This window comes from Arachis stenosperma, chromosome 1 (genome assembly GCF_014773155.1).
Source record: "Arachis stenosperma cultivar V10309 chromosome 1, arast.V10309.gnm1.PFL2, whole genome shotgun sequence".
Lineage (NCBI taxonomy): Eukaryota > Viridiplantae > Streptophyta > Magnoliopsida > Fabales > Fabaceae > Arachis > Arachis stenosperma.
This window is the reverse complement of record NC_080377.1, coordinates 122,880,403-122,952,491: the sequence shown is the minus strand read 5'-3', so window position 1 is coordinate 122,952,491 and position 72,089 is coordinate 122,880,403. Positions and strand designations below refer to the sequence as shown.

At 36.0% G+C, this 72,089-nt stretch overlaps 2 non-coding genes and 2 pseudogenes across 2 annotated transcripts; 1 reads left to right on the top strand and 3 right to left on the bottom strand.

Moving 5' to 3' along the window:
* Positions 1 to 10,728: 10,728 nt before the first annotated feature.
* On the bottom strand, positions 10,729 to 10,837 carry LOC130954277 (small nucleolar RNA R71). The gene has a single exon (XR_009076240.1). It is a non-coding gene; the product is annotated as a small nucleolar RNA R71 (small nucleolar RNA).
* An 18,177-nt stretch (positions 10,838 to 29,014) lies between these two features.
* On the bottom strand, positions 29,015 to 30,923 carry LOC130933426 (inositol transporter 4-like; annotated as a pseudogene).
* Positions 30,924 to 52,590: 21,667 nt separating this feature from the next.
* Positions 52,591 to 53,423, top strand: LOC130933418 (inositol transporter 4-like; annotated as a pseudogene).
* Positions 53,424 to 57,923: 4,500 nt separating this feature from the next.
* Positions 57,924 to 58,031, bottom strand: LOC130954027 (small nucleolar RNA R71). Its single transcript, XR_009076156.1, has one exon. It is a non-coding gene; the product is annotated as a small nucleolar RNA R71 (small nucleolar RNA).
* Between the last annotated feature and the right edge of the window lie 14,058 nt (positions 58,032 to 72,089).

The following is a 72,089-nucleotide window of genomic DNA, read 5'->3' as shown; positions in this document are numbered from 1 at the left end:
TTTGAGGTAGGGGCGCTTTCCGAAAACTATAGTTTATTATTGGAATTTATTACATATGGATACTGATGTGAGATAATGTATTTGGTGATTGTATAATCCTTATGTGTTGTTGATTGTCCTGGATGAATGTAACCATAATTTGGTTTTGATGAATGGGTTGTTGTGTGGATTTGTAAAATGAAATGCTTTTGGAGTTGATTCTTTTGAAGCTTTGATATCTGAGTTTAATCCGTTGAGGATTGATTTGAATTGAGTTAATTATTTTGATGATATGAAAAGTCGAATGCACTTTTGAATTCAGCCTGGTTTATTTTAATTGATTTGGTTTTGGACAAATGATTTGTTATTGAACCGTTTCTTTAAAGCTTTGGAAATGAGTTATATCAATTGATATTGAGTTGATTTTAAAATGGTATCCTTGAGATACGCCACTGAGGTGATTGTTGGATTTAGCTTGCTTTAAATTGATTTCTGGTTTTGAGCTGTTGAAAAGGAATGAGAAATGGTTTAGTTGGGACCCGAACCGGGTGGCAAAAGTCCAAGTTTTAGGGGAGGTGCTGCCGAAATTTCTACAAAATCCTACACTTGTTTGTAAGGTTATTTAAAAAGGGTTGGATTTGAGAAATTGTATTATTTGATTTATTAAAAGGATATTTATGTTTTTAAGCTTAATTTATTTGATGAACCTTATACGTTGAGTTCGGCTTATTTAGAACTGAACTATTTTTACCGTTTGAATCACTGAAGGAAAGAATGCTGCTTTAATATTGATTTCAATATAAAAAGGAGTTTTTAGTGATTTTTAAAGGAACCTAGACTTTTGATTGAGTAATCAAGTTTGAGGCATTTTGGAAGAGTTGGAAAAAATGGGTTCCAAAAAGAAACCTGAAAGTGGTTTGATTCAAATGAACCGGTTCCGTTTCAAATGAGTTAATTTTTGGACCGGGTTGGAACTTGTGATTTTGTATGATCGGTTTCATAATAAATTCAGTTTTATTTACTTGAACCGAGAATTTATGATTTTAAGAGTTTCAATGAATTTTAAGGAATTTATATAAGTTGACCTTCCCTAAAGACTTGGGACTCTGGCAAGAAACTTTTGTTATAAAATCCCATTGTTGGATGGGTGATTTTGAATGTTCCCAAAATGAATCTTTAACTTTCCATGATTTTGGAAATTTGGAAAGAGAATGCCAAGAGTGGCTTTGTTTTAAAAAGGGAACTCACTTTTAGAAAATTTGGCTTATGAGCCTGAGATGATTTGAGAAATGAGATCCTTTAAAGCCAAGGCTGAAAAGAGTTGAAGTTTGATTTCAAAGTGAAATGCCTTGAGAAAAGTGATTTATGGCTTAAATGCCAGTTTTATGAATTTGATGATGTTGAATATGGAAGGGCTGTTTTGTTATGGGCCGGAAAGGCTGTGTATGATTATGAATATTGGCTGGTTCTGGATGGAACCGTGAGCCGGAATAGTTGTGTATGATATTGTTTTATGGCTGATTGCCGAATGAGTTGTGGGCCGTATGGCTAACTATGAATTATGAAATTAAGCCGGATGGCTGAGATGGATGTTGATCCATGGTTGGAACTGAATGAATATATGCTTGAGATACCTGGGTAGTAGCAAGGGTTGTGGTTTGTCCCACTTGCTCCGGGTCAGAGACTGTGATACCTGGGTAGTAGCAAGGGTTGTGGTTCATCCCACTTGCTCCAGGTTAGAGACTGTGACGCCTGGGTAGTAGCGGTAGTAGTGGTGATTCCACTCGCTCCAGGTTGAGCTGTTAAACACCCGCCTGGGTAGTAGCCGCAGTAGTGGTTATTCCACTGGCTCTGGGTTGAGCGGGTAGTAGCAAGGGGGTTGTAGCTCAAACTTACTTGCTCCGCGATGGGTGTTTCTGTCCATGGTTGGCTACCAGGACGTGTCGGGTTGGCTATATAACCGACAGATGATATCATCAGCCACTAGGAACAGGCATGCATCATATGCATCTATGTGACATTGTTTGGGTATGCATATTGTACTTGGTTTGCCTATGTGATTAACTGCTAATTGTTCTACTTGCAATAACTGTTTGTTTGTGTTTGCATCTTCCTACTTGTGTTTGCATCTGGAACTTTGTTGGATTGTGGTGGATTGGTTGTGGTTGGATTGTTTGGGCCTAGGGCCGTGGTTGAATGAGATGGACCGATGGTTGATTTCGGTTTCGTGGTTCTGGTTTGGTATAAGATATGAAAGGTTATTTTGGTTCAGTATAGATAAACCTTTTTGAAATGCTTTGATGTTTTGAGAATTGAACAGTTCCTCTTTCAGAAAAGATTTCTGACTTTACTTTCATTGTAAACTGTTGTTTTTGAAAAGAGGCATAAGATGGTTATTAATCACTGGTACGGTTTATCTTCATGTATCCTATTACAGTAATTCCCAAAAACCCTCTACTGAGAACCCTTTCGAGGATGATGTTCTCACCCCCTACATTTTTCCCCTTTCAGGATTTGGGCGCAGAAGTTATGAAGAGTTTAATTATTTGTTATTGAGATGCTCTGTATTGCTTTAGATTATATATTTTTGTACCCTCGCCTTTATCTTGATATATTCTGTGAGAGGGATAGGAATTGTACTGGATAATGTTTGTAATATTATTTATATATATGTATGTATATATATATGGATGTACTCTTTATGAGTTTCTGTAAGTTGTATGGTATGTGTGGATGTACGTTGTATGGCGAAAGTGTTTTTTTGGGAATGGTATTGCGGTTTAAAGTTTTTAAACAGGCTCATATTTTAGTATTAAATAGTATAAGTGTCGTCGTAATGTCCGAGCTATCAGAGTTGCGCAGCCGGAAGCGTGAGCTTTGGTAGTTAGGGTGTTACAGGCACCAGACTGGCGTTAAACGCCAGAAAAGGGCAAGAACCTGGTGTTAAATGCCAGAAATGGGCACCAGCCCGGCGTTTAACGCCAGAATTGGCAAAAAGGTGCATTTTTGCACGCCACTTGGTGCAGGGTTGAATTTTTCTTGACACCACAGGATCCCCACCTACCCCACCACCCTCTCTCTTCTTCTTCACCCATTCACCAATCACCTCAACACCTCTTCCCCAAAAAAACGCTTCACCTATCAAATCCCATCTTTCTCTTCACCACTCACATCCATCCTTCATAAAACCCCACCTACCTCACCATTCAAATTCAAACCACTTTCCCTCCCAAACCCACCCTCCCATAACCGAACCCTACCCCTCTCTCCACCCCTATATAAACCCATCTTCACTCCTTCATTTTCACACAACCTAAACACTACTTCTCCCCCTTTGGCCGAACCACAAAGCCATCTCCATCTCCTCTATTTCTTCTTCTTCTACTCTCTTCTTTCTTCTTTTGCTCGAGGACGAGCAAACCTTTTAAGTTTGGTGTGGTAAAAGCATTGCTTTTTGTTTTTCCATAACCATTTATGGCATCCAAGGCCGGAGAAACCTCTAGAAAGAGGAAAGGGAAGGCAAAAGCTTCCACCTCCGAGTCATGGGAGATGGAGAGATTCATCTCAAGGGTGCATCAAGACCACTTCTATGAAGTTGTGGCCTTGAAGAAGGTGATCCCCGAGGTCCCTTTCAAACTCAAAAAGAGTGAATATCCGGAGATCCGACATGAGATCCGAAGAAGAGGTTGGGAAGTTCTTACCAACCCCATTCAACAAGTCGGAATCTTAATGGTTCAAGAGTTCTATGCCAATGCATGGATCACCAAGAACCATGATCAAAGTGTGAACCCGGACCCAAAGAATTGGCTTACAATGGTTCGGGGGAAATACTTAGATTTTAGTCCGGAAAATGTAAGGTTGGCATTCAACTTGCCCATGATGCAAGGAGATGAACACCCTTACACTAGAAGGGTCAACTTTGATCAAAGGTTGGACCAAGTCCTCACTGACATTTGTGAAGAGGGCACCCAATGGAAGAGAGATTCAAGAGGGAAGCCGGTTCAATTGAGAAGGCATGACCTCAAGCCCATGGCTAGGGGATGGTTGGAGTTTATCCAACGCTCAATCATTCCCACTAGCAACCGGTCCAAAGTTACAATAGACCGGGCCATCATGATCCATAGCATCATGATTGGAGAAGAAGTAGAAGTTCATGAGGTTATAGCCCAAGAACTTTATAAGGTGGCGGACAAGTCCTCTACCTTAGCAAGGTTAGCCTTTCCTCATCTCATTTGTCACCTCTGTTATTCAGTTGGAGTTGACATAGAAGGAGACATTCTCATTGATGAGGACAAGCCCATCACTAAGAAAAGGATGGAGCAAACAAGAGATCCCACTCATCATGAAATCCCTGAGATGCCTCAAGGGATGCACTTTCCTCCACAAAACTATTGGGAGCAAATCAACACCTCCCTAGGAGAATTGAGTTCCAACATGGGACAACTAAGGGTGGAGCACCAAGAACATTCCATCCTCCTCCATGAAATTAGAGAAGATCAAAGAATCATGAGAGAGGAGCAACAAAGGCAAGGAAGAGACATTGAGGAGCTCAAGCACTCCATAAGACCTTCAAGAGGAAGAACAAGCCGCCATCACTGAGGTGGACCCATTCTTTAATCTCTTTGTTCTTTATTTTCTTGTTTTTCGAATTTTCATGCTTATGTTTATCCATGTTTGTGTCTTATGATCATTAGTATCTTAGTGTCTATGCCTTAAAGTTATGAATGTCCTATGAATCCATCACCTTTATTAAAAGAAAAATGTTCTTAATTGAAAAAGAGAAGAATTGCATGAATTTTGAATTTTATAACAGATTAATTATTTTGATGTGGTGGCAATACTTTTGTTTTCTGAATGTATGCTTGAACAGTGCATATGTCTTTTGAATTTGTTGTTCATGAATGTTAAAATTGTTGGCTCTTGAAAGAATGATGAAAAAGGAGACATGTTACTGAGGATCTGAAAAATCATAAAAATGATTCTTGAAGCAAGAAAAAGCAGTGAATACAAAAAAAAAAAAAAAGAAAAAGCGAAAAAAAGGGGGACAAAAAAAAAGAAAGAGAAAAAGAAAGAAAAAGAAAGAAATAAAGTTGTGATCCAATGCAAAAATAGTGTGCTTAAGAACCCTGGACACCTCTAATTGGGGACTTTAGCAAAGCTGAGTCACAATCTGAAAAGGTTCACCCAATTATGTGTCTGTGGCATGTACGTATCCGGTGGTAATACTGGAAGACAGAGTGCTTTGGGCCACGGCCAAGACTCATAAAGTAGCTGTGTTCAAGAATCATCATACTTAACTAGGAGAATCAATAACACTATCTGGATTCTGAGTTCCTATAGAAGCCAATCATTCTGAATTTCAAAGGATAGAGTGAGATGCCAAAACTGTTCAGAGGCAAAAAGCTAAAAGCCCCGCTCATCTAATTAATACTGATCTTCATAGATGTTTTTGGAATTCATTGCATATTCTCTTCTTTTTATCTTATTTGATTTTCAGTTGCTTGGAGACAAGCAACAATTTAAGTTTGGTGTTGTGATGAGCGGATAATTTGTACGCTTTTTGGCATTGTTTTTAGTATGTTTCTAGTAGGATTTAGTTAGTTTTTAGTATATTTTTATTAGTTTTTAATTAAAATTCACTTTTCTGGACTTTACTATGAGTTTGTGTGTTTTTCTGTGATTTCAGGTATTTTCTGGCTGAAATTGAGGGACCTGAGCAAAAATCTGATTCAGAGACTAAAAAGGACTGCAGATGCTGTTGGATTCTGACCTCCCTGCACTCGAAGTGGATTTTCTGGAGCTACAGAAGCCCAATTGGCGCGCTCTCAACGGCGTTGGAAAGTAGACATCCTGGGCTTTCCAGCAATATATGATAGTCCATACTTTGCCCAAGATTTGATGACCCAAATTGGCGTTCAAAGTCACCCTCAGAATTCCCAGCGTTAAACGCCGGAACTGGCACCAAAGTGGGAGTTAAACGCCCAAACTGGCACAAAAGCTGGCGTTTAACTCCAAGAAGAGTCTCTACACGAAAATGCTTCAATGCTCAGCCCAAACACACACCAAGTGGGCCCGGAAGTGGATTTTTATGTCATTTACTCATCTTTGTAATTCTTAAGCTACTAGTTCCCTATAAATAGGACCTTTTACTATTGTATTTTTCATCTTCGGACATCTCTGGATCTTAGATCATCTTTGGACATCTAGTTCTTAGATCATTGGAGGCTGGCCTCACGGCCATGCCTAAACCTTGTTCTTATGTATTTTCAACGGTGGAGTTTCTACACACCATAGATTAAGGTGTGGAGCTCTGCTGTACCTCGAGTATTAATGCAATTACTATTGTTCTTCTATTCAATTCAGCTTGTTCTTGTTCCAAGATATCACTTGTTCTTCAACTTGATGAATGTGATGATCCGTGACACTCATCATCATTCTCACCTATGAACGTGTGACCGTCAATCACCTCCGTTCTACCTTAGATTGGGTAGATATCTCTTGGGTTCTTTAACCGGAATCTTCGTGGTATAAGCTAGAATTGATGACTGCATTCAAGAGAATCCGGAAGGTCTAAACCTTGTCTGTGGTATTCTGAGTAGGATTCAATGATTGAATGACTGTGACGAGCTTCAAACTCGCGATTGTGGGGCGTTAGTGATAGACGCAAAAGAATCACTGGATTCTATTCCGACATGATCGAGAACCGACAGCTGGATAGCCGCGCCGTGACAGGGTGCGTTGAACATTTCCACTGAGAGGATGGGAGGTAGCCACTGACAACGGTGAAACCCTTGCATACAGCTTGCCATGGAAAGGAGTAAGAAGGATTGGATGAAGACAGTAGGAAAGCAGAGAGACGGAAGGGACAAAGCATCTCCATTCGCTTATCTGAAGTTCTCACCAATGAATTGCATAAGTATCTCTATCTTTATCTTTATGTTTTATTCATATATCACCCATACCCATTTGAGTCTGCCTGACTAAGATTTACAAGGTGACCATAGCTTGCTTCATACCAACAATCTCCGTGGGATCGACCCTTACTCGCGTAAGGTTTATTACTTGGATGACCCAGTGCACTTGCTGGTTAGTTGTGCGAAGTTGTGTTTATGCCATGGTATTGAACACCAAGTTTTTGGATTCATTACCGCGGATTATTTGAGTTGTGAAAAGTAGTGATCACAATTTTGCATACCAATAAGCACAAAGACCTTGTTTAAACCGTGTGATATATATAAAGTTATAAACACATTGATCAAAATGATGACCCACACTTCACTTCTTTTAGATCCGACTTTGCCATTTTTCCAAATATGTAGAAGCATAGGCACCATTTCTATCCGATTGATAAAAATAAGAAAGCTGCATATATGCTGCATTATACCAGAAATTTGGTTTTATCATCAAAGAGATCGAAATCTACTATTTCTATACTTAGTGAGCATGTGTGTGAAATGAGACTTTGGCTATTGTATAGCATTATCCAGATCATATTTGGTGTGTTTTGGATTCTCATGCATTGCAATCACAAATAACAACACATAGTCTCGCTACTTTGCCTAAATGCTTCTACTTCTAAGAGCAACATTCATATGTTTCTTGTAACACCCTACCACACAGAGCTTTACACCTAGGATGTAAAACAGAGGTTGCGATGTGCTACGGTCTCTAAAATAAAAATTTATATATATAATATAGTTGAAGAAGATTTAATCTAGGAGCCTTCAAAGAAAAGTTTAAATTTGAAAACGGTAAATCGAAAAGCGCAACACTCACGATGCGTAAACGATAAACGGAAAAGTTAAGAGAAACTAACATAGATATAACCAAAGAGAGTTCCAAGGTACAAATATCAAAGCCCAAGACTCGGCTCGCAAAGATAAACCGGCCTGAGCACATAAGTATATATACATATATATAGGAGAACCCAAAATTCAAAGTTACAGAACCTATTTCTCCAAAATAGCCTCTAAGAGGAAGTTAATACATAGGCAGTGGAGATAAAAGTATCTACATATATATATATATATATATATATATATATATATATATATATATAAGATAAATCCCCAGAGACAAGGATCTCCGCTATCAGAAGCTTCCAGCATGCCTCAGCGAGGAGCCGCCTGACCTGTGATGCGTGTGCATCTTTCCTATCTTTTCCTAGCGAATTTGCAATTAATTTGTTGAGTTTAATCAAGAATTAATTATTTTTTAGCCACTATGGATGCTACTTTGAGTCATGTGCAATTCTGTTTATTTTAGGTAGCGTTCGGATGGATTTGATGGAGTTTCTTCAGAAAAAGAGAAGAAGGCGAATGATGCTGTCAACTCTGACCTCTCTGCACTTAAACCTGAATAATTTGAGCTACAAAGGTCCAATTGACATGGTTTCAGTGGCGTTGAAAAGCTAACTTTTAGAGCTTTCCAACGATGTATAATAGTTTATACTTCTTCTCCAAACACGCTGCCAAGGCTGCGCCTAACTTGAGATTTCTCAAGTTAGGCGCAAGACATTAACAACAACATGCAACAATTGCCTTGACTCTCAAGTTAGGCGCAATGAATCTTCAAGTAAGGCGCACCATGTGAGTTCAACACACCCTTCCTCACTGCATCGCTCAAGTAAGGTGCAGCTCTTTGCCAAGTTAGGCATGGATCTTAGTGAAGCCAAGTGGTCCCCACGTTACAAAGCACGGATTGTTTGATTGATTCTTTATTAAACTTTAATTTTTATTTTAAAATAGGAAAATATATTATTTTAGTTTTAAAAAATAGATTTTAAATTAATTAGGATTAGATATAAAAGGAAAAAGAAACTTCTCTTCTCTGGACCTCATTCAAAATTTACATTTTACCAGAATCCTAGTTTTCACTCTGAACCGTGAGCAACTAAACCTCCACTGTTAAGGTTAGGAGCTCTGTCTATTGTATGAATTGATTTTATTATTTTTCTATTTTAATTCATGTACTGATTTATATTTCAAGAATTATTTTTGTTCTTTATCTTATGAATTTGGGTGGAATGGAAGTATGACACTCTTTCTAATTGAGTTCTTGTATAACTTGAAAAAGCTCTTTACTTGAACAACAACTCGAAAACATATTCTCCTAAAATTCTAATTATCTGAACTTAACAGGATACGTGACATATAATCGTCTTATATTTGGGTAATTAGGATTTCTGTGGCATATAAACTAGAATTGAACTTCACCCTCTAATTGGAATTAAGTGACCAAGGAATTGGCGGTTGATGAATTTTAGAGGAGACTAAAAAGGTCTAAGGAATTAGGGTTTAGTCACCTATAGTTTGCCGTGAATTAAATCTTGCATGATTAAAATAGTTAGTAAGAAAAGTCAATCCGAAAAATAGATAACTCTGAAGCCTTAACTGTTTCTCCATATATTATTCACAACTAATTTATTGCTTGCTTGTTTAATTCTCTGATTCACTGTTTAATGCGTTTGAACCTTCAAACGCTGTTTTCTGCTTGTCTAACTAGGTAAATTAATCAACCGTTGTTACTTAGTCCATCAATCCTCATGGGATCGACCCTCACTCACCTGAGGTATTACTTGGTACGACCCGGTGCACTTGCCGGTTAGTTTGCGAGTTATAAATTTCGCACCAAGTTTTCGGCGCCGTTGCCGGGGATTGATTGTGATGGACAACTATTCGTTGTTTGATTGCTTAGATTAGATAATTTTTCTTTTAATTAGTTTTATTTTAGTATCATTAATTTTTATTTTCAATTTTTTTCTTTTATTTTTTTTCGTTTTTCGTTCACCTAGCCCCTGTCTTGTTTAATTTGTTTTATATATTCCTTTAACTTCCATTGTGAGTGTTTCAACCTTCTTTTGTTTCTTTTTTATTTATTTATTTTAGTTCATTTTCATTTTTTCCTTCGCTATCTTCTTTTATTATTTTTATTGTTCTTATTTAATTAGTCTCATTTAAATGTTAAGCTTTAAATTTTTGAAATTTTGGTCAACTATATCTTTTTAATTCTGAAATTAAGTTTGGTGTTACCTAATTAGTCTTATTTTAATTTTTCTTATTTAATTTGCCTAATAATTTCGAAAATTTTTAGTCTTAATTTTACTAGTAATTTTCGAATTTTAGTGTTTGTTTGTTTTATTTAATACTTTTATCTCTTTACACAGGTTACCTCACTGGGAATTCTCTGCACTCTGACGTAGAGAGTTCCATCTTTTCTTGTTTTCTGTCTGTTTATGCGCAGGAACAGAGACAAGAAACCTCTCTGACTTTCAGGCAACGTTTGCAACAAGCAAGACTTTACAAGGCTGCAGAATCCACTATGGATTAGAATAATGCTGCTAATGCCAATATGGAAAATCCGAATGAGAATGAACAACCTAGGAGAGTGCTTGGCTCTTACACTGCTCCTACTGCAGATCTTTATGGAAAAAGCATTGTGGTGCCTCATATAGCTGCAAACAACTTTGAGTTGAAGTCACAATTGGTCACCCTGGTGCAACAAAACTGCCAATATCATGGTCTTCCTCAAGAAGATCCAAATCAATTTATTTCTAATTTTTTGCAGATTTGTGATACTGTGAAGACAAATAGAGTGAACCCTAAGGTGTACAAACTCATGTTCTTCCCATTTGCTCTGAGGGATAGAGCAAAGCTATGGCTAGATTCACAACCTAAGGAGAGTTTGGATACCTGGGACAAGGTTGTTACTGGGTTTCTTACTAAATTTTTCCCACCAAAGAAGCTGACTAAGCTTAGGGTGGAGGTTCAGACCTTCAGGCAGAAGGATGGTGAAACTCTTTATGAAGCTTGGGAGAGATACAAGCTACTGACTAGGCAATGCCCTCCGGACATGTTTTCTAAATGGACGCAACTAGATATCTTTTATGAAGGCTTGGGTGAAATGTCCAAGATGTGCTTAGATAATTCTGCGTGTGGTTCATTGCACATGAGAAGACACCGGAGGAGACTATTGAGCTTATTGAGTTGGTTGCTAGCAACCAATATTTATACTCATCTAACAGGAATCCTGTAAACTCTGAGGCTCCTCAGAAGAAAGGTGTTATGGAAGTAGAAGCTCTTAATACTATTCTTGCTCAGAATAAAATTGAGTTAGCAGATGAATTTAATTACTCAATAGTTGAGTGGAATGCAATTTTCAGCTGTTAACACCCAGAATACACCTCAAGAGGTCCCCTACAACATGACAGGTAATTTTATACAAAATGAAAATTATGATTATGCTCAATCTTCTTCTGAACAAGTAAATTACATGGGGAGTGGTCCTAGAAACCCCAATAATGATCCATACTCTAGGACATACAATAAGGGGTGGAGAAATCACCCAAATTTTGGGTGGAGGGACCAACCTCATAGATCTCAAAATTTCAACAATGATTCTCAGGGCGGTTTCCAACAGAACAATCATAATAACCGCCAAGTTCAGTCTCATCGACAACAACCACCTCAATAGGCAAATTCTCAACCCCAACAAGATTCTAATTGGGAGATGATGAAAAGTTTTATGCAGAAAACTAGAGCTTCCATTAGAAACTTGGAGGTGCAAATGGGCCAACTGAGCAAGCAAATGCCTGAGAGGTCCTCAAATACATTTCCTGGTGATACAATGGTGAATCCAAGAGAGGAATGCAAGGCTATCACTTTGATAAGTGGACAAGTAGCAAGTATGGAAGCATAAGTTAATGAGGAGCCAGTTGAAAAAGAAGCTCCAGAGGAGAAGAAGGAAGAAGTAGAGCACGCCCCTCCAAAGCGTGCGGACAACCCATTTCCGGACTCTCTTGACACTTATCCTATATTACCAAAGGTTCCTAAGTACAAGCCTAAAATACCATATCCTCAGAGACTTCAAAAGGAGACCAAGGACAAGCAGTTTTCAAAGTTCTTAGAAGTCTTCAGAAAGCTGCAAACCAATATTCCTTTTGCTAAGGTTTTGGAGCAAATGCCTCTCTATGTCAAGTTTATGAAGGAGCTGTTGTCAAAGAAGAAGCCTTTAAGGGGAGATGAGATAGTGCTCCTGACTAAGAAATGTAGTGCCATAATTCAGAATAATTTGCCAAGGAAGATGCCAGATCCAGGGAGCTTTCAAATTCCATGCACCATTGGGAGCACAACCTTTGAGAAAGCATTATGTAATATGGGAGCAAACATCAATTTAATGCCCTTGTCTGTGATGAAGAAGCTACAAATCCAAGAGGACAACCCACAAGGATAGCATTACAGATGGCAGACAAATCTATAAAGCCTACATACGGATTAGTGGAGAATGTCTTGGTCAAAATGGGTAAGTTCTTCCTCCCAGTAGATTTTGTGATTCTTGACACGGAGGAGGATGAGAATGCCTCTATAATCTTAGGAAGATCATTCCTAGCCATTGGAGAGCTCTAATTGATGTGGAAGAAGGTGAATTAGTGCTTAGAGTGCATAATGCGCAACTGGTCTTTCATGTCTTCAAAGATATACATTCAGCAGGTGAAGAAGAGAGGTGCATGCAGACTGAGCTTATTGATCTAAACCTTCAAGAACTCCCTAATGATGCACAACAGAATCTGCAGCTCAAATCTTCTTTGGTGACAATCAATAAAATTCCTCCTGACATCAAACCTAAGTTTGGTGTCGGGAATGCACCATCCACCATAGAGGAGGTTCCCAAAAAGAAGAAAGTACCCAGAGGATGGAGAAACAAAAGGATCCCTACTGAAGATTTTTCCCCAGGAATGAAAGTGGTGTTGACTAGCAATCCAGTGTAGATTTATACAGTAAACAGAATCCTCTTTGTAGCATATTGAGCTACTTTATGGAGACACATGAAAGAAGTTCAAAGTAAGGGATGAAGAGCTGAGCCCTTATGATCCTCCTCATTAGAGGAACTGACCGTCAAGCTAGTGACGGTAAAGAAGCGCTTGTTGGGAGGCAACCTGATAATTTTGTATCCTTAGTTATTTTTCGTAGTAGTGGTTTTCTTATTTATTTGATTTTTATTGAGTTTTTACTGTTTTTCTTTCGTTTTACGTGTGTTTTGATCATACAACTATTTTAGAACAGGAATCGAACACTTCAAAAAACTTTTGCCTATCTCCAAGTTCAGCGTGGAAGAGTTGAAAAAAAAAAACATGCAAGCTGGTCCCCCAACACCTTTCTTCATCCCCTTATTCCCGTGATCACTGCCACCTACCCCCTCATTCATTCCCCATTCAAACCAATACCTCTCCCCCACCCTCCCCTATTAATTAACCATTAAACCCAACACCCCCTTCTATATATATATATATCTCTATTATATATATATATATATATATATATATATATATAACCCCCTTTCTATACATATATATATTAAATAATTCAATAACTATATATATAATAAAAATAAATAAATAAAAAAACAAAAAGATAATCTATTTATTTTAATTATTTTAACCTCTCTTGTTCTTTTATCCTTTTATTCTTCTTTTATTATACTATTTATTTTTATTTTTCCGTGTGTCTTTTTATATCCCTCTCTGTTTTCAGTTCTTCTTTATTTGAGGACAAGCAAATATTTAAGTTTGGTGTTGTCACTTCGCTGATAGCTTTTCTGTTTATTTTTATGGTACCAAAGGGAGGCAAATCATCTTCACGGAGGAGCACAGCCTGAAGAATAAAATGGCCACTAGGATAACTGAGGTGGTTGAATTCCTTTCATTCTATATTCCTTCCCGCTCTTACTATGTTATGTTCCGGTTTTCTGCTATTTTGTCTCGTTTATTGCATGATCCTTTATTAGATAAATTCATAGGTTCTAGTTTAGTTCTACTATTTTGAAATTTTCTGTTATTTGCTTTAATGTTGAAAGGTGTCTCATGTATTGTCCACTGAGCTTGAAATCAAATAAAAAAGAAAGAAGAAAAGATGTAGTGCATGAGAAATTGAGTGTAATTTTAAGAGTAGTCTCATTTATCTAAATGTCTGTATAGAATGAGAACTGAAGGTTCTCAGCATGGTAAAGGTGCCATGTACATAAGATATAAGGCCCTGGGAATACCAGAGGCAATCCTAGAACGCCGACACTCAGATTGTAAAACTTAAAGGACTAAAATAGAAACCATAAATGAGTGGTCTTCTAAGGTTCTAACTAAACCAAACCTTAAACTTGACTAAACTCCATAACTTCCTGCCTTTCCACCGATTCTCCAACACCAGTGATACCACACACACAAACAAGCAAGCAAGGGCAAACACAGCTAGTATACAAGTACTGCAATTAGCGAATATAACAATTAACATAGTAAGTTCACTTAGGCATTCCCAATTAATGCACAAACAAGCAAGCAAACAATATGCACATGATGTATGCCTGTCTTATGGCTGATGAGTCTCATATGTTGGTTATCAAGCCAACTCGACAAGTCTGGCTGCTAAACCTTGGACTGTCACCCGTCGCGCATCCCTAAGAGTCTATGCATATCTTTCACACACACACACACACACACACACACACACACACACACACACACACACATATATATATATATCAAATTTCTCAATGGGGGTACTGGTGCCCGAAATCACAATCACACTTTTGTAATTCTGCACAACTAACCAGCAAGTGCACTGGGTCGTCCAAGTAATACCTTACGTGAGTAAGGGTCGATCCCACGGAGATTGTCAGCTTGAAGCAAGCTATGGTTATCCTGTAACTCTTAGTCAGGATATCAATAATTCTCAGATTTAATTGTAAAAAGTAAAAGAACATGAAATAAATACTTGTTTTGCAGTAATGGAGAACAGGTTGAGGTCTTGGAGATGCTACATCTTCTGAATCTCTACTTTCCTACTGTATTCTTCTTCATGCACGCAAGGTTCCTTCCATGGCAAGCTGTATGTTGGGTTTCACTGTTGTCAATGGCTACCTCCCATCCTCTCAGTGAAAATGTTCAACGCACTCTGTCACAGCACGGCTATTCATCTGTCGGTTCTCGATCATGTCGGAATAGAATCTAGTGATTCTTTTGCGTCTGTCACTAACGCCCCACAATCGCGAGTTTGAAGCTCGTCACAGTCATTCAATCCCTGAATCCTACTCAGAATACCACAGACAAGTTTTAGACCTTCTAGATTCTCAAGAATGACCGCTAATCTGTTCTAGCTTATACCACGAAGATTCTGATCAAGGAATCCAAGAGATATCTACTCAATCTAAGGTAGAATGGAGGTGGTTGTCAGGCACACGTTCATAGGTGAGAATGATAATGAGTGTCACGGATCATCACATTCATCAAGTTGAGGAACAAGTGATATCTTAGAATAGAAACAAGCGTGATTGAATGAGAAATAGTAGTAATTATATTAATCCATCAGGACACAGCAGAGCTCCGCACCCCCAACCATGGGGTTTAGAGACTCATGCCGTAGAAGATACAATATGAAACGTGTATTGTGTCATGAGGTAAAGATACAATAGCAAAAAGTCCTATTTATAGTGAACTAGTAACCTAAGGTTTACAAGAATGAGTAAATGACGTAAAAATCTACTTCCGGGGTCCACTTGGTGTGTGCTTGGGCTGAGCATTGAATCTTTCATGTGTAGAGACTTTTCCTGGAGTTAAACGCCAGCTTTTGTGTCAGTTTGGGCGTTTAACTCCAACTTTTGTGCCAGTTCCGGCGTTAAACGCCGGGAATTCTGAAGCTGATTTGGAACACCAGTTTGGGCCATCAATTCTAGGGCAAAGTATGGACTATTATATATTGCTGGAAATCCCTGGATGTCTACTTTCCAACGCAATTAAGAGCGCACCAATTGGGCTTCTGTAACTCCAGAAAATCTACTTCGAGTGCAGGGAGGTCAGAATCCAACAGCATCTGCAGCCCTTTCAGCCTCTGAATCAGATTTTTGCTCAAGTCCCTCAATTTCAGCCAGAAAATACCTGAAATCACAGAAAAACACACAAACTCATAGTAAAGTCCAGAAAAGTGAATTTTAATTAAAAACTAAGAAAAATATAATAAAAACTAACTAAAATGTACTAAAAACATACTAAAAACAGTGCCAAAAAGCGTATAAATTATCCGCTCATCAGGTACCATTCCTGGGAATTTATTCGTGCCCAGTCACTCTTACGACGTAGGGTCAACAGAGTATCGAGTCTCAACTTGGAACACGTGGTGGCAAGCCACGATACTTTACCCAGAAAAACTCGTATCTTAGATAATCATTTCACATTCATTCTTAAACATTTCATAATCATTCATAATGACCATAACATCACTCATACATTATATAATTGTACTTTTATACAAAACTCATCTTAACCGGAACAAGTAAGGCGAAACCACAACCCTTGTGTCTACCCGGGAAGCCTCTATACTAACCAACCTGGAGCAAGTGGGGCGAAACAACAACCCTTGCGTTTACACAGGAGGTACGTTCTCATATGCCCAGGAGGATCAAAGGAGGGTATCCTAACCTCCCACCATCTTGCTGGGGGCGATTTTACAACACCAGGAGGAACAAGGAAGAGGATCCTCACCTTCCACCATCTCTTGGGGTCGCACTTTCGAGAAAGAGTACTCAGATGCAACATTCATTGCTAGGCCTATTACTAAGATCTATGGTTAAAATGATGAAAATAGAGGTTTAGAAGTTTGAATTTAGACTTAAAAACACAAAATCCAAATTTGCTAAAATAGGGGGTGCGAATTCCCATGCTCGTGTACATGAGAATCCTAACCCGAAAGAGTTGGTCGCATCGCGTGCAAGTGGTCGCATATGCAACCCCTTAAAAATCATTATTCACATACGCAAACACACTGCTCGCGTACGCAAGCTGCCAAACCTGAAGAGTTTGGTGCGTCACGTGCAGTGGTCGCGTACGGAAGCTGAGCAGAACAGCAAAAATGCTAAATGCTGCAGAGTTTTCAATTTTGCCCTCCAAACTTCCGACGCGCATAAATTTTTCGTTTTAAAATATTTTTCATCTGTTCTTCAAACAGCGTAAACTTCACGGATCCAATTTTTATAAAAAATAGTTTGAAACAATTTAGGGGTCCGGAAGCCGAGTTATGACTCGACGAAGTTCGGCCAAAAATTAAATTTACACAAATACCTTCAAACCTCAATTTTCATTAAAACCAAACTCAAAACCAAATTTCTATACCAACGTTCATCTCAGTAATATATCAAAGCACACCAACACAGCACTAAATTCTTCACATCACACCACCTTCAATCATACTTTGTTATTACACAATTTAAACCTAAATTCCTCATTTTACATCAACAACATTGACATATATCCACTTACTCAATATATATAATCATATTATCCTATCATTCATCACCAACTCACCAATTAACATACTATTATCAACATAAACAACAATCATCATCAAGGGTGCTAAGCATTGAATATTTTCATGCATTTCAACCTATCCTATGGTCATCTAGCCTAAGCTTTCACAGAACATTACATATTAAATACGAGAAACCTAAACCATACCTTGGCCGATTTCCACGTATAATCCGAAACACCACCAACGAGGCACCAAACACAGCTCCAAGGATCCAAAATCCCCAAAGTAATGGCACCCAAACTCCACCAAGCCACCAATATATACAATCAAGCTCTAATTTACATACACACCAACCTAATCCACATATATAACACAAAGATACCCAAAATTCAATACCTAACATACTCAATTAAGGAATTAGCTAAGGTTCTAGAATTCTCACCTTACACAAGTACTAAAGAAGCAAGATTGAACGTTCTCCTCAAGTTAATTCGAGCCTAAACACTGGAATTGAACAATTTTTAATATAATTTCTCGTAATTTTTGAAATTGGAAAGGAAGAAATTGGAACACAGAAGTGGTTTTCTTACCTAATTATTGACTGGACTTTGTAGAGCTTGACGTTCGGTCGCGTGGCCACAAACGATGTGGCGATCAGAGCTCGGAGCGAGAAGTTATGGAGGATTGAATTGGAACCAAGGGTTTTGGCTATGTTTGGGTGTTCTTCCTCCTCTCGCTGAGTTCAGTGTGTTTCATGAGGAATGGAAGAGAATGAGCTATGCTCATTAAGTTAGTGAAGTGTAGGTTGGGCCCGGTTTGACAGGTTCGACCGTTCAGTCTAATCTTGGGCCAAATTCTTTGAAATTAGTGTCAAAATTCTTATTTTAATTAGTTCTATCCTATTTTATTATAAAATTAATATTTCTAATTTCTTTTATTAAAAATTAATTTATTGATTAATTATTTGCTAATTTTACGAGATTTACATTTTTAGCTAAGGTGGTTTACACAAGAAGCTACTGAAGTCACTCCTTATTATTATTATTATCATTATAGTGAGAACGTGGTGGTGGGTGGTGAGGTAAAGATATAATTGACAAATAACAAAATTAAAACATGCATGCCAATGAATGGCTACCCACCAATCTATGCATCTTTTGAATTTGTTGACCATGTTCATCATCATCCAACTTGCTTCAAATTAGGCTTGCATGCATACGTAATTTCCATTTCATAATAACCACAGAAAATCCATATAGTATTAATTAGTGATTCCTTTATGTTAATCAGCACTTCTTTAGTAATTGATTCAAAATGTATGCAGCACCTTGAATCACTGTTACGGTCCAATATAATAACGTTTTTATTCAAACAATCTCATTAGATAATCAACTGGGATCTAGCAAAAAATTGGCTGATTAGAAGTCGTTTACTTATAGTTTTTCTTTAGTAAAAATGTTATTTCATTGTAAAATTTGTGGGTGCTTGTCCATTGATACTAATAGTTATTACTTTTAATTTGGGGTTTATTGAAGTAATTAATTTACTTAGTACACAGAAAGATCAAGTGATTAATCTTTTTTGTTATATTGATGTTTAATTTGGTTAATAACTTTTTTTTTTCAAATGGTAACCTCTAAAGCACATTTTAACTAAATTTTTAAAAAATAGATAATTTAACTATTATGTAAAGATAAAATTAAAGATTCAAAATATTTTCTCAATATGTTTCACAACAAAAAAGTACCGAGTATTGTCGAAAAACGAATAATAGAGGTGTGCATACGCACACGTTTTAAAACTTCTCCTGGGCGTGCGCGCGCACACTCTTGTGGGTACGCACACGTCCTGTTTCTCAAATTTAAATTTTGTTTTCAACTATTTCACCTTCCCCACAAGATTGTAAGCTTCTATAACACCATTTAAAGACTTTTGGGCTTAATTTTGGATATTAAAACATGGGAAAGAACCTAAGGGATTTAGATGATATTATTTGGAAAAAAATAGAAAAACAAAGGCCTAGCTTTCTGGTGCACTGAGGGTGGTTTGATGGCGTGTGAAGGTAGACTGGTATGTGAAATAAGAACTGATGAACTGTTGAGTTTGGAACTGAAAAGTGAAATGACAGTGGTTGAGATGAGTCGAGGACTCTAAATGAGATGATGGATCCATGTTATACTGAAATATTTTCTGAAAACCACTGAAGTACTGATTTATACTGAGATTATGAGACGCTATGTGCCCGGCAGGGACGGCGGTTAGATCCCGCCTATCGAGGTAGCGGTGGCGGCGTAAGGGCGGTGGTTCGTCCTGCTTGCGTTAAGATGTGAGGTCTGAGGTAAGAGTATTCCGCTCGCATCCCTTCGGATCAATAGAGTGTGCAGGCACAAAATCCTGGACAGTGATCCGAGCACTATATCTCGGGGGCTCCCAATAATGATTTCGAAGGGCGACATCTCCATGGAGATGTGTCGGGTTGGCAATTAAACTGACAATGTGATATCACAGCCAATAGGGCAGGCATTCATCATGTGCATCTTCTACCTGTTTGTTTGCTTTGCCGACTTGTCGATGTATGCCTAATTGAATAACATGCCTATTTGCTTACTTGAACTACTTGCTTTATATGTTCCTACTTGTGCTTTACTTGCATTGTAATTAATTGTAATTTCCACTGGGATTGAGGAGGTTTGGAAGGCGGTGACGATGGGATTGCATAGAGGATAGATTGGTGAAGGCTGTGGGACAGCGGTGTTTGGTTAGAATAGAAATCCCCTAAGATAGAGTACACTGTTTATCTATGTTAAGACTTATACTTATATATGCTTTATTGTTTTAGTATGCCTTAAGATGAGATCTTGTGATGGATATGAAGTCTAGGATTGCCTTTGGCATCCCAGGGTCTTATATCTTACATCACTGGGCACTGTTACCATACTGAGAACCTCCGGTTCTCATACCATATTCTGTTGTTATTTTTCAGATGCAGGTCGCAACCCACCTCGGTGAGTTGCTCTGATGGTGACAAAAGCAGAGGACCTTGGATACCTTTTAGAGTCCTTTTGATTTATTCTATTTACATATATATATATATATATATATATATATATATATATATATATATATATATCACTTTTGCATTTTGCTTTTGCCTAGAGGCTTGTATTGAGAGAGAAAAACTTGTATAAGCTGTTTTAACTGTCAGATTTCTGTTAGTCTGTATACATGACTAGCCGGCTTAAACTCCGCGAGCCGTGGCTAGATTATTATGATATTATACTCCTTATCTTTTGTTATATCACATCTGTTTCTTGAGCTTCAAGTTAGTAGATTCGTTAGTACGTTTTGCACTTTTCAAATCCTATTTTTGAGCTATATCCTTCATCGGGCTTCTAGATTATATCAATTCTTTCTATATATTATATGTATGAGCTTAGAACTGTCGTAACCTTTGATTAACCTTTGCTTTACGATACAAGGTAAAGCTTAGGCTAATTAGGGTGTTACATGCACAAATTAGGTATAATTATAAGAGAAAAGGTAAATTATTTCTATTAACATGCAAGTCAATTACTTGTTGATTTCTCTTTTCCTATGCACAACTATTTCAGGTAATATAAAGAAAGTTGTGGCTACTTTACTCTACTGTGAATTAATGACTAATATTGAAACTTAGGGTCAAAGCACAAGGTTAATGGTTTTGATTTATCAAACCCATTGAGGATCTGTTACTAATGAAGTTGCTTTGCCTAACTCTGATTCTAAATTCCTGATTTTTTGGTCTGATGGAAGAAAAAGAAACGAACCTTAGCTAGCTCAAGATTCAAGAAGATGACTTTGTAAAGAAGCCCTAGGTGGGAAAATAGAACTCAATACAAAAAGAAAAATCATCTTCAGTTTTGCTCAAGGAGAGAGAACCCAAAATCAGAGAAGAGAGAAACACTACAAATCAAAGTTTGAAGTCTTGGAATAATTGCACTTATATAAAAGGGATCATTTTGTCAAGATGAGTAGCTACATTTGAGAGTTCAAAATCTGGGTTAAGCTTATAGGGTTTGAGTTATTCAACATCATCTCCTTCATGGTTTATTATTAAAAATTCTGGATGTTTGTTGTATCTTTCTTTGTTTGTATTCAGTGGTAAAAGGCATAAAAGTGAGACATTGAGAAAAAGCTATTTAGAGAAAAGACAAAGAGAGGTATTTGGAGAGAAAAGCCAAGATTTATGTCATGTTTCTTTTGATTATATTATTTATTTGTATCATGTACCTGAGAGGTATCCCTTGCTAAGTTGGGTGAGTACTTAGTGGTTGAAAATCTAGGGAGTAAACCTAGTCAAATCTAGCTTGGGTAAAAACTGGGTTTGTCCCAGATAGGATTGGGTTGAATCCTAGGGAAACTTGTGTATGTAATACTTGAAAAGATAGTGAAAATTCCACCATTGTTGTGGTGGAGACTAGATGTAGGTTGCATTGCACAAGGCAGCTGAACCAAGATACATAACTGTCTCATCTTCTTCTTCCCTGTTCTAATTCTATGATTCACGAGTTATGAGACAAAATAAAATTGTCTCCTGCATAATTAATCTCGCAGTCTAAAAAGAAGCAAAGTTTCATTTTTTGGTTTGAAGATTTATTAATCAAGATTAAAAGAAAGCCATAGATTCAACCCCCTTCTCTAGGTCATCAAGAGCCTTCAATCGGTATCAGAGCTTGGTACTCAAGGATCAAGTTTCACAGCTTGGAAGAAAGGTCTAATGGATAATAACTTGGATGCAAACTCTGTAGCCTACACACTTACTTAGGGTCAATCAAACAACAGGCTTCCTTCCTTAAATGGGAAGAACTACACCTACTAGAAGGAAAGAATACGGATCTTTGTTAAATCCACTGACTACAGTATATGGAAAATTATTGTGAATGATCCTCAAGTACCTACCAAGACAAGTGCTAAAGGACTGATGACTCCTAAAGAAGAAGCTGAATGGAATGATGAAGACAAGAAGAATGTGGAGTTAAATGCCAAAGCCATCAATAAGATGCACTGTGCTATCAGTTTTGAGGAATATTGATTCCGCGACTAACAAAAATATAAGATGATAAAACAGTTGTTCGCTAAAATTGATCGCTAATTTTAACATTAGCAATCAATTTTTGCAAACAACATAAAAATAAATTGAAAAATTGTTAAGTCTCTAAATTAGTGGCTAATGATAAAATTAGCAACCGATTCAGCGACTAACGAAAATGAGGTCATAAAGTAGTTAGTCACTAAAATTAATCACTAAATTTACCATTCATGACTAATTTAGTGACCAACATAAAAATTAAACTCAATGAATAAATACTCTCACTACCAAAATTAGGGTTTCAGTTTCAGAAAAACACAAGATACACACACACTCTCTCTCCCTCTCTCGTTCAACCACTCTTACTCTCTTTCTCGCTGCTACTCACCAATCACTCGCTGCTCTCTAGCTGATTGCTCATCGTCGCTGCTTGGCGCACGTCGCCTCCGTTTGGTCCTCTCTAATCGCCGCCCGCTCCTCTCCGCTCGCTGCTCACTCGTTGCTGCTCTTCTCTCCTTGTCGCTGCTCTCTCCTCTCCAATCGTTGTTGATGTGCGAGCATCTTTTCTATATTTTCTTATTATTTTAGACATGAATTTATTGAGTTTTATTTAGATGATAGTGTTTGAAGCCTATTTGGATGCTACTTTGAGGCGCATTGTGGATTTATTTATTTCAGAAAAAATTCAAGCGAGTTTGGCAGAGTTCGTGCAGAAGAAAAAAGAAAAAAATTGATGCTGCAAAGCTTGCAACAAACGTCGCTTCCTAGCATTTGGCGCTAGGTGCCTTGTAATGCGTGCAAGCCCTCTGTGAAGTTGTCGCCAATTGCCACGACCTGGTGTTTAGTGCCAGGTGCTTCGTAAATTGTGCCAGAGCCACACGCTAGTGGCACTAAACGCCAAGTTGAGCGTTTAGTGCCAGGAAGATAGCAAACTCACAATCCTTCTCTGCCCCTGCGGTGCTAAACTCCGAGCCTGGTGTTTAGCGCCAGTAGCACATACATGGACTTTAAAGAAGGGCTTCGTTGCTTTAGGATTTAGTAATAATTATTTTTATTTCATTTTATTTTGTTTATTATTATTTCAAAATACAATCTTTTAGGTTTATATTTTATTATTTTATTTTATTTTCAAATCAAATGAGGTTAGATATAAAAGGAAAAAAATTTAGCCCTTTGGACTCTTCTCTTCTCCTCTCTCTTTCTTATTCTGCACTTTACATATTTTTGAAACCCTAGTTTTCTCTGAGCCATGAGCAACTAAATCTCTTCTATTAAGGTTAGGAGCTCTGTTTATTCTATGGATTAATACTAATGCCATTCTACTTTGGATTAATGTACTGATTTAAATTTAAGAATTACTTTTGTTCTTCATCCTAGGAATTAGAGTATATTGAAAGATAGCTCTTTTTCTACTTGAATTCTTATTGAATCTTGTAAAAGTTAACTCACTTGAATAACAGCTTGAAAGTAAATTCTCATAATCCTCTGATTATCTGGAGTTAATGTGATATGTGACATATAATAATCTTATCTTTGGGTAATTAGGATTTATGTCGCTAATAAACTAGTATTGGACCTAAACTTTTAATCTAACTTAAGTGACCAAGGAATTAGGGTTTAATCAATTAAAGTTTATCATGAATTGAATCATGCATGATTAAAGTAATTGGTAAGAATTATTAATCCGGAGAAATAAATAACTCCGAAACCTTAAGTGTTTCTCATATACTTTTTACACCCAAGTTATTGTTTGCTCTCTTAATCCCTAAATTATTGTTTAATGCTTTTGAACTCAAAACACATATTTTTGCTTGTCTAACTAAGTGAATCACTCAATTATTGTTGCTTGGTCTATCAATACTCGTAGGATCGACCTTCACTCACTTAAGGTATTATTTGGTACGACCCGATACACTTGTCGATTAGTTTGTGATTTTAAAAATCCGCACCAGCTGTCACCGTTCTCTAGTGCTTGTTGTATATATAGTTCCCTTATGCTTCTTTTATAGCCACTGGTGAGTGAGATTTCTTTTCTCTTTACTTAATTTAGGTAATAGTTGATTTAAAAATATTTAGGTGATTCAAAACTATATTTAAATTCTGAGGTGTGTCAAATTGCTTTTTAAAAAAATAGATATGATATGATTTTAGTTTTTTAGCATTCTAACTGTTTAAGCAAAGTGTGGTGGCATCTCTATCAAAGGGACACCTGATGCAGAATTTCCACACTTACTATCAGCAAGTATATCGAGTCGTACCAAGTAATAAATTTACAGTGAGTGAGTATCGATCCAACGAGAATTAACGGATTAAGCAAGTAGTAGTCAATTGATTATTCTATTCAGACAATCAAAATTTAGAGTTTCAATAGTAAATAGCATGAAAACAGAGAATTAAACAAGAGCAAACTAAAATTGGACAAGAAAATAATATGATAAAGATAGTTAATTAAGGTGTCAGAGATATTTAAATTTCATGATTAACAATTATTGTCATCTATCTTAATCATGCAAAGATTTAATTTATGGCAAACCCCAGGTGATTGAATTCCAATTTCTTGGCAATTCAATCTCTTCTAACCTAATTAACTGTCAATTTCTTGATCAATTAATTATGCTAAAAGATTAAGTTCGTACTCTGGTTTAAAGACCACACAATTCTTAAGAACCCAGAAATAATTCGATTATATATAAACCGTATCACATTAAATCCAGGTAAAGGTAATTGAAGAATTATGAGAAAAGAGTTTCAAGCTTTAATTCCAATTATTTAACTTTTTCAAGATTCAAAGAGATTCAATTTAGATTAGGGTTATTTTTCAATACACTCATCCTTAAGATGAAGACCAAACTCAATTCTTAAATAAAAATAATGCATTAATCAAAATAGAAGAACAATAATATTAATCCATCAAAATAAATAGAGCTCTTGACCTTAACAATGGAGGTTTAGTTGCCCATAATGCAAAAAAATCTAAATCCTAATCTAATATAAAACCTGAAACTAATAAAGAGAAGATGGAAGAAAGGAGAGAGTTGCGCGTTACTTCCTTTGTATTAGTGTGAAATTGTGCTTGGGCTGGATTGCTGGCGTTTAGCACAACTTGGGTGGCGTTTGGCGCGAATTCTGATGCAAATTTATCACCTTCGCTATGAGTTTGATGTTTAGTGCTGAGACACCCGAAGGGTAGTGGTGCTGGGAGGCAGACTGGCGTTTAGCACCGTGAGTCCAAAGGGTAATAATCGACTATTATATCGTTGGAAAGCTCTGAAAGTTGGCTTTCTAATGCCTCTGAAACCACGTCATTTGGACCTCTGTAGCTCAAGTTATGCTTGTTGGAGTGTGAAGAGGTCAGGGTTGATAGCATCTACGAATTCTCTCTGTACTTGTCTTCAATTCTTGGTTTCTCCATGTGTTTTTGCTTCTCTTTTCCTAATATTTTCCTACAAGAATCATGAAACTAAAAAAATCAAAGTACTAATAGAATAACCTTAAAAATCATATAATTACCGAACAAAAGTCATAAATTTTCTATAAAAATTGCCCAAAACAAATACTTAAGATGCTCATGCATCAACACCAATAATATCCAGACTGAGTAAGTGTAAGTCAATTAAATTCATAGACTTTGGACACACAATTTGAAAGCAACAATATTTTGTAAATTGTACAAAAGTCATATAAAATCTATTGATTATTGAATATTTGTGTAAAAAATATTCAAATAACAGAAGTGTTTCATATTTCTAACTGTATCAAGCAATGTAGTCAGTGAGTAGCTTGACAAAGAGAGTACTAATGCAAATGAATCTTGGTATCAAGCTATCAGAAACTGCATATGGAAAAGTGAATTGGTATTAATAGTATTGTTTGAATTATATATATTATTATAATTTAATGTAGAATGCTTTGCAAATGCAGTACTTAACTGATTTAGTTTGGAGATTTTCTTTCAAAAACTGAAAGTAGGAACATGGAGATTAAACACACAATATATACTTGTGTGCTTGCACTCCAACCTATTTTTATATACAATCAATTGATTGGATCCCCAATAAAACCCATATTTTCATTCTTAATTTCATATCCAATCGATTGGTATTCACAAAAAAATTAATTTATTTATCTATTAAATCAATTAATATAAGTTTTCAATTAAGTTATTTGATATTAATTTTTACCTAATAATTAATTGGTGTCAAAATAAATTGATTGAATTAACAGCAAACATGATTTTTTTATAGCATCTAATGGATCAAAATAATAAATCGCATAAAACCTCGTTGATTCATACTATTAAAAAATTATTTATGGAGGTTACCATTAATAAAAAATTTATTTTGTTGTTATTTTTAATTGTTAATGATACAATTATAAAAAAATAATAACTAATAAAAATAATAATTTATAAAATAAAAAGTAAATTTTAAATTAAATAATATATAAAAGACTAATTAATAAATAAAATTAAATAAAAATTATTTAATAATTATTAAAAAAATTTTAAAATAAATTTTTTTACGAAAATCATTTAATAGTTCAAAGCGTTATTAGACCATCTAATTTTTCACCCAACTAAAAGTTTCTATTTTTCAGGATCCCAAATTTTAATTTAACGTAGAGTGTGTATATCATTCTTCGTTTCATCAACAAATAAATATTTGTATTGATACTTACAGGCTATTAGGATGCTTGGCAAGTTAAGTCGGGACCTAATTCATTTGGTGTTATGATTTAATTTTAACTTTTAAAATTTATATAGCTGGCTAGGTGAAGTGTCTGTCTAAGTTCTCACGTTGGATTTTTTGTGCATGTAATTGCAATGCCTTCATTTGCACCCCTATATCTAATGCTTAAATAACAAATTAACAAGAAATTAGACTAAATATTTTGCTGTTCAATAAAGAAATCGAAAAAATCTATAATGGTCAATGTACAAGAAAATGGAATGACATGTGGAGAGAGCGTGGATGGCATGTGGCAGTGGAACCCACACTCATTCAGCACACTTGATATTTTGTTTTTTTTATAGGACCACTATGCCATTTGTTCGTGCCGCTGTGCTGTTTGTCCTGTTCTCTCTTAACTTCTTCTACATCAAAAACCAAATAAAAAATCTATAAGCAACGATCTTGACATCGTATTAATTAGTCTCTAAAAAAAAATATTAATTTAATTTTTTATAATAAAAAATAATAGACAAATTTTATTTTTCTATGAATTCATTACATAAAACTTAATAATTATACTTATATGTATTATTAAATATTATAACATATTTATTTATAAAAGATTATTACGTATAAAACAACTTTTCGAACAAAATTTTATCTATTTTTATAAAATTTATGGTAAACAAAAAGTAGTTATTGAAGACTATAAACAAACTTAAAAGATAACGAATCTTTTCTTATCTAAAATTACATTTTTTTTATGCTCATGTAGCAATAATAAAATACACACTATTATAGATCACAAAATATATGAGCAATTTGTTTCGTTTTGCACTATCTACTGATATAGAACGATATACATATCTATTATTTACTATCATGTAGAATCTAGCTAATTGGTACTTTTTTTTCTTTAAAAATTAATTAATCCAAAATTAAAATTATCGAAAATCTAATTGTCAATTTACTCTAAATAAAATGACTCGATACTGTTGATTTTTCAATTTAAGGGCAAAAATTAGTAAAGGTTTCAAGCATAATATAAGCTTAGAGGAAATATTTTTTATCTGTTCAGAATCCAAATAAATAATGACCTAGGCTTTTATTTATAGTGGCCGCAAATAATGATGTTTAGTTTAATATAATGTTAAGTTAATATCAGTTAATTAAACTGACGAACAACAAAATAAGGTGTTAAACTTTTTGAGTAAGAAAAAAATTTTAGGTGACTGACATACACTTCTTGTTTTTTCTTTTAAGTGTTGACTTTTAATACTTAGTACCACCAATTTACTAAATAACGTATATGTTACTTAATGTATATATTGAGAACTGCTTTTTGTTAAAGAAATTGTATTCTCTTTTTATATGATCATGTTTTAATCTAATAGTAAAAATAAATAAAAAATAAAAAGTTAAATTCTTTATATATTTTTGTGTGAAATACAAAAATATTTGATAATTTTAATATTTTATATTGTTATGGTGTCAGTATAATTTGTCACTAACTTATTGTAAAAAAAATTAATTATATAAAGACGATGTTTTGTGATTTTTTTGTAATTATGAAAAAACCAAATGTGCAAAGAAAACAAAAATAAAAGTAGAGGAGTGTTAGGAGACTAACAAGTTTTTGTGATTTGTAGTCATTAATTAGCTATTATTAATGGTTTTTAATGGTGTAAAATTACATCTAATAATGTAGAATTACTCACTTTTTCGTTGTTGGCCAGATTTTAATAAAACTGCTGGCTCCTTGGACTTTTTCATAAAAGTATTCATACAACGTGCCTCTTTTCTAATTTAATGTGTTGGATACAAATTTGACATACATGGAGAAATTCTTTATCGCTCTGTCAGCATAAATTTTGAAGAAGAGAACGCACGCACTAAAATAGCAATTATATTTATCTCCTCCTTTAATTTCTATTCCTCGAAGAGAGAATCGTTCAATTCTCGATCTATATGAAAAGATAACTAACTGCAGCTTCATCATATCATATTATTTATTTACTAGTACTTGCTTTCTCTTCGTCTGTCTTTGGATTGGTGCAATCACAAGGGTTGAAACCTTTCTGAAGCAACTTCTCAACCTCTTCAAACTGAAGCCCTTTGGTCTCTGGTACCAATAGATAGATGGCAATGAGCCCAATTGTGGAAAACCCAGCAAAGAGGAGGAATGTTCCTGCAGCCCCAAGTGCATGGATGAGGGACAAGAATGTCAAACTCACTATGAGATTAGCACACTAGTTTGAAACTGCTGCTATGCCTCCACAAATTCCCCTGAATCTCAATGGGTAAATCTCTGAGTTCAAAACCCAAGGCACTGATCCCATTCCAGGAGAGTAGGCTAGGATATATAGTCCCAACACTATAACTGCAAGCACTCCAATTTTGCTTGGGCATCCATCAGAAAACCACACGCGCTTTTGCTCACCGCACACCACTCTGACTTCCTTTGTTTCTGCCAGGCATGCTCCCGGAAGATGCTGCATCATGTTCATTGATTATGTTAGATTAGATTAGACTAATACATAGATATATATAAGTTGAAAGAGATAAAAGTGATGAACTTACATTGCCCCCGGTGCTGGCACAGAACGCACATTCAGCTTTCAAACATTTCATGCAATTCCATGAAGAGACATTAGGGGCATCAAGATAAGCCTGGCATGTAGCGTTAGCACCAAAGCTTAGGGTGTCAACGTTGTCAATTGGAGGAGCGGTGGTAGCTGCCTGATAGAAAACTCCGGTGAGAGTGAGGAGGCAAATGATTATTGCAATAAGGGATAGAAGCATGAGCTTTCTCCTTCCATATTTATCGATGCAAAGCATGCTGAGGATAGATCCAACAGCGTTGAGACCAGATGTGACGAGGGAGAGTGCAAGTGCGGTAGATTTTGATGCAATGCCGGCAAACTGAACAATGGTTGGGCTGTAATACATGACGGTGTTGATGCCAACGAATTGTTGAGTGACTTGAGCAGTTACGCCTGCATACAATCCTCTTCGAACAGCAACATTGCTGAAAGCAGCCTTTATTTTTTCTCCAAGAGTTTGACCGATCAACCCTTCCTCTTGCTTCTCTTGTTCTACAGCTTCTCTCATTGCTTTTAGCTCCCCTTCAATCTCGTCTGCTCTGTAAATCTTTTCCAAGATTTTCCTTGACTCATTTTCTTTTCCCTGGTTGTACAACCACCTCGGTGACTCAGGAAGGGTCAGCATTAAAACGAATTGAACAACCGCCGGAAGTCCAGCCACCCCAAGCATCCAACGCCACGTTCCAGGAGTCTGTATATTATGTTAAATAGTTTAGTCAAATATGTTAAGTTATCTAATCTTTTTTAGTTATTATCCGAGTAGATATATATATACCTTGGTGAATGCAAGGTTGATAAGGTAGGAGAGGAACTGGCCAAAGGTGATGAGGAGACCATTGATACAAACGAGAGCTCCTCTAATGGCAGCTGGAGAGGCTTCTGAGATATAGAGAGGGGAAGTCATGGAAGCTATGCCAACTCCAAAACCAACCAAAATTCTTCCAACGACGAGGACCCAAGGAGCAGGGGCAATAGCCATGACTATTGCGCCAAGAAAGAAAACAATATCAGCCCCTAAGATAGAGGTCTTACGACCGAGCATGTCGTTCATCCATCCACCAAGTGCAGCACCAATGATGGCTCCCGCTACAGCCATACTTACAATGACTTCCTGCAACCATAATTTCTTATCAACTTCTACAAAGTCCTCGCGAATGTAAAGCAAGGCTCCTGAGATAACACCGGTATCGTAGCCAAAGAGGAGACCTCCAATTCCGGCCGATAGAGCAAGGCGCATGATGTAAGGCGAACTGGTTGCTCTTTTCCAGAATTCCATGAACTCTTGCTTACTCGCTGCCTCCGGCCCTCCTTCCATTATTACTAATCACCTTATTAATTTAATGTCAACCCTATTGATGATTTCTAGCTTACCTCTATCACTTGTACTCCACGCTGAAAATATTATCATTCGATCAATCATTGTTTATTTATGCATGCAATTAATCTCATGCATTTCATAACATCATGCAGACTTTCAATTATAAAGTAAAATTTCATCTCAACGATAATTAATCAATAATATCTATTCTTTCTTATTCCGATTTTAACACCTTATCAAAAAGATAATTATTATTGTTCTTAATTAACCATGTAGAGTTATGATCAGCAACACAAAAACAATTAGGAATATATCATATCATATCATTATTATTTATTTATATATAAAAAAGTACAATCTAAAAAAGAATAGAGATAAATTAAACAGATAGAATATGTTACGTACTTGTACTATAGAAAAAGCTGAGAGAAAATAAATGTTACTACGGAAATCATAGTCTCTAATGTTAAACTTTCACAAAAAGTTTCTCAGATCAGTTGTGTGGTATTATACTTCCTTTTGTCTCGGAAGTTCGAAGTTATTGTCTTGTATATTGGTTCAAACTCTGTATTTTTTCTCCTTTATATATAAATCTTTCACATTAATGGCAGCTAATATATTCATATCTTTAACAAACAACAAGACACAAAAATTTGCCTTTATTATATTCAATCCTGTCTTAACCGTATATTAGTTTTCTTAATCCTATCCAATTCTTGTTTTGTTTTGTTTTTTTTTTTTTTGTTAAAATTGATCTATTTTTTCATGTATCTTATCTATTTATAATCTAAGTAAAGCTAAGTTCTCTAACAAAATAATAAAATAAAATAAAAAATAAGAATAAAATAGCTGCTTATTTTTTTATTTTAACCAATATATAAAAGTCAGACCTTTCAAGTTATTTAATTTTATTATTACTTTATTCGGAAAGACAAATAAAATTGTGCTGGTGATACACTTTTAAGGAGACCAATATCACTTTAATATTTTGAAAATTTTCAACATTTTATTATATTCAAAATGTATTCTCCTTTCTCTAACCAACAACAAAAGTTAATTAATCAATTCGAAACATGTTTCGGGGTAAATATTTATTTGTTGAGGTGTTAAAAAAAATAGTTTGTACTAAATTTTAATTTACTCTCTAATATTTTTTAGGGTTAAGTATGATTTTGGTCCCTAACGTAGGGGCCAAAAATCAATTTTATCCCTGACCTTTTTTTCGCAACAAAATAGTTTCAAAGGTTCTAGTTTGTTTTAAAATCGTCCCTTGCGTCAAAAAAAATATTTTTAAGACAAAAGTGCCCCTGTTGGTTGCTATTCCTTCATAGCATTCTCGCAAAATCATTTCACCTTCCCCAAGCTAGCCATTGTTTGAGAAAAGGATTGTAGAGTGTAACGTGTGTGTGTGAAACCCTTCGAAGGCCTTCTTGCGAGGACTGTCCGGTGTTGGTAGCTCGAGCGAGGGTGCCAGAAAACTTCCTGCATTATTGACTTGGTTTCGTTCTTACAGATAGCCCTTGGCGAGGTAAGCATTTTTTTAATGCAATTTCTCCTTTGTTGATGGACGTAATGGGTGTGTAGGGTTTAAGCTAGGTCGTGCGAACCTGTGTGTAAGGCTAGGGTTTGCACTGATTATTTTTGTTGTTGTTATTAGTTGGTTTACTAAAGCCCTATCTTGATTAATAGGGTTACTCGGGAAGGAGATGGCTCTGTTTAACATTAGGGTGCACCATGGAGTGCATTCGGATATGAGAACGGTGTGCTCAACTACTTGAAGGGTCAAGCTACAGTCATGGAAGACATTGACAGCGATCGGTGGAATGTGTCTGAGGCATACGAGTAGCTGGTGCAGCTTGGATACTTGAAGTCTGCCATCGCCGCGTTATGGTACAAAGACCCAACTACGGATGATTATGAGAGTCACTTGAAGCTGTTGAAAGGTGACATAGAGGCAATTAAAATGTGTACCATAGCAGGGAAAAAAAGCTTTGTTGATCTATTTGTGGTGCATGAGGTTGGGGATGCCGAGGGGTTTCCAGAAGTCGGTTATCTGGATGTGGGGGGCGAAACTGGAGGCGTTCATAGTGAGGAACCTATAGGTGGTGGTCTAGAGGTTGTGGTGTTTGAAGGTAACGAACAAAAGACTGATGGAGTTGGGGTTGTGGTTGAAGCCAAATGCTAGAATAAGGATGGTGGAATGGAATTAGGCCAAGAGGGACAAGAGGGGGATAGTGACCATGATATTAGTGCCGAAGACACTGATGACCCAACATACTTGCCATCTAATGAAGAGAAAAATAGTGTCGAAGACATCCACTTCACTGATAGTGAGGAGGTTTATGTCTATAAAAGTGGATTTGGTGAAGATAATTTTGTGTCGAAGGACTCTAATGCGGAGGAGGGCAAAAGGGTTGTGACAAGTGATTTGGATGATGTGAAAGCAGTCGACAGTGATGAATTGGAGCAGGACCATATCATTGGAGGACAAGAGTCGGAGGCTGATGATGCAGAGGAGGCTGCTGAGGGTGAGGGGCAGAGGTTTCCAATGCATAAATCTCAAAAGGACATGGAAAAGTACCAATGAAAGGTGGGCACATTGTATGAATCTCGGCAAGAGTTTAAGGACATAGTAGCGGCCTATGCAGTCTAGACAGCTAGGAACATTAAATTCAAGAAGTGTGACTTGGTGAGGGTCCGGGCTGTTTGTCAAAAAGGCTGCCCCTTTTGGTTATATGCACATAGGGTCGGTGAGGAATCCACTTGGCAACTAAGAAGCATGAATCTCCAACATACCTACATGCAGACACACCGGGTTAGAATTATGCACAGCAAGTGGTTGGGTACCCAGTTTAAGAAGAAAGTTGAATCCAACCCAAGGATCAAGGTGAAGGAGCTGGTAACAAGGGCACATAAAAAATGGAACCTGACCGTTACAAAGGCAATGGCAGCTAGGACAAAACAAAAGGCTTTGAGTCAGACATTTTTCTGTCATTCAAAGCAGTGCACCTCATGTCCCTCTGCAGAAGCTGAAGTTGATGGCCAAATTACCTCCATCTCAGTGGGGGAATCTTTTGGATTTGCGTGTCAACTCTTTTGTTAATTATGTCTTAGTACTTTGCAAATAATGTTTGTATTTTGGTATTGTCTATTTAGTTTCAGAACATTACTTTAGTTACAATGGTTTCATTACTGTATTTTGGTATTAAGTGTCTTAGGATACTTTTGTTGAGGGTTGCTTCTCTGTGCTTTGTTACACTGCCAGGACATCCACTGTATTTTGGTATTAAGCCTGTGGAGGCAAACAGTTAATTTGTGTTTGTTTGAACTTCTCATCAAATGAAATATGCCATTAGTTAATTACTGAATTTTTAGGTACTATATTCAATGCTTTTGTGCTTTACTCAGGAACTACATTTAGATTACAAATTAACACAATTCACCATTAACCAAGGTCACATTTTGGACAACATTAAACAGCACTTTCCTTCATTAATTCAAATAGATTCAAACATGCTACACCCCTAAACCATTGTAACATCACAAAATACCCTCAAACTCTACCCCTACATCACAACAAATCTCATAACATTCCCTACCGAATCATCTATAACTTAGATGCATTCCATTTGGGTGCTTTAAGTTATATTAATTCTGCAGCAATAAGAACAAAAACCCCACCCAGCCAACAATACATAGAGTAGCAACAACCCAAAGCTTCATTTCCATCTCCTTCAATCTGGTCTTTGATTTCGTTATCTTCCTCCTAGTTCTTGCAATTTCAACCTCCTACTGAGTACCTCCAGGTTTTGGATCTGCCCATCTGAAGAAATGACAACCATCCTGAACCTGATAGAAGCCACAGAGACATATCAACAAACCCCAAATTCTCAGAGCCACAATCTTACCTCATAGTATATGCAACCCCAAAATCTACCGAACCCTAGCGTTGCTACTCTCCGTCGACCTTTAGCATAAGACGCTGTCGTTGAATAGCCCGGGCACTTCACCTTTGTTCACTTTCATTATTTACATATTTATTATTTTTTTATTGCTTTATTATTATTTATATTAATTAATATTATAATTCTCTGTTAAAACGGTCGTAATGGAAGCTAACGACCACAAGGGTAAAATCGTCCTAGGAACAAAAAAAACTGGAACCTTTGGGACCATTTTGTTGCGAAAGAAAGGTCAGGGACGAAATTGATTTTTGTCCCCTACGTTAGGGACCAAAATCATACTTAACCCTATTCTTTAAGATAAATTATTAGTTTTTAATAAAAAAATTGTTAGAAGGTAATAATATATGTACCTAAAAAATTGTCGGATATGATGATGTGTTCTAAAGAGGTTATGCTCCGAGTAACCATGTTAAGGAGAGAATATGGAAAAAAAAGAGAAGGGTAAAATGCTATTCCAATTTGCATCATATTAAATATATCTCCCTTACAATTTTATCTTTTACCTTCATTTGTTACATCTCAATATTTTCTAGGTCCTCATTTTTATGTATATATATAACAAACAAAAATATGTATAAATGTATACCAAAAGTCACCACAACAGTCCCATATATAGATGTATGCTGTAACACCCTAATTAGCCTAAGCTTTACCTCGCGTCGTAAAGTAAAGGTTGATCAAAGGTTACGATAGTTCTAAGTTCATACATATATTATATAGAAAGAATTGATATAATCTAGAAGCCCGATGAAGGATATAGATCAAAAACAGGATTTGAAAAGTGCAAAACATACTAACAAAGCTACTAACTTAAAGCACAAGAAACAGATATGATATAACAAAAGATAAGGAGTATAATATCATAATAATCTAGCCACGGCTGGCAGAGTTTAAGCCGGCTAGTCATGTATACAGACTAACAGAAACCTGATAGTTAAAACAGCTTATACAAGTTTTTCTCTCTCAATACAAGCCTCTAGGCAAAAGCAAAATACAAAAGTGAGATATATATATATATATATATATATATATATATATATATATATATATATATATATATATATGTAAACAGAATAAATCAAAAGGACTCCAAAAAGTATCCAAGGTCCTCCGCTTCTGTCACCATCAGAGCAACTCACCGACGTGGGTTGCGACATGCATCTGAAAAACAATAACAGAATATAGTATGAGAACCGGAGATTCTCAGTATGGTAACAGTGCCCAGTGATGTAAGATATAAGACCCCGGGACGCCAAAGGCAATCCTAGACTTCATATCCATCACAAGATCTCATCTTAAGGCATACTAAAACGATAAAGCATATATAAGTATAAGTCTTAACATAGATAAACAGGGTACTTTAATATCCAAAATTAAGCCCAAAAGTCTTAAAATGGTGTTATAGAAGCTTACAATCTTGTGGGGAAGGTGAAATAGTTGAAAACAAAATTTAAATTTGAGAAACAGGGCGTGTCCGTACGCACAGGGGTGTGCGCGCGCACGCCCAGGAGAAGTTTTAAAATGTGTGTGTACGCATAGAGGTGTGCGTATGCACAGGTGCCAAAATTCACAAAGTTGTTCGCTTGCACAACCTGTGCTAGCGCCCTCAACAGACTGACCTTCCCAACGTTTGCGTGTGCACAGGTTGTAAATCCTCATTGGTATGTGCGCGCACAAGCTGTGCTAGCGCTGCAAACAGTGAGACTTCACCTGCGTGTGCGTACGCACAGGTCTGTACGTGCGCACATGTTAAAATTCTCGAAGGGTTGTACGTGCGCGCACATACCAGAAATCACAAAATTTTGCAACTTTAGAGAATTTTTTATTTTAACACCAATCTTTGAATGATCATAACTTCCTCCACAAAAACCCAAATCTTACTAACTTTATATCAAATTGAAGGGTTTTCAATAAGCTTTAATTTCAAACTAATTCCAATCAATTTTGAAAATTGAGGCAAAAAGTTATGATCAGACAAGGTTCACCAAAAATCAACTTTTACCAAAAGTAACAAATTACCAAATTTTCCAAATCCTCATACCACATCCAACCAAAATAATACCAAACTCTCATTTACAACACAATCTACCCTCTTGGGTCACAATTTACCATTCATATCAAATTTTCCACCACACTTCATCATTTTCAATCTCATTAACAAACCTATACATCACAAACAATTTTCCTACCATCACATACACCCATTCTCATTATATCACTATCAATCTCCATCATCAAACTCATTCATGCTCTATGTTAATACTCAATAATATTCGTTCATCCAAAATCATAATACATCATATCTCAACATCATTAATCAACAACATTACCAATATTAATTCATCAAACCTCATTTATCCAACCAACATCAACAACCACATCAAATCAAACCTATCTATAAGTCACTAGCCTAAGTATCCATGAATATTATATACTACATAGAGAAAACCAAAACCATACCTTGGCCGATTCCCAATATGCCAAAACCCAAAATTAAGCACAAGCAAGCCTTCAACCACAATCCAAACTTCCAATGTAACTCCAACGAGCACCAATAAGCTCCAATATTCAAGCTAACATCACATATTTCACATAAATCAAAACCTAATACTCACAATTAATTATTTTCACTAGTGTTCTTGAGAATCTTACCTCATCCACTAAAATTTGGGCTAGAACCCAACATTTTCTCACTAAGGAGTAGCACCTAAACAACCAAAATACAAGGTTTTCTCAAGATCATCACCCATCAAACTCGAAATCTTAGGGCATCATAAGGGAAGGAGAATTTCGAAATACTTACCACAAAGCTTAGATAGAAGTGACGGGCTCGGCGAGAGCTTCCCGTAGCCGCTGACGGCATGCGAATCGGAGCACCGTAGCTCGAGATATCACGGATTGAAGAGAAGAGTGAATAGTGTTTTAATGGAAACCCTCCTCTCTTCTTTAATCTCTGTTCTGCTCTGTGTGTGTGTGTTTAATGGGCTGAAGGGTTCATTAATGGCTCATATATATTGGGCTTGGGCCCAAATTGGGCCCGATCCAACCCGTTAGTGTTTTTAGCCCGTTTGACCCAACTTCGGGCCAAACCTTAAAAATTAACGCCCGGTTTTTTACTTATAATATTTTTCTAAGATTTTTGGCTATTTTCACTTTTTCTCACGCAGCACCAGGCAGACTTGAACCGGTTCAACTGCTGGTTCGCGGTTTTTCACAATTTTTCGCAGAAAACATATTTTCTGACTTAGAAAGACCTACTAAGTCCAAAAATCATATTTAAATCCTTCAATTCTCACTCTAATTATTCGGAACCTAATTTGGGCAATATTAATAAACTAATTAGGTGGTTAATTAGCCACAGTTCTTTCATTCTCCCCACCAAATAAGAAATTTTGTCCTCAAAATTTGGCTTTCCCATCATTATCCTTAAATGTTCCCTTAGCTTAAATCTACCTCTCATGATTCACTTCTGCATTCCTCCATGGGAGCTCAATACTCTATTTACATTCTTTAATCATATTCATAATGTCATATCTTAATCGAATTCAAGTCTATGACGTACTCATCCTTCTCACTCTTAGATTTCCTTAATTCAACCTCAATACAACATTCGCATTTCAATTCAATGCTCTCCAAATCTATCTTTCAAATAAATCAGTTCCTATTTCAATCTAAGCCCAAAGTCTTCATGATTAAATATCACAATCCCTATCTTTCCGATACAACATTTGCATTTAGTTATCACCCGATTCTAATTTATTTACCTACCCTCATGTTCACAGCTTATCCCAACACATTCTAATCTTACTTGTCACAATCAAACTTGGTCGTTAGAAAACCTTTACTTACATTACCCCACTAACTCTTCAAGTATTCAAGCCTAAGATACGTTTAGTCAACTTCCCATGACCTCTACTCATGACTATCATGTGCTATTGCATTCCATAAGCTTTCGCTGTGCTACTCTGATTTTTAGCCACTAATTAACTGACTAATACAAATATCTAATCAAGCCATACATCATCCATCGGTTTACAGGACCTAGGGTTACTTCTGAACTTTCTCAACTTGACCCAAATAGGGTTTACGCTCACCCTAAGACTAATTCCTAACTTAGAGCCTTATAGCATCTCTATGCCTAATTGAAATTCTCATCAAATTTTCAATTGTAAACAACTTTCCATAGCTCTAATTACAATATTCATCCATTCCCAACCATTTAATGCCTTCAAAGCCTAGCGACAGTTCTTATACTAACTACAACTTCACCGCCATCCACTCTTTCACACTCATGACACACTCAATCATTTCAGACACCTAAAATATTCTATTCCTCATTTTCTTCACTTATTTGACAAAATTTCAAGATCCACAATACCCCCACATCATTTATTTTGTGTCTAATTATCCAATTCTTTACACTTTTACCAATGTATATGATTCAACCTCCCTTAGACATACTAAACAACTAATAAACTTTTACTTATCATAATTAATATCAATTACCACTCAATGTCAAACCTAATCAAGATTCAATCCTAAATTCATACCCACTTATTTTTCTCCTTTTCTACTTACCTCTATACTTAAATGATTCATCCAGTACCAAATGTTACATCAATTATCCTAGAACCTACACGTAAAAACCAAAATTAAGGTGGCTATCTCTAGGTTGTAGCTTACTCAAAAATCTTAGCCTTTTAGTAGTTTCATCCATCTCTCAAGAGGTAGTCTTCTCCTTGTTCCACATCTTTATTATGAGCACAAATGCGGTAGGCTCCAGATCGTAAGTCATAACGGCTTCAACTATGGTGATGCATAAATCCCTACATCCTAATGTTACATCGGGATGCACTCCAAGATTTTCCTATAAAATGTACCAATAGATCTTCAATGGTTCATAGGGTTCAAGTAGTGCAAACACCAGCGCTGTAGTTAATCTTTCTTTTAAGTTTCGAAGATTTTCCCTCATAATCTGACATTCGCACCAATGGGAACCTTTGTGTGTCGACTCAGCCATCAGTAATGCCATTTGTAAAATCGAAGTTTCACAACTCCTCGTAAGGTCACACGCTCATTGATTTCATTCTTTGTGTTCATAAGTTGTATCCTAGGGAACTAAAATATTGATGGTTGCGTCTAAGAATTGCATGTGATTATCAAAATGAGCTCATGCTATCCGAAGGAATATAAAGCTCAAAAGAAAGAAACAATTCTGTAGGGTATCCGTAAGAAGTTAAAAAGATACATTGTTTTGGGATCGGATAGGGTTGTAGGAATTTAGAAAATGCACCAAAAAAAGAAATGGGAGTGCACCTTAAAGTAGAATTGTAATTTGGGAAGCTTCAGAGGATACAATAAAGTAATTTGAATAAAAATATGTCTGTACCGATTCCAAAAGGATATTACAAAGCCCTTAAACAAAGGCGGTTTACCTCAACAGTACAAGTTCATGCTCACATCAAGGAATACCAGGTTCGCGCGAGGATATGTGCATACAAGAAATAGGATTAGGCAAAGTTTAATTTACTCACCAAGAAGGGTTTCGAAATAAAGAGCTCTAATGCAATTTACAAGCAAAAAGATAGGTCGGTTCACAAGGATATATTGGTCCTTTCATTCGTATGAAACCTCACACCGTCATTAAGATCACCGTGCCTCCACAGCGTTACTCTGACTCGTTAGTCTTTAAGGATTTAATAAATAATGATTCGCCTACGTCAACCAGAAACGTCCCCAAGTTCTGTCGGCTCCAGTGGCAATACTTTACGCGACACAAGTGAGCTTGGTCCAAAAATTAATACTATGTTTAACACCTTTACCCTCAAACCTTTCTCTCTGTCACAATCTATGAGTAAACGCGGTGTTTCAATATCACACAATGCAGCTAAAGTTTTATAGCTAGTAATACACCTACCTCTTTTCTCAGGCTCCCGCATATGGCATTCACAGTGAATACACGGCTTTACTGTTGGTTTCGACTCGCATCCTGGTTTTTCCAACGACGGCAATTCTTGGCAATGTGTCTAAACAGTCCACAAGTATAGCATCGACCATTTCCCTTTGCCTGGTGAAACTGGGCATTGTTATTTCTTCTGAAGTTTCTTTGACCTTGCGGATGCTGAGGAGTATGTCCATCTTTCTTGAAGTTCTGTCCCCTTGGTCCAAGGTAATCATCACGTTCCCTACCAGTATTTTCCCCAGGAGTGTCCATTGACGAGACTACTATCTTTGCATATTCTTCAATAACCCTTGCCTTGTCCACCAATTCAGAGAATCTCCTAATCTCTAATGGAGCCACAACACACCTGATATCTTCCCTCAGCCTTACTTCATATTTGACGTATTTTCATCCCTCATAAGACTCAGGAGTACCCTGACTTATCCTTGAGAACCTACAGAGTTCCTTGAATTTGCTGGTGTATTCAGCTATAGTCATGGACCCTTGCTTCAGGTGTAAGAGCTCCAATTCTCTGGCCTCCCTTATTGGCTCATGCAAGTACTTTTTCTAGAAAGCTTCCTGGAATAACGCCCATGTAATGTCCACATTCTGTTGATGTAACAGTTGGCGCTCTCCTTGCCACCATTGCTGAGCTTCTCCTACTAGTTGAAAAGTCGCATATTCCATGAACTTATCATACGGTACATGTTGAGTTCGTAAGACCCGCTCCACAGTTTGGAACCAGTTGTGTGCTTCAGTAGGAGCTGTTGATCCATTGAAAGTAGGCGGGTCAACTTTCAGAAAAGTAGCAAGAGTTCTCGGGACACAACTCAAGCTGTCCTTAGCACCTTTTCCATTTTCGTTTCTGTTTCTGGCCGGTTGGCCTAACCTCTGCAAGCTTGCAGAGTCACAGCAACATTAGCTTCCATGGTATAGCGAGATTCGCCATTGCCGCCATGAATTCGGCATGGTTGTCAGCCGGTTGTTCATTCCTACTTTCTCGTGAACGTGCTCGACCTCGTCCGTGAGTGGCCATTTAGAGTTCTTGTCTTACACCAAACAATCGATATCAAGGTGATCAGTCTCAATATCAAAAGTCTAGTGCATCAATTATCCCAAAAAGGCACTCACAAACAAGCATGCTATGAAATATAAAAAGAGTAAAATATCAATTTTGTCCCCAACATTTGGAGTAAGTTCTAAAGTTGTCCCTAACATTTCAATCGTCCTATTTAAGTCCCTAACGTTTTAAAATTGACTCACTGTTGTCCTGCCGTTAGGGATCCGTTAACAGAATTGACGGCGGGACAAAATTGAGACGATTTTGAAACGTTAGGGACTTAAATAGGACGAAAACATTGGGACAAAATAATACATAGAAATAAATTTTAATTTTATCCTTCAATAATATCAATTTTTTACTATACATAGTATTCAATTATTTTTTAATCACATCTAAATAAATTACACTTAATCATATTACTTTCATTTTAAATAAATTAATTTTTTTTATAATTTAACTCTTAAAAATTTTTAGTTATCATAAAATGTTTGTAAAATGACTAGTCTATAAACTGGCAGAAAAGAAAAAAATAATATATATACAATAAAATATAAATTATATCTTTTGTCTCTAATATATCAAAATTCTTTAAAATTATAAAAAAATAAATTTATTTAAAATGAAAGTAATGTGATTTAGTGTAATTTATTTAGATGTAATTAAAAAATAATTGAATACTATGTACAGTAAAAATTTAATATTATTGAAAATATAAATTATACCTTTTGTCTCTAATGTATCAAAATTCTTTAAAATTATAAAAAAATAAATTTATTTAAAATGAAAGTAATGTGATTAAGTGTAATTTATTTCGATGTAATTAAAAAATAATTGAATACTATGTACAGTAAAAATTTAATATTATTGAAAATATAAATTATACCTTTTGTCTCTAATGTATCAAAATTCTTTAAAATTATAAAAAAATAATTTATTTAAAATAAAAGTAACGTGATTAAGTGTAATTTACTTAGAGGTGATTAAAAAATAATTGAATACTATTGACGTCGGGATTTTTACCAGTAAAGAATTTCATAAAAACAGTCGCGTTGTAGATATAGTCTCTAAACCGACAGAAATCCCTTCGTACAAACGTTTTGGTTGTCACAAGTAACAAACCCCTTTAAAATTGATAACTGAGTATTTAAACCTCGGGTCGTCTTCTCAAGGAATTGCAGGGAGGTATGTTCTTATTATTAGTTATGAGTCTGTAAATTGGGGTTTTGGAAGTAAGGTGCGAATATGTTATATGATAAGTAAAATAAAGTAATACTAATAAAATCTCTTGGCGAGGTATAAGAACTGGAGGTCATATCCCAGTTATCCTTATCAATTGTGATGAGGATTGGATTCTTCTCCCACTTTGTTAACCTCTAACTATGAAGGAAAGTTAAGTGGATGAATTAATTCCAATTCTCAACTAACAATGAGTTTGATAACTCAAGAGTCACCAATTATTTAACCAAAGCCAAAAGGAAAGAAAATTGTAGCTGCTGGAATAAAAATGCTTTTAGATGGGAAGCAATAATCATGTAAATAAAAGAAAGCAACATTAAACTGAAATACCTCAAATAATATTAATTCAAAGAAAATCATAACATGAAAGAGTTCATAAATTTAATTGGAAAAATAAATAAAAATAAAGAATTTGGGATTGAAAGTCACTCCTAAAACTAAGAGAAGTCCTAAATCCGAATCCTAAGAGAGAGGAGAGAACCTCTCTCACTAAAAACTACATCTAAAACTGTAAAAAGTGAATTATGAGTAGCCTCATTATGAATGGATGCATTCCTCCACTTTATAGCCTCTAATCTGTGCCTTCTGGACTTGGATTTGGGCCAAAAAGGGCCTCAGAACTCGTTATGAGAGTTTTCTGTAATTTCTGGTGCGTGGCCTCTGTCACACGTCTGCGTGGATCACGCGGTCGCGTCATTCGGAGCTTTTCCTTGCCACGCGGTCGCGTCAGTCATGCGATCGCGTCATGTGCGTTCTGCTTAAGGCGCGCGGTCGCGTCAGTCATGCGGCCGCGTTGCTGCTGATTCGTGCTTGGCACGCGATCGCATCGTCCATGCGATCGCGTGGATACCAGTTTCCTTAAAGCTCCGTTTTGCTTTCTCCTTTCCTTTTAGTATGTTTCCTTTTTCATCCTTTAAGTCATTCTGCCTTAGAAAATCTGAAACTACTCAACACACTAATCACGGCATCGAATGGAAATAAGAGAGGATTAATAATAAGCAAATATAAGTCCAAAGAAACATGTTTTCAATCAAAGCACATAATTAGGAAGGCAAATGTAAAACATGCAAATAGTATGAATAAGTGGGTAAAGAGTTGATAAAATCCACTCAATTGAGCATAAGATAAACCATAAAATAGTGGTTTATCAACCTCCCCACACTTAAACAAAAGCATGTCCTCATGCTAAGCTCAAGAGAAACTATAAAGATGAAGAGGAATGTAGAATGTATGAAATGCAACCTATCTATATGAATGCAACTACATGCAAAAAAATGTTTCTACCTACTTGGTTAAAAGTAAATAAGCTCTTCAAGACAAACATAAACCAGATTTCACTAATTCAAATCATACAATAAAAAGCAAGTAAACTTGTAAGAAGACAGCTCATGAAAGCAGGGAACATAGAATCAAGCATTGAACCCTCACTGGTAGTGTGTATCACTCTAATCTCTCAAGTGTATAGGGTTATTCATTCTACTCTTCTCTAGTCATGCTTTCTAAACCTTGTTCTTCATCTAACCAATCAATAATATTTAATATACCAATGCAAACGTCATGAGGTCTTTTTCAAGGTTGTAATGGGGCTAAGGTAAGGGTAAAGGTATATATATGGCTAAGTGAGCTTTATAAATTGAATCTTTAATTAACCTAAACTCTCACCTAATATACATATACTCTATATACTTTTAAATTCATGCCTAGCTACCCATAATTCCCACTTTTGTATAATTCCCATACTCATGTATCAACTTTTTCTTTTTAATTTATTACATGTGCATTGATTTTTTCATTAACTTAACATTGGGGTAATTTTGTCCCCTTTATATTATATATATATTATTTTGTTTTGTAGAGAAATAAACATAACTTATCAATGCACATGGATTTTCTATTATTTTTCTATTTTGGTTTTTCATGAGTAGGTTCCCAAATTCCTAATATTCAAATAAATTAGAAACATGTTACATTCCCTTATCAACCCATGTTCCCAAAATTTTCCCACACTTATTTGCTACACAATCTCTATCTTAAGCTAACCAAAGATTCAATTGGGATAATTAATTTGTTTTTCACTTAAGGCTAGTGATGTGGTTATAGAACAGAAGGGGATTAAAAGCTCAAGGGGCTAACAAAGGTGATGTAAAAGGTAGGCTTATTTGGGGTAAGTGAGTTGATAATCAAATATGGCCTCAATCATACACAAGCATGTAAATATACTAAACAAAGGACATATAGACTGGAACAAAATACAGATTATAATCATGGAGAAGGAAACACACAGGAATAAAATATTTATGGTTAAATAATATAACCATGTAAATAAGCTCAAAGTCTCACAGGTTGTGTGTTCTTTAGCTCAAAAACCATGTTCCAAATACAACTTCAAACAAATTTAACAAAAAAATTTTCAATTTAAATTAGTAAAATTTTTCAAAAAATAGGATCTTAAGAAGAAACTTATTATTTTAACCAAGCAGTAACTAAATGCAAAAATCAAATAAACATGAAATCAAACATGTAAATGCAACAACTAACAAATTAAGAAAATAGAGTATTGGTGTTGAAAAGAAGGTAACTAACCCCTGGAAGTTGGTATTGACCTCCCCACACTTAAAGATTGCACCGTCCTCGGTGCATGCTGAGATGTGCAGGTGGACGGGCTGCTTCAACTGTCGCTTTTCTCATCAAGCAATGTGCGTAGGAACTTGTTTGTCTCTCCCATGTGATCATCTTCCGGTTCTCTTCCTGGTGGTCATCCTGAAAGAAAAAGGGAAGAAAAGTAACCCAAAAATAAAGATAGAAATTAAAAAGATGGGTGTTAATGCCAGATAATAAGGGTCTCATTTATATGGAAGCTTCAACATGTACGTGAGAAAACAATAGAAGCCATGGCATGCCAGTAGTACAAAATGTACAACAATGGGGAAGAGAGTTGATGAGCGGATAATTTATACGCTTTTTGGCATTGTTTTTAGTATGTTTCTAGTAGGATTTAGTTAGTTTTTAGTATATTTTTATTAGTTTTTAGTTAAAATTTACTTTTCTGGACTTTACTATGAGTTTGTGTGTTTTTCTGTGATTTCAGGTATTTTCTGGCTGAAATTGAGGGACCTGAGCAAAAATCTGATTCAGAGACTGAAAAGGACTACAGATGCTGTTGGATTCTGACCTCCCTGCACTCGAAGTGGATTTTCTGGAGCTACAGAAGCCCAATTGGCGCGCTCTCAACGGCGTTGGAAAGTAGACATCCTGGGCTTTCCAGCAATATATAATAGTCTATACTTTGCCCGAGATTTGATGGCCCAAACTGGCGTTTCAAATCAGCTCAAAACTGCCCGGCGTTAAACGCCGGAACTGGCACAAGAATGGGAGTTAAACGCCCAAACTGGTACAAAAGCTGGCGTTTAACTCCAAGAGAAGTCTCTACACGAAAATGCTTCAATGCTCAGCCCAAGCACACACCAAGTGGGCCCAGAAGTGGATTTTTATGTCATTTACTCATTTCTGTAAACCCTAGGCTACTAGTTCTCTACAAATAGGACCTTGTACTATTGTATTTTCATCTTTAGATCTTTGAATCTTTTGATCACTTTAGATCTTGGTTCTTCTGGTTCCTTCTCTGGGGCCGAAGCCAATGATCATTTTTGTTCTTATGTATTTTCAACGGTGGAGTTTCTACACACCATAGATTAAGGTGTGGAGCTCTGCTGTACCTCGAGTATTAATGCAATTACTATTGTTCTTCTATTCAATTCAGCTTGTTCTTATTCCAAGATATTCATTCGCACTCAAGAACTTGATGAATGTGATGATTATGTGACGCTCATCATCATTCTCACTTATGAACGCGTGCCTGACAACCACCTCCGTTCTACAAGCAAACAAGGCTTGAATGTTTATCTCTTGGATTCCTTAATCGGAATCTTCGTGGTATAAGCTAGAATTGATGGCGGCATTCAAGAGAATCCGGAAGGTCTAAACCTTGTCTGTGGTATTCTGAGTAGGATTCAATGATTGAATGACTATGACGAGCTTCAAACTCCTGAAGGCTGGGCGTTAGTGACAGACGCAAAAGAATCAATGGATTCTATTCCAACCTGATTGAGAACCGACAGATGATTAGCCGTGCCGTGACAGGGTGCGTTGAACATTTTCACTGAGAGGACGGGACTGTAGCCACTGACAACGGTGATGCCCAACATACAGCTTGTCATGGAAAGGAGTAAGAAGGATTGGATGAAGACAGTAGGAAAGCAGAGAGACGGAAGGGACAAAGCATCTCCATTCGCTTATCTGAAGTTCTCACCAATGAATTACATAAGTATCTCTATCTTTACTTTATGTTTTATTCATATATCATCCATAACCATTTGAATCTGCCTGACTGAGATTTACAAGATGACCATAGCTTGCTTCATACCAACAATCTCCGTGGGATCGACCCTTACTCGAGTAAGGTTTATTACTTGGACGACCCAGTGCACTTGCTGGTTAGTTGTGCGAAGTTGTGATAAAGAGTTGAGATTGCAATTGTGCGTACCATGTTGATGGCGCCATTGATAATCACAATTTCGTGCACCAAGAGTGTAAGACAATATAAATTCATGTCAATGCAAAATTAATACAAAAAACATAAAAGATTAACATTGACTTAAATAATATTGCTCAACAGTGTAAAACAAGTTACCAAAATAAATTCAAGAAAAGATGCAACAGCTGAATAAGAAAAGATTTTTTTTAACACCAATGGAAAATAAAAAAATTCAGAAAAGAAAATAAAAATATGCACAAATTTAAAATGCAATGAATGAGATATGCAAATAAATTGATATTATTGAAAGATAAAATTAAATTAAAATTTATTTTTATGTATCGTTTTTGTCCCTAACGTTTTTGTCCTATTTAAGTCCCTAACGTTTCAAAATCGTCTCAATTTTGTCCTGCCGTCAATTCTGTTAACGGATCCCTGACGGCATGACAACATTAAGTCAATTTTGAAACGTTAGGGATAACTTTGAGACTTACTCCAAACGTTGGGGACAAAAATGATACTTTACTCAATATAAAAAAGATAACCTAAATAGCATCAAAGAAAAGACACACAGAGTATGCAATGAAACACAATCGATCCATCCCTCAGGCTCACAAGGACGAACCGCTCTGATACCACTAAATGTAACACCCTAATTAGCCTAAGCTTTACCTCGCGTCGTAAAGCAAATGTTAATCAAAGGTTAAGACAGTTCTAAGCTCATACATATATTATATAGAAAGAATTTATATAATCTAGAAGCCCGATGAAGGATATAGCTCAAAAATAGGATTTGAAAAGCGCAAAACGTACTAATGAAGCTACTAACTTTAAGCACAAGAAACAAATGTGATATAACAAAAGATAAGGAGTATAATATCATAATAATCTAGCCACGGCTCGTGGAGTTTAAGCCGACTAGTCATGTATACAGACTAACAGAAACCTGACAATTAAAACAGCTTATACAAGTTTTTCTCTCTCAATACAAGCCTCTAGGCAAAAGCAAAATACAAAAGTGAGATATATATATATATATATATATATATATATATATATATATATATGTAAACAGAAAAATCAAAAAGACTCCAAAAAGTATCCAAGGTCCTCCACTTTTGTCACCATTAGAGCAACTCACCGAGGTGGGTTGCGACCTGCATCTGAAAAACAACAACAGAATATGGTATGAGAACCGTAGGTTCTCAGTATGGTAACAGTGCCCAGTGATGTAAGATATAAGACCCCAAGACACCAAAGGCAATCCTAGACTTCATATCCATCACAAGATCTCATATTAAGGCATACTAAAACAATAAAGCATATATAAGTATAAGTCTTAACATAGAAAAACAGGATACTCTATCTTATGGGATTTCTATTCTAACCAAACACCGCTGTCCCGCAGCCTTCACCAACCTATCCTCCATGCGATCCCATCGCCACCGCCTTCCGAACCTCCTCAATCCCAGTAGAAATCACAATTAATTACAATGCAAGTAAAGCACAACTAGGAACATATAAAGCAAGTAGTTCAAGTAAGCAAATAGGCATGTTATTCAATTAGGCATACATTGATAAGTCGGCAAAGCAAAAAAAACAGGTAGAAGATGCACATGATGAATGCCTGTCCTATTGGCTGTGATATCACATTGTCGGTTCAATTGCCAACCCGACACATCTTCATGGAGATGTTGCCCTTCGAAATCATTATTGGGAGCCCCCGAGACATAGTGCTCGGATCACTGTCCAAGGTTTTGTGCCTGCACACTCTATTGATCCGAAGGGATGCGAGCGGGATACTCTTGCCTCAGACCTCACATCTCAACGCAAGCGAGACGAACCACCGCCCTTACGCTGCCGCCGCTACCTCGACAAGCGGGATCCAACCGCCATCCCTATCGGGCGCATAGCGTCTCATAATCTCAGTATAAATCAGTACTTCAGTGGTTTTCATAAATCATTTTTATTATAACATGGATCCATCATCTCATTCAGAGTCCTCGACTCATCTCAACCACTGTCATTTCACTTTTCAGTTTCAAACTCAACAGTTCATCAGTTCTCATTTTACATACCAGTCTACCTTCACACGCCATCAAACCACCCTCAGTACACCAAAAACCTAGGCCTCCATTTTCTAATTTTTTCCAAATAATATCATCTAAATTTCTTAGGTTCTTTCCCATATTTTAATATCCAAAATTAAGTCCAAAAGTCTTAAAATGGTGTTATAGAAGCTTACAATCTTGTGGAGAAGGTGAAATAGTTTAAAACAAAATTTAAATTTGAGAAACAGGGCGTGTGCGTACGCACAAGGGTGTGCACGCGCACGCCCAGGAGAAGTTTTAAAACGTGTGCGTACGCACAGGTGCCAAAATTAACAATGTCTGTTCTCTTGCACAACCTGTGCTAGCACCATCAACAGACTAATCTTCCCAATGTGTGCGTGCGCACTGGGCTGTGCGTACGTACAGGTTGTAAATCCTCATTGGTATGTGCGTGCACAAGCTGTGCTAGCGCTGCAAACAGGGAGACTTCCCCTGCGTGTGCGTACGCACAGGTCTGTGCGTGCGCATCACAGGTTAAAATTCTCGTAGGGTTGTGCGTGCGCACATACCAGAAATCACAAAATTATGCAACTTTGCAGAATTTCAGATTTTAACCCCAATCTTTGAATGATCATAACTTCCTCCACAAAAACCCAATTCTTACAAACTTTATATCAAATTGAAGGGTTTTCAATAAGCTTTAATTTCAAACTAATTCCAATCAATTTTGAAAACTGGGGTATAAGTTATGCTCAGACAAAGTTCACCAAAAATCAACTTTTACCAAAAGTCACAAATTACCAAATTTTCCAAATCCTCACACCACATCCAACCAAAATAATACCAAACTCTTATTTACAACACAATCTACCCTCTTAGGTCACAATTTACCATTCATATCAAATTTTCCACCATACTTCATCATTTTCAATCTCAATTAACAAACCTATACATCATAAACAATTTTCCCACCATCACATACACCCATCCTCATTATATCACTATCAATCTCCATCATCAAACTCATTCATGCTCTATGTTAATACTCAATAATATTCATTCATCCAAAATCATAATACATCATATCTCAACATCATTAATCAACAACATTACCAATATTAATTCATCAAACCTCATTCATCCAACCAAGATCAACAACTACATCAAATCAAACCTATCCTATAGGTCACTAGCCTAAGTATCAATGAATATTATATACTACATAGAGAAAACCGAAACCATACCTTGGCCGATTCCCAATATGCCAAAACCCAAAATTAAGCACAGGCAAGCCTTCAACCACAATCCAAGCTTCCAATGTAACTCCAACAAGCACCAATAAGCTCCAATATTCAAGCTAACATCACATATTTCACATAAATCAAAACCTAATACTCACAATTAATTATTTTCACTAGGGTTCTTGAGAATCTTATCTCATCCACTGAAATTTGGGCTAGAACCCAACATTTTCTCACTAAGGAGTAGCACCTAAACAACCAAAACACAAGGTTTTCTCAAGATCATCACCCATCAAACTCGAAATCTTAGGGCAGCCAAAGGGAAGGAGAATTTCTAGAATATTACCACAAAGCTTAGATAGAAGTGACGGGTTCGGCAAGAGCTTCGCGTAGCCACTGACGGCACGCGAATCAGAGTATCGTAGCTCGAGATATCGCGGATTGAAGAGAAGAGTGAATAGTGTTTTAATGGAAACCCTCCTCTCTTCTTCAATCTCTCTTCTGCTGTGTGTGTGTGTGTGTTTAATGGGCTGAAGGGTTCATTAATGGCTCATATATATTGGCCTTGGGCCCAAATTGGACCCGGTCCAACCCGTTAGCATTTTTAACCCGTTTGGCCCAACTTCGGGCCAAACCTTAAAAATTAACGCCCGATTTTTTACTTCTAATATTTTTATAAGGTTTTTGGCTATTTTCACTTTTTCTCGCTCAGCACCGGGCAGACTTGAACCGGTTTAACCGGTTCGACTGCCGGGTCGCGATTTTTCACATTTTTTTTTGCAGAAAATACATTTTCTGACTCAAAAAGACCTACTGAGTCCAAAAATCATATTTAAATCTTTAAATTCTCACTCTAATTATTCAGATCCTAATTTGGGCAATATTAATTAACTTATTAGGCGGTTAATTTGCCGTGGTTCTTACATATGCACCAATAATTTCTTATATATTCATAGTTTTTTGAGGTCATATTATCTCACCACACAACTGATTTGAGAGACCTTCTGCGACTCCTTCCACCTGCATAAGATTGATCTCAATTACACGAATTAGAAAGATACAATGAAAGTTTAACATTAGAGTGGTGTGGTTTCCATAACAAAGTTTATTTTCTCTCTGTTTTTTTCTATAGTACAAGTATGTAACATGTTTCGTCTATTTAATTTATCTCAATTCTTTTTTGGATCGTACTTTTCCTTTATATATAAATAAATAATAATGATATATAGGATATGTTCCTAAGTATTTATGAGTTCGTGATCGCAACTTTACATGGTTAATTAAGAATAGTAATAATTACCTTTTTGGTAAGGTGTTAAGATCTGCATAAGAAAGAGTAGATATTATTGATTAATTATCATTGAGATCAAATTTTACTTTATAATTGGAAGTCTGCATGATGTTATTAAATGCATGAGATTAATTACATGCATAAATAAACAATAACAATTGATTTATGATTGATGGAATAATATTTTCAGTTTGGAGTGCAAGTGGTAGAGGTAAGCTAGAAATCATCAATAGGGTTGACATTAAATTAAGGTGATCAATAAGAATGGAAGGAGGGCCGGAGGCAGCAATTAAGTAAGAGTTCACAGAATTCTGGAAAAGAGCAACTAGTTCGCCCTACATCATGCGCCTTACTCTATCTGTCGAAATTGAAGGGCTCCTCTTCGGCTACGACACCGATGTTATCTCAGAAGCCTTGCTTTATATTCACGAGGATTTTGTAGAAGTTGATAAAAAATTATGGTTACAGGAAGTCATTGTAAGTATGGCAGTAACGGGAGCCATCATTGGTGGTGCAATTGGTGAATTGATGAACGACAAGCTCGGCCGTAAAACCTCTATCTTGGGGGCTGATATTGTTTTCTTTCTTGGTACAATAGTCATGGCTATTGCTCAAGCTCCTTGGGTCCTCATCGTTGGAAGAATTTTGGTTGGTTTTGGAGTTGGCATTGCTTTCATGACTTTTCCTCTCTACATCTCAGAAGCCTCTCCAGCTACCATTAGAAGAGCTCTCGTTTGTATCAAGGGTCTCCTTAGCACCTTTGGCCAATTCCTTTCCTACATTATCAACCTTGCATTCACCAAGGTATATCTACTTAGATAATAACTAATAACAAAATGTTAGATAATCTAACGTATTTGACTAAACTATTTGAAATAATGTGTCCACATGTTATCTATCTTGATTAACTTGTGCAGACTCCTGGAATGTGGCGTTGGATACTTGGGGTGGCTGGACTTTCGATAGTGGCTTAGTTCATTTTAATGTTGACCCTACATGAGTCACCGAGGTGGTTGTACAACCAACAGAAGAAAACGGAGTTAAGAAAAATCCAAAAGATTTAAAAAGCGGATGAAATTGAAGGGGAGATTTTTCAGAGTTATGTATACCAAAAGTTTATTCAGAATCATTATGAGAAAAGGAAAATTCACATTTATTATAATAACAAAGCATGAGAATAATTTAATTTGTAGCTGGATATTTATTTCAATTGAATAATTGATGAATTCAAATATTTTTAAAATATGAGGTGGTAATAACTAATAAGTTGTAAATCAAGATTTAAAAAACTATATGTATATATCAGGATAGGAGACATAGAACGCCCTTAATCATTGCAATTGCTAATGTGAATTGAGACTAAAATCCAAGATATTTTTCTGTATGAGTGACTTTATTAGTAAGATTAACGATGTTATATTTATTTAAATTTTTTCCCATAAAAAGAGAAAAGGGGGTCAAGATACTTGGTGAATAATTACACTTTTTATTTTTAATATTAGAAAAGAATGTGTGTTTTATTGCATCATGGAGATGAGTTTTGTAACACAAAATTGTGGAAGAGAAGGAAAAGAAATCTGAGAGTTAGATTCGCAAATCTGAGGGTTACGTTTATGTTTATGGGTTTCTTATTTTTTAAACCTAAAATCTGAGGGTTTGATTTGTGTTTATGATGAGCGGATAATTTATACGCTTTTTGGCATTGTTTTTAGATAGTTTTTAGTAGGATCTAGCTACTTTTAAGGATTTTTCATTAGTTTTTATGCTAAATTCACATTTCTAGACTTTACTATGAGTTTGTGTATTTTTCTGTGATTTCAGGTATTTTCTGGCTGAAATTGAGGGACCTGAGCAAAACTCTGATAAAAGGCTGACAAAGGACTGCAGATGCTGTTGGATTCTGACCTCCCTGCACTCGAAATAGATTTTCTAGAGCTACAGAACTCCAAATGGTGCGCTTTTAACGGCGTTGGAAAGTAGACATCCAGATCTTTCCAGCAATATATAATAGTCCATACTTTATTCGTGATTAGACGACGTAAACTGGTGCTCAACGCCAGTTCCATGCTGCATTCTGGAGTCAAACGCCAGAAACACGTCACGAACCAGAGTTGAACGCCAAAAACACGTTACAACTTGGCGTTCAACTCCAAAAGAAGCCTCTGCACATGTAAAGCCCAAGCTCAGCCCAAGCACACACCAAGTGGGCCCCGGAAGTGGATTTATGCATCAATTACTTATTTCTATAAACCCTAGTAGCTAGTTTAGTATAAATAGAACTTTTTACTATTGTACTAGGTATCTTTGATTATCTAGTCTTTGACCATCCGGTCTTTTGATCACATTTGGGGGCTGGCTATTCGGCCATGCCTGGACCATCACTTATGTATTTTCAACGGTGGAGTTTCTACACATCATAGATTAAGGGTGTGGAGCTCTGTTGTACCTCGAGTTTTAATGCAATTACTACTACTTTCTATTCAATTCAGTTTATTCCTGTTCTAAGATATTCGTTGCACTTCACCATGATGAATGTGATGATCTGTGACACTCATCATCATTCTCACCTATGAACGCGTGACTGACAACCACTTCCGTTCTACCTTAGATCGGGCGCATATCTCTTGGATTCCTTAATCAGAATCTTCGTGGTATAAGCTAGAATTGATGGTGGCATTCATGAGAGTCCGGAAAGTCTAAACCTTGTCTATGGTATTCTGAGTAGGATTCAGGGATTGAATGACTGTGACGAGCTTCAAACTCGCGATTGTTGGGCGTGATGACAAATGCAAAAGAATCAAGGGATTCTATTCCGGCATGATCGAGAACCGACAGATGATTAGCCGTGTTGTAACAGAGCATTTGGACCTTTTTTACTGAGAGGATGGGATGTAGCCATTGACAACGGTGATGCCCTACATACAGCTTGCCATGGAAAGGAGTAAGAAAGATTGGATGAATGTAGTAGGAAAGCAAAGATTCAGAAGGAGCACAGCATCTTCATACGCCTATCTGAAATTCCCATCAATGATTTACATAAGTATTTCTATCTTTATTTTCTGTTTATTTATTATTATTATTCAAAAACTCCATAACCAATTATTATCCGCCTAACTGAGATTTATAAGATGACCATAGCTTTCTTCATACCAACAATCTCCGTGGGATCGACCTTTACTCACGTAAGGTTTATTACTTGGACGACCCAGTGCACTTGCTGGTTAGTTGTGCGAGGTTGTGAAGAAAGTGCTGAGTTATAAACGCGCATACCAAGTTGAATGCCATTATGTTGATGATCACAATTTCGCCTACCAAGTTTTTGGCGCCGTTGCCGGGGATTGTTCGAGTTTGGACAACTAACGGTTCATCTTGTTGCTCAGATTAGATAATTTTCTTTTTATTTTCTTTTCAAAATGTTTTCAAAAAAAATATTTTTCAAAATTTCTCATCTGTTTTCGAAAATCATTCTAAATTTTTAAGAATGAATTCTAGTGTTTCATGAAGCATGTTGAAGCTTGGCTGGCTGTAAAGCCATATCCAAATCCTTTTGGAATGAGACTTCAACTAATCACCTCAATGCATGTAATGCCATCCTAAAGCTGGCTGGCTATTAAGCCATGTCCAACCCTTGGATTGGAGTTTTACGCTAACATTGAAAGATTCCTGGTATTCTTCTTAAAAACTTTTGAAATTCTTATTTTCTTTTTCCTATATGTTTTCGAAAAAAATATACAAAAATTCAAAAAAAAATATAAAATCGAAAAAAATTCAAAAATGTTTTGTGTTTCTTGTTTGAGTCTTGAGTCAATTTTTAAGTTTGGTGTCAATTGCATACTTTTATTTTTATTTTTCTAAAAGTTTTCGAAAATTCATGCATGTGTTCTTCATGATCTTCAAGTTGTTCTTGGTACGTCTTCTTGTTTGATCTTGATGTTTTCTTGTTTTGTGTCTTTTGTTGTTTTTCATGTGCATTTTTGCATTCATAGTGTCTAAGCATTGAGGATTTCTAAGTTTGGTGTCTTGCATGTTTTCTTTGCATCAAAAATTTTTCAAAAATATGTTCTTGATGTTCATCATGATCTTCAAAGTGTTCTTGGTGTTCATCTTGACATTCATAGTGTTCTTGCATGCATCATGTGTTTTGATCCAAAATTTTCATGTTTTTGGGTCATAATTGTGTTTTTCTCTCTCATCATTAAAAATTCAAAATAAAAAAATATATTTTTCTTATTTCTCTCAAATTTTCGAAAAATTGGGTTGACTTAGTCAAAAAAAAAATTTTAAAATTAGTTGTTTCTTGTAAGTCAAGTCAAATTTTTTATTTTAAAAAATCTTATCTTTTCAAAACTTTTTCAAAAATCAAATCCTTTTCATTTTTTTATGAATTTCAAAAATTTGAATATATATATATATATATATTCAAAATCTTTTTCTTAATTTTATTTCAAATTTTCGAAACTTTGCTAACAATTAATGTGATTGATTCAAAAATTTGAAGTTTGTTACTTTCTTGTTAAGAAAAGGTTCAATCTTTAAATTCTAGAATCATATCTTTTAGTTTCTTGTTAGTCAAGTAATCAATTTTAATTTTAAAAATCAAATCTTTTTCAAAATATCTTTTCTATCATATCTTTCTCAAAATTTTATCTTTTTCAAAAATTTGATTTAAAAATATCTTTTCTAACTTCTTATCTTTTCAAAATTGATTTTCAAATCTTTTTCAACTAACTAATTGTTTTGTTTTGTCTATTTCTTATCTTTTTCAAAACCACCTAACAACTTTTCTCTCTCTAATTTTCGAAAATACCTCCCTCTTTTTCAAAAAAAATTCTTTTTAATTAATTAATTGTTTTAAATTTTAATTTTAATTTTATTCTCCTTTAATTTTCGAAAATCACTAACTACTTTTTCAAAATTTATTTTCGAAAATTTCTCCCTCTCTCATCTTATTCTATTTATTTATTCATTCACTAACACTTCTTTTCATCTCAAGAATCTGCTCCTATCTTCACCCTTGTGTTTGGATTCTTGACTCTTTTTCTTCACTCTTATTTCCTTTCTTCTTCTACTAACATAAAGGAATCTCTATACTGTGACATAGAGGATTTCTCTTCCTTTTCTGTTCTCTTCTCTTTCATATGAGTAGGAACAAGGAAAAAAGCATTCTTGTTGAAGCTGATCCGGAACCTGAAAGGACTCTGAAGAGGAAACTAAGAGAAGCTAAATTACAACAATCCAGAGACAACCTTGCTGAAATTTTTGAACAAGAAAAGGAGATGGCAGCCGAACCCAACAATAATAACACAAGAAGGATGCTTGGTGATTATACTACACCTACTTCCAAGTTTGATGGAAGAAGCATCTCAATCCTTGCCATTGGAGCAAACAATTTTGAGCTGAAACCTCAACTAGTTGCTCTAATACAACAAAACTGCAAGTTTCATGGACTTCCATCAGAAGATCCCTATTAGTTTTTAATTGAGTTCTTCCAGATCTGTGAGACTGTTAAGACCAATGGAGTAGATCCTGAAGTCTATAAGCTCATGCTTTTCCCTTTTGCTGTAAGAGACAGAGCTAGAACATGGTTGGACTCACAACCTAAAGATAGCCTGGACTCCTGGGATAAGCTGGTCATGGCCTTCTTGGGTAAGTTCTTTCCTCCTCAAAAGCTGAGCAAGCTTAGAATGAATGTTCAGACCTTCAAACAAAAAGATGGTGAATCCCTCTACGAAGCTTGGGAAAGATACAAGCAGATGACCAAAAGGTGTCCTTCTGACATGCTTTTAGAATGGACCATTCTGGATATATTCTATTATGGTCTGTCTGAGTTCTCTAAGATGTCACTGGACCATTCTGCAGGTGGATCCATTCACCTAAAGAAAATTCCTACAGAAGCTCAAGAACTTATTGACATGGTTGCAAATAACTAGTTCATGTACACTTCTGAGAGGAATTTCGTGAATAATGGGACGCCTCAAAGGAAGGGAGTTCTTGAAATTGATGCTCTAAATGCCATATGGCTCAGAACAAAATATTGACTCAGCAAGCCAACATGATTTCTCAAAGTCTGAATGGATGGCAAAATACATCCAACAGTACTAAAGAGGCATCTTTTGAAGAAGAAGCTTATGATCCTGAGAACCCTACAATAGTAGAGGTAAATTACATGGGTGAACCTTATGAAAACACCTATAATTCATCATGGAGAAATTATCCAAATTTCTCATGGAATGATCAACAAAAGCCTCAACAAGGCTTTAATAATGGTGGAAGAAACAGGCTCAGCAATAGCAAGCCTTTTCCATCATCTTCTCAGCAACAGACAGAGAATTTTGAGCAGAGCACCTCTAACTTAGCAAACATAGTCTCTGATCTGTCTAAGGCCACTTCAAGTTTCATGAGTGAAACAAGGTCCTCCATCAGAAATTTGGAGGCACAAGTGGACCAGCTGAGTAAGAAAGTCACAGAAACTCCTCCTAGTACTCTCCCAAGCAATACTGAAGAAAATCCAAAAAGAGAGTGCAAAGCCATTGATATAATCAACATGGCCGAACCTAGAGAGGAAAGAGAGGACGTGAATCCCAATGAGGAAGACCTCATGGGACGTCTCTCAAGCAACAAGGAGTTCCTTATTGAGGACTTAAAGGAATCTGAGGCTCATATAGAGACCATAGAGATCCCATTAAACCTCCTTCTGCCATTCATGAGCTCTGAAAACTATTCTTCCTCTGAAGAGGATGAAGATGTAACTGGAGACCAAGTTGCTCAATATCTAGGAGCTATCATGAAGCTGAATGCCAAGTTGTTTGGTAGTGAGACTTGGGAATGTGAACCTCCCTTGCTCATTAGTGAACTAGATACATGGGATCAGCAAATTTTACCTCAAAAGAAACAAGATCCTGGTAAATTCTTAATACCCTGTACCATAGGCACCATGACCTTTGAAAAGGCTCTGTGTGACTTAGGGTCAGGCATAAATCTTATGCCACTCTCTATAATGGAGAAGCTGGGGATCATTGAGGTACAACCTGCCATATTCTCATTGCAAATGGCAGACAAGTCAGTAAAACAAGCTTATGGATTGGTAGAGGACGTGTTGATAAAGGTTGAAGGCCTTTACATCCCTGCTGATTTCATAATCTTAGACACTAAGAAGGAGGAAGATGAATGCATTATCCTTGGAAGACCTTTCCTAGCCACAACAGGAGCTGTGATAGATGTTAACAGAGGAGAATTAGTCCTTCAATTGAATGGGGACTACCTTGTGTTTAAGACCCAAGGGTGTTCTTCTTTAACAATGGAGAGGAAGCATGAAAAGCTTCTCTCAGTACAGAGTCAAACAGAGCCCCCACAATCAAACTCTAAGTTTGGTTTTGGGAGGCCACAGCCAAACTCTAAGTTTGGTGTTGAATCCCCACATTCAAACTCTAAGTTTGGTGTTGGGAGTCTACAACATTGACCTGATCACCTGTGAGGCTCCATGAGAGCCCACTGTCAAGCTAGTGACATTAAAGGAGCGCTTATTGGGAGGCAACCCAATTTTTATTTATCTTATTTTATTTTTCTTTTATTGTTCTTTTATGTTTTATTAGGTTCATGATCATGTGGAGTCACAAAATAAATATTAAAATTAAAAAACAGGATCAAAAACAGCAGAAGAAAAAGCACACCCTGGAGGAAGGGCTTACTGGCATTTAAACGCCAGTAAGGAGCATCTGGCTGGCGTTCAACGCCAGAACAGAGCATGGATCTGGCGTTGAACGCCAGAAACAAGCAACATTCTGGCGTTTAAACGCCAGAAAAATACCCTGAGGAGAGCTGGCGCTGAACGCCAGAAACAAGCATGGAACTGGCGTTCAACGCCAGAAACATGCTGCAAATGGGCATTGAACGCCCAAAACAAGCATGAAGCTGGCGTTCAATGCCAGAAACAAGCATCAATCTGGCGTTGAATGCCAGGGTTGCATGAAAAGGGCATTTTACACACCTCATTGGTGCAGGGATGTAAAGCCTTGACACCTCAGGATCTGTGGACCCCACAGGATCCCCACCTACCTCAACTCACCTTCTCTTCTCTCTCACACCTTTTCATAACACTCTTCCCCAAACATCATTCACCAATCACCTCAATCACTCTTCTCCATTACATTTTCACCACTCACATCTATCATCTCTTTTCCACCCAAACCCACCCTACATGGCCGAATACACACCTCTCTCCCTCTCCTCCATATCCTCTTCTTCTTCTTCTATTCTTTCTTCTTTTGCTCGAGGGCGAGCAACATTCTAAGTTTGGTGTGGTAAAAGCATAGCTTTTTTTGTTTTTGCATAACCATTGATGGCACCTAAAGCCGGAAAAACCTCTAGAAAGAGAAAAGGGAAGACAAAAGCTTCCACCTCAGAGTCATGGGAGATGGAGAGATTCATCTCAAGGGTCCATAGCTCAGTAGTAGAGCATTTGACTGCATATCAAGAGAGCCCACTCATGGACCTCAACAAGAGCATGAGGAATTCCCTCATCAAGAAATCCCTAAGATACCTCAGGGGATATATTTTCCTCCACACAATTATTGGGAGCAACTAAGGATAGGAGCACCAAAATCACTAGGGATCAAGCAACAAAGGCAAGGAAGAGACATAGAGGAGCTCAAGAGCTCCATTGGTTCTTCAAGAGGAAGACGCCACCCACACTAAGGTGGACTCATTCCTTAACTTCCTTGTTCTTATTTCCCTGTTTTTCGGTTTTTATGCTATATATTTGTCTATGTTTGTGTCTTCATTACATGATCATTAGTATTTAGTAACTGTGTCTTAAGGCTATGAATAATTCCATGAATCCTTCACCTCTCTTAAATGAAAAATGTTTTTAATACAAAAGAACAAGAAGTACATGAGTTTCGAATTTATCCTTGAATTTAGTTTAATTATATTGATATGGTGACAATACTTTTTGTTTTCTGAATGAATGCTTGAACAGTGCATATTTTTTATCTTGTTGTTTATGAATGTTAAAATTGTTGGCTCTTGAAAGAATGATGAACAAAGAGAAATGCTATTGATAATCTGAAAAATCATGAAATTGATTCTTGAAGCAAGAAAAAGCAGTGAATAGCAAAAGCTTGTGAAAAAAAAAAGTGGCGAAAAAAATATAGAAAGAAAAAGAAAAAGCAAGCAGAAAAAGCCAATAGCCCTTAAAACCAAAAGGCAAGGGTAAAAAGGATCAAAGGCTTTGAGCATCAATGGATAGGAGGGCCCAAGGAAATAAAATCCAGGCCTAAGTGGCTAAATCAAGTTGTCTCTAACCATGTGCTTATGTCATGCAGGTCCAAGTGAAAAGCTTGAGACTGAGTGGTTAAAGTTATGATCCAAAGCAAAAAGAGTGTGCTTAAGAGCTCTGGACACCTCTAACTGGGGACTTTAGCAAAGCTGAGTCACAATCTGAAAAGGTTCACCCATTCATGTGTCTGTGGCATTTATGTATCCGGTGGTAATACTGGAAAACAAAGTGCTTAGGGCCATGGCCAAGACTCATAAAAGTAGCTGTGTTCAAGAATCAACAAACTTAACTAGGAGAATCAATAACATTATCTGAAATTTTAAGTTCCTAGAGATGCCAATCATTCTAAACTTCAAAGGATAAAGTAAGACGCCAAAACTGTTCAGAAGCAAAAAGCTACAAGTCCCGCTCATCTAATTAGAATTAATATTCATTGATATTCTGAGCTTTATAGTATATTCTCTTCTTTTTATCCTAATTGATTTTCAGTTGCTTGGGGACAAGCAACAATTTAAGTTTGGTATTGTGATGAGCGGATAATTTATACGCTTTTTGGCATTGTTTTTAGATAGTTTTTAGTAGGATCTAGCTACTTTTAGGGATGTTTTCATTAGTTTTTATGCTAAATTCACATTTCTGGACTTTACTATGAGTTTGTGTGTTTTTCTGTGATTTCAGGTATTTTCTGGCTGAAATTGAGGGACCTGAGCAAAACTCTGATAAAAGGCTGACAAAGGACTGCTGATGCTGTTGGATTCTGACCTCCCTGCACTCGAAATTTCTGGAGCTACAGAACTCCAAATGGCGCGCTCTCAACGGCGTTGGAAAGTAGACATCCAGAGCTTTCCAACAATATATAATAGTCCATACTTTATTCGTGATTAGACGATGTAAACTGGCGCTCAACGTCAGTTCCATTCGGCCATGCCTGGACCATCACTTATGTATTTTCAACGGTGGAGTTTCTACACACCATAGATTAAGGGTGTGGAGCTCTGTTGTACCTCAATTTTCAATGCAATTACTACTATTTTCTATTCAATTCAGTTTATTCCTGTTCACCATGATGAATGTGATGATCCGTGACACTCATCATCATTTTCACCTATGAACGCGTGACTGACAACCACTTCCGTTCTACCTTAGACCGGGCGCATATCTCTTGGATTCCTTAATTAGAATCTTCGTGGTATAAGCTAGAATTGATGGCGGCATTCATGAGAGTCCGGAAAGTCTAAACCTTGTCTGTGGTATTCCGAGTAGGATTCAGGGATTGAATAACTGTGACGAGCTTCAAACTCGTGATTGTTGGGCGTGATGACAAATGCAAAAGAATCAAGGGATTCTATTCCGGCATGATCGAGAACCGACAGATGATTAGCTGTGCTGTGACAGAGCATTTGGACCTTTTTCACTGAGAGGATGAGATTTAGCCATTGACAACAGTGATGCCCTATATACAGCTTGCCATGGAAAGGAGTAAGAAGGATTGGATGAATGTAGTAGAAAAGCAGAGATTCAGAAGGAGCACAACATCTTCATACGCCTATTTGAAATTCCCATCAATGATTTACATAAGTATTTCTATCTTTATTTTCTGTTTATTTATTATTATTATTCGAAAACTCCATAACCAATTATTATCCGCCTAACTGAGATTTATAAGATGACCATAGCTTACTTCATACCAACAATCTCCGTGGGATCGACCCTTACTCACGTAAGGTTTATTACTTGGACGACCCAGTGCACTTGCTGGTTAGTTGTGCGAGGTTGTGAAGAAAGTGCTGAGTTATAAACGTGCATACCAAGTTGAATGCCATTATGTTGATGATCACAATTTCGCCTACCAGTTTATAATTTTTTTTTATTTTAAAATCACAAATCTGTGGGTTATATTTGTGTATCGATCAAATTTTATTATAAAATCTGATTCAGATTTCTTATGTCCATATTAAAAAAAACACTCAACCTATCCATACCAACGAATAACACATTTCTTTCTCCGTTTTAAAAAGAAATTAGCCGAATAGTTAAGGTAGTCTAGAGTGTGATATGGGGGATACTAGTACTGTAACAATAATAAGCACAAAGACCTTGTTTAAACCGTGTGATATATATAAAGTTATAAACACATTGATCAAAATGATGGCCCACAGCTCACTTCTTTTGAATCCGACTTCATCATTTTTCCAAATATGTGGAAGCATAGGCACCATTTCTACCCGATCGATAAAATAAGAAAGCTGCATATATGCTCCATTATACTAGAAATTGGTTTTATCATCAAAGAGATCGAAAGCTAATATTTTTACACTTAGTGAGCATGTGTGTGAAATGAGACTTTGGCTATTTATAGCGTTACCCAGATCATATTTAGTGTATTTTGGGTTCTCATGCATTGCAATCACAAGTAACAACACGTATTCTCGCTACTTTGCCTAAATGCTTCTACTTCCAAGAGAAACATACATATGTTTCTAGCTAAGGTGGTTTACACAAGAAGCTAGTGAAGTCACTCCTTATTATTATTATCATTATAGTAAGAACGTGGTGGTGGGTGGTGCAGTAAAGATAGAATTGACAAATAACAAAATTATATTAAAGCATGCATGTCGCTGAATGGCTACCCATCAATCTATGCATCTATTGAATTTGTTCGCCATGTTCATCATCATCCAACTTGCTTCAAATTAGGCTTGCATGCATATGTACTTTCAATTTCATAATAACCACAGAAATCCATATAGTATTAATTTGTGATTCCTTTATGTTAATCAACACTTCTTTAGTAATTGATTCAAAATGTATGTAGCACCTTGAATCACTGTTACGATCCAATATAATGTTTTTAGTAAAACAATCTCACTAGATAATCAACTGGGTTCTAATAAAAAATTGGCTGATTAGGAGTCATTTACTTATATTTTTTCTTTAGTAAAAATGTTATTTCATTGTAAAAATTTGTGGGTGCTTATCCATTTGATACTAATAATAGTTATTATTTTTAATTTGGAAAAGTCCTCATATATAAAAACTCATTGTACGTGTATAAAACTATTCCAACTTTTGTTTATAGAGGCTAAAACAATGTTGTTATTTTTCTAGCCTATATTAGCGGATTCCACTTAAGTGTAAAAACGGTTATGTTTGTATATTTAAATAAATGTTGTTAAATTCTGTTACTTTGATGCAACCCAAAAAAATTAAAATTTTAATAAAAATGGTCTAAATTATAATCACACAAACAACGAATACTAACTAAGTAAAATTTAGTTATATTATTAGACTTTTAGTATATATATAGTTCTCACTACGCATAGGTCATGTACTTAATCTATTTTATTGTATTTATATATAATTTGTTTATAAAAAAGTTAATGTGTCTTTACTGAAAGAATCAATTTACTTAATATACAGAAAGATTAAGTAATTAGGATTTAGGGTTTAGGATTTAAGGTTTAAAGTTTAGGTTTTAGGGTTTATTGAAAGAATTTATTTACTTAGCATACAGATAGATTAAGTGATTAATCATTTTTGTTATATTGATGTTTAATTCGGTTAATAATTCTTTTTCAAATGGTAACCTCTAAAGTACATTTTAACTAAATTTAAAAAAAATTGATAATTTAAGTATTATGTAAAGATAAAATTAATATTCAAAATATTTTCTCAGATATGAGGATTAGGTTTATGTTTATGGGTTTCTTATTTTTTAAACCTAAAATCTGAGAGTTTGATTTGTGTTTATAATTTTTTTAATTTTAAATCACAAATCTGTGGGTTATATTTGTGTATCGATCAAATTTTATTATAAAATCTTATTCAGATTTCTTATCTCCATATTAAAAAAAAAACACTCAACCTATCCATACCAACGAATAACACATTTCTTTCTCCGTTTCAAAAAGAAATTAGCCGAATAGTTAAGGTAGTCCAGAGTGTGATATGGGGGATACTAGTACTGTAACAATAATAAGCACAAAGACTTTGTTTAAACCGTGTGATATATATAAAGTTATAAACACATTGATCAAAATGATGGCCCACACCTTACTTCTTTTGAATCCGACTTCATCATTTTTCCAAATATGTGGAAGCATAGGCACCATTTCTACCCGATCGATAAAATAAGAAAGCTGCATATATGCTCCATTATACTAGAAATTGGTTTTATCATCAAAGAGATCGAAAGTTAATATTTTTACACTTAGTGAGCATGTGTGTGAAATGAGACTTTGGCTATTTATAGCGTTACCCAGATCATATTTAGTATATTTTGGGTTCTCATGCATTGCAATCACAAGTAACAACACGTATTCTCGCTACTTTGCCTAAATGCTTCTACTTCCAAGAGAAACATACATATGTTTCTAGCTAAGGTGGTTTACACAAGAAACTAGTGAAGTCACTCCTTATTATTATTATCATTATAGTAAGAACGTGGTGGTGGGTGGTGCAGTAAAGATAGAATTGACAAATAACAAAATTATATTAAAGCATGCATGTCGCTGAATGGCTACCCATCAATCTATGCATCTATTGAATTTGTTGGCCATGTTCTTCATCATCGAACTTGCTTCAAATTAGGCTTGCATGCATACGTACTTTCAATTTCAAAATAACCACAGAAAATCCAAATAGTATTAATTAGTGATTCCTTTATGTTAATCAGTACTTCTTTAGTAATTGATTTAAAATGTATGTAGCACCTTGAATCACTGTTACGATCCAATATAATAACGTTTTTAGTAAAATAATCTCACTAGATAATCAACTGGGATCTAATAAAAAATTGGCTGATTAAGAGTCTGTTTACTTATATTTTTTCTTTAGTAAAAATGTTATTTCATTGTAAAAATTTATGGGTGCTTGCCATTGATACTAATAGTTATTATTTTTAATTTGAAAAAGTCCTCATATATAAAAATTCATTGTACGTGTATAAGACTGTTCCATCCTTTGTTTATAGAAGCTAAAACAATCTAGTTATTTTTCTAGCCTATATTAGTGGATTCCACTTAAGTGTAAAAACTATTATGTTTGTATATTTAAATAAATGTTGTTACATTCTGTTACTTTGATACAACCAAAAAATATTAAATTTTAATAAAAATGGTCAAAATTATAATCACACAAACAATGAATACTAACTAAGTAAAATTTAGTTATATTATTAGACTTTTAGTATATATATAGTTCTCATTACGCATAGGTCATGTACTTAATCTATTTTATTGTATTTATATATAATTTGTTTATAAAAAAATTAATGTATATTTACTGAAAGAATTAATCTACTTAATATATAGAAAGATTAAGTAACTAAGGTTTAGGGTTTAGGATTTAAAGTTTAAAGTTTAGGATTTAGGGTTTATTAAAAGAATTAATTTACTTAGTACAGAAAGATTAAGTGATTAATCTTTTTTGTTATATTGATGTTTAATTCGGTTAATAATTTTTTTTTCAAAAGGTAACCTATAAAGCACATTTAACTAAATTTAAAAAAAATAGGTAATTTAACTATTGTGTAAATATAAAATTAAAGATTCAAAATATTTTCTCAATATGCTTCACAACAAAAAAAACACTGAGTACTGTGGAAAAATGAATAAAATCTGACAGTAATTTAATTATCGTAAAAAATAATCAGATGGTATAAACCTCGTCGGTAAATATTTACCATTGGAATTTCTTCGTCCAACGGTAATTACCATCGGATGTTGTGACGGATTATCGGCTCGGAAAATCAATTGATTACGGGCGGATTTTTTTCACAGTATTGTTGGTGCCAAAAAATATTTTTTCGCGCACTTTACCGTCGAATTATTCCTACGAAAATTTTGACAGTAATGTCAATTTTTTTAATTAAAATAAATGGTCAATTTTAATTTTAAATTTTTTCACACAATTAGTAGTCCATTCATAAATATTAAAAAAATTATTTAAAATTAATAATACGATGTTCAACTGAATTAAAAATTAATTACATCAAATAAATACAATAAAATAGTAAAATGGAAAACTAATAACTACAGATCTAGGTAGTTGTCGTCATCGGTCCCATGGCCTTGAGTCGGTGGCGCAGAAGGCAGTGATGTCCGTATGCCACCAGCAAGACCACTGCCACTAGCAAGGTCGATGCCAGTGGCACGCATCTCGGTTTGGTACACCTCCATCTAAGCCTGGTATACCTCCATCTGAGCCTCTATATGCTGCATCCGCTCCAGCGACTCCTTCCACTCTAGCTTGATCTCATCCGTAGATGTCACACAGGTGAGGATCTCATGATACCTTTTCTGATAATCGTTAAGCTCCTGAGCTTGCTACTGAAGACTGCGTTGGAGCTCCTACACCTGCGACCTCAAATCCATCCCTTCTTCGGGCTCGACGGATCGACTGGTGGCAGCGCCTAACGATGGCCTCAATGTAGAGGTGCGAAAGATGCTAGTGAAGAACGACCCTATTCCGTATACGCGGTTCTTATACAGTGCCGAGGCGGTCTCACGACAAACCTCATCGGGATCAATGACTGAGGCCACAGAGCCATGGCGGCATCCTTCCCACCTTGCTGAGACTGTTGAGTCGCGGTCTCTAGTCTCTGTGTGTAGGACTCCTGTGTAATTAACACAAGTTATTGTGTTTAGTACGACAAATATATAGTTAACATCTAATAATTTTATCGCCGAAGATAATTAGATGTATGTTCATTCACATAATGGTCCTGAGACTGCTGATCAGCAAATGTCTCTTTATTCTCCTTCAGTGTGTGGGTGTACTTGAACGCCTCCACCAACATCGCCTCGCGATCCAACGACTTCGACTACACATGTTGCATTGAAATAATATGATTAGGATGCCTAGTAATGATATGCAGAATAATATAACTAAATTATTAATAAATTAAAGTCACTTTACATACCAGTCTGGCCTTCATCATCATGAAGGTCGCTGAGCCGCAGTATACTTGGATGCACTGGCCGAGGCCCTGTTAACTCTGTTGGTGAGACACCGATGCCAAATCCCGTTATCGGTCTCCCAATGAATAAACAGAGCCTTCTTTATATCCGGATGGAGCCACTGATGGTAAGGTTGTGTTCAGTGTCCTACCTAAACTACAGCTGCAACAAAGAAATTTTAAAATTAGTTAAGCAAGATAGAATATATAAACTATCTAAAAATGTTTGAACATAAAAAAATATTAATTACCACCCATTTCTGAAACCATCGCTCCTTGGTCTCAGCGGGGATCTTCATGTAGCTGGGCCAGGGATGGTGGTACATCAGCTTGATGACATTGATTATCTCCTGAGTACACACATTGTTCGGCATAAATCTAACTACCCACAAATAAGAATCAATCTAAATCCACTAAACAGGAATCAATTAGCAGGAACTTTCATCAATAAAGTTAATCATTATCATTGAAACTTTAAAACACAAGCTAGTCAACCAAATCAACCTAAATTCACTAAATAGGAATCAATTTTCAGGAACTTTCACCAACAATTATAATCATTGAAACAGGAAACATTAAACAAGCAACCAAATCAACCTATATCCACTAGACATCAATCAATTATCAGGAAATTTCAAGAACAAAGTTAACCATAATTATTGAAACTTATAAACATTAAATAGCATTCAAACCTAAATCCGCTAAACTAGAATTAATTTTTAGACACTTTCAGCGATAACCGTACACAGAAAATACATGAGACTCAACTTGATACTTACCCCGTGCTTCTATCAGGCCAAATATTCAACTATACGATGGGAGGTGGTGGTGGGGCATCAGCTGCTGCCTCACTGCCATGGCTGGACTCCGGGGCCACGACACCCATCACTGGAGGTGGTGTCGATGTGGATGCGAACTACTGAGCAGTAGGAAGCGTCGTTGTCGCCGTAGACAGAGGTATGTAGTTAGAGTTAGGAACCATGATGAATGGATGGTCCGCTAAACCCGCAATCTGTGGCATCACTGGGGTGGTTGACAAACCCCAATTTGACGGTTTATCTTGTATTGAATTTAGGGGATTTTATCACCTTTTACCCACATTTATTCAATGAAATAGCATGGTTTTGTATATTCTCCTTTAATTGTGCTTAAGAGTGAAAACATGCTTTTTAGGTCTTAAAATAGCTAAATTTAATTTTCCTTGATTCCATTAGATGCCTTGATATGTTTGCTAAGTGATTTCAGATTTAGAAGGCAAAGATTGGATCAAGGAAATGAAGAAAGAAGCATGAAAAGTTGGAGAACTAATGAAGAAATGAAAGAACCGGAAAGCTGTCAAGCCGACCTCTTCGTACTTAAACGACCATAACTTGAGCTACAGAGGTCCAAATGATGTGGTTCTAGTTGGGTTAGAAAGCTAACATCCGGGGCTTCGAAACGATATAAGATTTGCCATAGTTGCCACACGTATGGTGGCGCGCACGCGCATAGTACGCGCACGCGCCGTTGCTACCACCTAGTCCACTTAAAGCAAAACGTGGCCAGCGATTTTAGAAGCCTTGTGGGCCCAATCCAACTCATTTCTGATGCTATTTAAGTCAAGTATTGAAGGGGAATCAACATACTTGAAGAACTTTTAACCATTAGTTTAGTTTAGTAGTTAGAGTTAGTTTCTAGAGAGAGAAGCTCTCTCTTCTCTCTAGAATTGGGATTAGGATTAGGTTTAGTTCTTAGATCTAGATTTTAATCTTTGCTTTCTTCTACTTCTGCATCTCAATTCCTTGTAGTTACATTCATTCTTCTTCCATTCTTTTATTGCAATTTCCTTTATGTTGTTCTTGTATTTTGTTGTAGATCTAGTATTGTTCCTTCTACATTCTTCCAATTCAATAAGAGGTAATTCATAATAAATGTGTCTTCTTTGCTTTTCTATTGTTGATCTCTTATTTTTGTAGTTGTAGATTCCTTTAATTCTTGCATTTAATAATGTTTACTTCTATTGCACTCTATGTGTTTGTTGAAATGCCTCTTCTAGATATAGTATAGATTTTTGTTCCTCTTGGCCTAGGTAGAGTAATTAGTGACACTTGAGTTATCTAATTCCTTTGTTGATTGGTAATTGGAGAGATTGCTAATTGGTTTGGAGTGCACTAAAGCTAGTCTTTCCTTGGGAGTTGGCTAGGATTTGTGGCTCAAGTCAATTCATCCACTTGACTTTCCTTTCTTTAGTAAGGGTTAACTAAGTGGGAGTAATGGACAATTTGTCATCACAATTGAGGAGGATAATTAGGATAGGACTTCTAGTTCTCATATCTTGCTAAGAGCTTTGTTAGTTTTTAGTTTACTTTCTTTGCCATTTATATTTCTTGTCCAAAAGCTTAAAAACCCCAAATATAATTCACAACCAATAACAAGACACTTCATTACAATTCCTAGGGAGAACGACCCGAGGTCCAATACTTCGGTTTATAAATTTAGGGGTTTGTTTTAGTGACAAACAACTTTTTGTATGAAAGGATTAGTGATTGGTTTAGAAACTATACTTGCAACGAGAATTCATTTGTGAATTCTAAACCATCAAAAATCCGTTCATCAGTGGTCAGAGTAGAGGGAGAGGAGCCAGAAGTCCTGGGGGTACCGAAAGAAACCCCCCTTTACCCTGACCACGACCAGCAGCTTGATCCACAGTACCTCTAACTATCGGCATGTCTGCAAATATCAAATTATCAAATGAACTCAACAACAATTTGTCGGCAAAATAGTCATCTACGCAATAATTAACACAATTAGACAATTTCAAATACTTCAATAATTCAAAACCTAATGTGTATTAAATCTAACCTAACTTAATCAATCTAAATCCACTAAGGTTAGAAAACTAAACTTAACTAACTTTGAAACTAATTGAAAATTAAAATTGAAATTCTAATCAAACCTAAATTAAATTAAGCTAAAGTTAAACAAATCAAATTCCATAGGGTAAAGTGTATCAAACTTGCAATATTAGGTAAGAAACATCAAACATTCAAAATTCAAAAACATTGGTCTATAGAAAAATAAATCAAATTCTATCAATGCGATATAGTAAAACCAAGAAGACAACAAGCAATTATTTCAAGGGATTTGAAAAAAAAAGGAATTTGTGCAACACCAATTCACAAAATTCAACATCAATGACACCAAAAAAAAGTCAGCAATGTTGATCATAAATTCATTAGACAACAGTCTAATTAATTTGAAATAGCAAAACAACAAAACAGCAATTAACTTAGTGAATGAGCACTGTAAACCCCAAAAAATTAGCGAATAATTAGCCAATAAATTAAATTTTAATAAAGAAAATTAAAAATATAAATCTAATATTAAAATAGGAGAGAGCTCTTCAAAACGAGAATTTTGACACCAATTTCAAAGAATTTGGCTCAAGATTGGGCCGAATAGGCCGAACTGGTCAAATTTGGCCCGAACTGGGCCCGTGGGCCCAACTAACCCATTCCATTTAATAAGTTCAGCTCACTCTTCTTCCCTCAGCATCCAAGCATGCTGAAACATTTCAGCAAAGGAGAAGAACGATTCCAAAGTTCCAAAAACCCTTGGCTTTGATTA